The sequence below is a fragment of the Gadus morhua genome, chromosome 8 (genome assembly GCF_902167405.1).
Source record: "Gadus morhua chromosome 8, gadMor3.0, whole genome shotgun sequence".
Taxonomy (NCBI): Eukaryota; Metazoa; Chordata; class Actinopteri; order Gadiformes; family Gadidae; genus Gadus; species Gadus morhua.
The window spans coordinates 26,594,763-26,666,851 of NC_044055.1; the positions used below are offsets into that span (position 1 = coordinate 26,594,763).

Genomic DNA, 72,089 nt, shown 5'->3' on the forward strand with positions numbered 1-72,089 from the left:
ATATACAAATACATTCACTTTGAAGCGTAGAAGGTCCTACAGGCAGCTGTAATAAACTAAGATATACTATTTATGAGATGGCTTGCAGTGTGCTTATCTGACAGGATTAAAACCGTGCATTCTGTGTGAATGTGTATTTGAATGTTAACATTTAATAACATGTAGTTTTTAGTTATGTAATCATTTGAAAGTCCCTCCGAGTTGAAAAAGCACATGCATTCTTATTGGCCACACCTGGCGTACTAAATCAACTGTGATCAGATTGGTTAAAAAAATAGAGGCTGCGTGTGATTTCAGTTCCGGTTCAATGCATTTGTAATGAGGGGGCGCACTTCTGTGCAGCGTGCACATTAGTCGTCGTTGCCAGCAGGCTGCACCCGACTGCCAAGGGATTTACATGTGGCATAGCAAGGTAAGCAGCAGAATAGTTTCCCAATTAAGCGTAATTTAGAAATGGAGTTGTTGAGTATTATGGTTTCATGAAAGCACTCGGTTGCTTTCGAAACTTTGAATCGCCAACAACGGACGTTTCGGACCGCGCGCCCTTCAGCGTGTAATGGCTTCTTCACGCCCACTACACGCTGAAAAATGGAAACGTCCGTTGTTGGCGATTAAAAGTTTTGAATGCAACAGTGCTGTCCTTTCTTTCAGGAAATAATATTACGATACTTTGGATTCAGCACGCAGTTAAGTTATATAAAGGAGTCTAGTTAGTGTGAGCGCGTTACTTCATATATTCGATTTTTTTTTCTTGCCCTTGTGGAGGCTTGGGTGAAGGGGGTCATTAATATTTGGTTTTATATGGTATTATGGTACAATATGTAGATGGGCCGACATGTCCACGGGTCGATTTCCCGTAGTAAATTGATCATTTTAATGATTTGGATTTTCCCGCGACGGTTTCGCGGGATTCAGCTGCTAGTCAGGGACGCAGCGCGTGACCGTGACAACGTTATTTCTTGGGAATATAATGGATGACATTCATAGTATTATTGGTATAAAAATTCCATTACTTGTAGTACAGCAAACGAACAATTTTGTAAACAAGAAATCGTTAATATTTTATCAATGTCCTTCTAGAACCTGTCATGAACTTTGATAATCAAATCAAACGATGTCTCGAGCGCAATAGATGTCGCTGATATAACGGACATTTAGCTGCTATTCTTTGACAATTTGACATTTTAAGTTGGCCATATGAGCAATGTTGTTTCTTAATGTTACTCACATATGAACGTAATCTAAGAAAAACAGACTACGTTAATGTGAAGTAAATATACACAGCTGTGATAACCGCAATAACTTATCCTGGCATAGCAGTAGCCATAAGCAATTTGGCACAGAGTTTAGCTGAATGTCATTGATGATAAAGCTAACGTTAGTTAGTCATCTATGAACGAATATGGTCTAACTAAAGTTGCTAACAGGCCGACAGTCAAACATGATCGCTATTCGTGTTAGTCTACTTACCAAGAGTTGTATATAATATGAAATAATTATTAGCTTATTGCTGTAAATGTCAGTACGACCGTAGTTGCCAACTACATCAACGGAAGATGAGCATCTTCCCTGGGGAGGCTCGTGCGCCTGGTTCAGGAGCAGTGTATTGCTCGAGCAGTCAACTGCTCTTGAACCTGGCGCTCGAGGCTCCCCAGAAACTGGAACGCCAAGGTTCATGTTCGTTTTACCTTATTTGTGTATTTTGCTTGGGTGCCATTTTGATGTTTTTGCCAGGATCAATTCATGTACCCGTCATTTCAAGGTTATTTTCCCTCACAAAAGCTAGAACTTGTTTGGGCAATTTAGTTGTGCAGTAGCCTACATTATACATTGTAAAAAGCCTGTAGTAAGAGAGAAAAGAAAAGACATGATTATGTGTACTGTGGTCAAGACACCCAAGTGGTTTGACATATTTGGTGTATTCTCTTCCAACTTTCCCTTTTAGTCTCTGAAGCAGTGTCTCACACTCGAGTCCTGACCGAGGGCCTTGAAACTGGCATGCCTGTTCAAAACATCTCCAGGACAACAAGGTTATTTTGTGTTGACGTGTATTGAATTCTTAAAGGCCCACTATGCAACTTTTTTAGCCAAAATTACATTAAGTATGCAGGTTGAGAGTTATGCTGATGGTTCTGCATCCATTTCTGGGTTGATTGGTGGGTGTGTCATTTACCCATGTCGCCTCTCCAGTGAAAAAGCGCATATGCAACTTGATCTGTTCGGACCGACACAATCCGGATGTGACGCAGCGGAAGTATCCCGAAAATGTAGTCAGATTGTAGTTTCGAAAATGCTTTACGGCACAGACACACACCCAAACATGGCACCGGCTAGATATAAACAGCCAGTTGCGAGGCAATTGTTGTCCGAGGTAGGAAACCCAAACGCCGCCGTGTTTGGGTGCATGATAGAGTTTAGATCGGGTTAGATTAAATAATCTCGGATATAAATAACGATCTCATCTCATCGTCATCCGTTTATCCGGGGTCGGGTCGCGGGGGGAGCAGCTCAAGCAGGGGGCTCCAGACTTCCCTTTCCCGGGCCACATTGACCAGCTCTGACGGGGGGATCCCGAGGCGTTCCCAGGCCAGTGTTGAGATATAATCTCTCCACCTAGTCCTGGGTCTTCCCCGAGGTCTCCTCCCCAATGGACGTGCCTGAAACACCTCCAAAGGGAGGCGCCCAGTAGGCATCCTTGCCAGATGCCCGAACCACCTCAGCTGACTCCTTTCTAAGTAAAGGAGCAGCGGCTCTAATCCGAGTTCCTCACGGATTACTGAGCTTCTCACCCTATCCCGAGACGCCAGCCACCCTTCTGAGAAAACTCATCTCGGCCGCTTTTACCCGCGATCTCGTCCTTTCGGTCATCACCCAACCCTCATGACCATAGGTGAGGATAGGAACGAAGATCGACCGGTAGATCGAGAGCTTTGCCTTGCGGCTCAGCTCTCTTTTCGTAACAACGGTGCGGTAAAGCGAACGCAATACCGCCCCCGCTGCTCTGATTCTCCGGCCAATCTCACGCTCCATAGTACCCTCACTCGCGAACAAGACCCCGAGGTACTTGAACTCCTTCACTTGGGCTAAGGACTCATAAATAACGATAATCGGGTTAAATAACTTCACATGGTGTGTCTGGTGTGTTTCCAGCATTCGTAGTGTTGATCAGCAGAGAAATAGTCCGCCAAGACGTTGAGGTTGCTTAGCAGCCAGAGACTCTGTCCATGCAAGTGAACGGAGCGTTCACTCTTCGTCATAACTATCAAACCAAACATCCTTCACATTCACCGAGCGAACATTCTGAAAGTAAAATGCACATTTCTCGCTAAAAATGTTTCCATAAACGCATTTAATGGCGTAACTATGTTACTATTTCCACCCAGAAAAAAGAAAGATGTCGGCCGTATGCTTCTGTGCAAGGGTCACTACTATGGTCACTACAGTAACGAATTGCTGTACGGCACAGACCCACAAACACGGAACCGGCTCGATATAAACACAAGTAACTAATGGATTGTTATATTCATCATAGATCAGCCGACTAAAAAGAGACAGAGAAACCCAATGTCGGAGGAACAGAAGAAGAGAAAAGGGAGACAGACCGACAGAGAGGCCAGACACGAGTAAACGTTGGGCAAGCTTTTCAGGAATAGCGTGAACTGAAAGAAAAAGAAGACTGCAAATCAGACGCCGACTCGGCCGTGTTGCTTTTGAAATTGAAAGTAGGCTACCCTTGGGTGAACTTTGTCTGCGTAATATTCTTGATTCTGATAGTCTCTGTACACATGTGTTTGCTCAACCATTTTTTTGAGCCCTTTAAAAATTGTTTTGTCGACCGTTTTGTTGTGAGCCCTGTTTGTTTCTAGCTTGCTTGGTTGCAACCATATAAACACCTTTGTTTCCATGGGTGTTTTGCTGTTCGTATGTCTCGTCCCCCAGATACAGACTGAATCCCCGAATCCAGGTTCTTGTTTATTTCGATTATTATGTTGGCCAAACCTCTTACACTGATTGTTCTGTTCAACCTAAGATAAAATAATTATAACCTAGGGTATAAATTCTCCCCGTCAACTATAAAAAATGATGGATTTATGTTTATTGCAATGCAAATACACCATTTTAAAAATGTATAACCTTGCCTACACTTTATGAACATCTATTTCGGACATGGCTCCGCGCATTCGCCGGCTTCTTTGAAAACAAATGCACATGGCTCGCGTAGAAGAGCATGGGGAAGGGACGTCAACGAGTTGTTACGACAGTGTTGTGAAATATCTACTACGAAGCTGTAGGGGGCGCTGTGTAGAGAAATGTGCGTGCCAAAACCAAGAAAACAGCCAAGAAATGCCCGAAGTTGCATAGCGGGCCTTTAAGGGCAAAGGTTACTCTTAACAGACAAATTCTGTAGAAACATAAAAATAAATATTAACTCACTAAGACCATTCATGAAACATCAGTAAGCTGCAGTTTGCATAGCCAGTCAGTAATATTTTAGTTATTTGAACTGCGACTGCTTGTAAAAAAAAAAATGCAATGATGCCACCAACAATAACCAATACAATGTTGTGCCAGATAACCTCAAATATAATTCGCCTACTTCCTATTTGTGCAAACCCATCAGATGCCTTTGAAAAAAACAAAAGTGCAAAGATGCTTTGTCTGAAATGAGTTCCCTTACCGTTTAATTTGGAGCAAGTGAAAAAATCACGGGCTTGTGTTATCTGTAGGGTCTCCGTTGTTGTCAACTGCTTCTCGGAGAGCTGGATGGAGTGGGTTTGCAGCGTCTGTATTCCAATTGGTTGTCAGGGTTTTTGCATTGGAAATGCATCAGTGAACAAATCGCCTGCTTGTGCCATCCGTAAGGTCTTCGTTGTCAACTTCTTGTTGGAGAGCTGGATGTAGAGGTTTTGCGACCTCTGTATTCAGATTAGGGCTGCACGATATGGGCAAAATATGATATCCCGATATTTTTTGGCTGAATGGCGATATACGATATATATCTCGATATTTTCTATAGAGTATGATAGATGGCTTTGTCGCATTGTCCTGCGTACTACGGTGAGGGTTTCAGTGCGCCCTAACTTTAATCCCCCGCCCCCTCCCTTCTCCGTTCCATTTGGGAACATGTTTGGTTTAATTTCGCTTGTTTCGTATATTTTAATTAAGGGCGCCTCCAGAGGGCGCCCCCAACACATTGGATCGCCCCTCTGCTTTGGGGCCGCATTATCATCTAGAACGTGTATTTACTTTTGATAGTCTAACTTGGTCCATTATCCCTTACTTGTTGCAAGACACAGTAGTCTACACATACATCTATACATAAGGTTTCTGAGAACAGCAGGACAAGTTGGCACATCAACATTCACAAACGGAAGGCTTGCGCTACTCCATCTAGGCACTTTGAGTTGTAGCCTCATACCATAATTGAATGCCGCTTCTTTTGTAGCAAGAAGCAGCAAGTGTTATTTTCACAGAAGATGAACACGTACCAAATTTTCTGATAAGCATATTAGCTTGTGCATACATCATACGATACTGCCTGCAAATTTCACGGTCATTAGACTGGTCGTCAGTTATGTAATGTTATAAGTTTTTAGCCTCATTACATATGTTAAGGACTGTGCCAGGAAAGGAGAAATCAGTAGTTATCAGTTTCTTATCTGCCTTACTTCATGAGCATCAGCTGTATGTGGCCTTAGTACCTAGATTTAATATGACAACCGCCACTGTTGTTTGGACAGGCGGGTAGACGTAAACTGGCAGAAGTGTTATGATTTCTCTCATTAATTTCTTACGTTTGCATTTGTGTCTTGCAGAAGATGATGGAGAATGCATGCAGTGGGCTGAATGGAGAATTCGTGAATCAAAGGCAACACCATCAAAAGCATTATGAAATTAAGCACTATCAGGTTGTCAAGGCTGTAGCTCAGCGGGCACATGGTCCTGGATACCTGATTTTTTTTAACTATTATATATGGAATCTCTATGCACTCCAAGAAATGCTGCAGTTCTTTGTGCCACAAGAGGCCAAGAAGCTGTACTACAAGAAGTTGAGGCAGAAGATGAAGATTATTACAAATTATCCAAGTCAGTTCCGACTAGAGCCCGACATATATATCGGCAGGCCGATATTATCGGCCGATATTAGGCATTTTTCAAACTATTCGGTATCGGCATTTATAATGGCCGATAAATGAATATAAAAAAAAAAAAAGGTTTGTCCACCAGAGGGCTCTAATGCCCAAACCCGCTGATTCAGCCAGAGTTAGGCAGAGTGAATGACGGAGATCGACGGAGATCATCGGTGTTGTTCATGTGTGCAAGTGTGTTCATGGTAAGTTGGCAACTGTCACGAGACATACATTGCTTGAATAAAAATTAAAAGAACATCCCCATCAATTCTCTAAAGTTAGCTGAGAGTGAAAAGGATTTAAAGGATAACTACAAATAACCAATGTTAGGGAAATTTGTTGGTTTTGTTGCGCGTTTCTGGATTCTTTTTTTTATATATATATATATCGGCCGATATATCGGCATATCGGATTTTTGAATCACAAAATATTCGTATCGGTATCGGCCTTAAAAATTCTATATCGGTCGGGCTCTAGTTCCGACCAAGTAATTTGATTGGACAAGAGGCATTCCAGTGCTGATATAGAGTATAACAGCACTGGGTCTTTTAACTATACACGTATCGCTCCGCTTTATGGGTGTTCTCATAACCGCCAATGTTATTAACAATCTTTTTGTAGCTTAGATTGCAGCTAACTTTGCACAGCAAATATGAACATGTTTCCAGGAATAACATTAGAGTTGAATTAAGAATGGTCGCCAGAAGAGGACCAAGGGAACCTAATGTAATGCTAATGTGTTTATGTGTTGCTTGGCAACAGTTCAGTCCAGTTGCGGATCTATTTGTGTTTAGTGCTGTTGTACTGAATATCAGCACGGCTGTGATTCTCTTCGGCACTCGGCCAACGGCCTCATACCTACGACCGAATCCCAGCCGTAGTACAACAGCACTCCCTCCTGAGTGATATTGCTTTTATACAACAGTTCTACAAGCACCAATCATTAGTTAACAATAATAATTAACAACATATTATGATCAGATTTCTTTGGTTCATTAATGATTTATTATAAAAAATTTGAATACGTTTCTGAAAGTAGTGCTTTGAGATGTTTGAGATAACAAACATTTAATATGTTGGAAATATTTTTGGTCGCTGTGTCATAATTCAGCTTAATATTTAATATATTGTTTCTTATGGCACATTAACGAGAAAATGTCAAACTGGCACTGAATGTTGAAAAGGTTGCTGACCCCTGGTTACTGTATTCCCTCTCCCGCTCCATTACATGTATGTTAGTTTATTTCAAGTTAACTTGTTTTTCTGTGTTATTACAACCTTGCAACACATTTCCATTAATGTAGTTTGTTTATTCCTTAACAGTTTTCAAAAAACAATCAAATGGGTATTAAAACCTTAATCTTTGTCAAGCCAAACTCTTGAGTAATTATTTCAAAGAATTGGGGCGTGGAAATCAATGAGGTAAGTGGGCTTTGGGTCTTATCTTATGACTAACTTTGGATCTGAACTAATGTGAATTGTGAGTAGATTCCATGGTGTTTACATCGCTTTACTAGGATTTCTAAAAATCCGGAAACCGACTATTTTAACCAACAATCAACCCGTTTTCGACGCCCCATTGCTGTCTGGGTTGCCTTCTGCATATTTCGTGCGTTGTCATGAAGCACAACATGCACATTTTCTTTCGGTATTTTCCACTGAGCAAACATGCCGTCAAATGCACTAGCTATGGCAGTCCCCAGCAAATTCTTGTGCATGTAACACAGCTCTTCTCATTTCAAAGTCGTCATCAATCCATTGAGCAGTCAGGCTTAACATACTCATCTGACTGATGTTGGAGGTCCATATATCTGTCGTGAAGCTAATGTCATTCACACTGCTGTCCAATAGGTTGTGGATATTTGTGGCTACCACTTCGTACAAAGCAGGGAGGGAAACGTCTGAAAAGTAACGGCGACTTGGAAGGCTGTAGCGGGGTTCAATGTGCTCTATCAGCTGACGAAAGCCTCGGTCCTCCACTAAGGAAAATGGCTGGTCGTCAAGAGCCATCATTTCCATTACCTTGTTCGTGATTGACTTGGCCTTCGCGCTGTCCTTGGCAAATTTCTTTGATTGGTCGAATGCTTGCTGTATTGGGCTCCCGACTGCGGCTGCTGTGGTTTTCGTTTTGGGCTGCTTGCTAGCAACTTTAGCTTCCTGGCATTGTATGTGAACTTCTGGATGGCGGGTTTTCAAATGACTCATTAAATTGGTGGTGTTGAATTATTTCACACGGCATCCTCCGCATTACTTGGGCTTTGCAAGTATTGCATATTGCAATTCGAGTGTCTTCAATTGATACCGTAAAAAATGTCCAAACCGCCGACATTGATTCTTTTTTCTATTTATTTTCTTTCAGATTATTTTCAGTTAACAAAACACAGGTAACAAACACGACTGTATGCCTCTCCGTGCGTCTCTGCTGGCTGCGTCACTCGTAGACATCTTATATGATAGACGGAGCATCGAATGCTACCGCCTACTGGCGCTGACGAGACTAACATCGGGCGATAACAATATCCCTGCCGATATATCGTGCATCCCTAGCTATAATCAACAGCAGGCCACTAAGTGTTGAGCATCTGTATGATCCTACCGGTCCAGAACCGCTTACTCCAAACCATACTCCATACCACCCTGAACACGCCAGATCTCGTCTGATCTCGGAAGCTAAGCAGGGTCGGGACTGGTAAGTACTTGGATGGGAGACCGCCTGGGAATACCAGGTGCTGTAAGTGGTGTCGGGTGGTGGCCAATAGGTGGCACTCTTCCCTCTGGCCCCTTCACTCATCAATCCCAGTGCAGTGATGGGGACACTGTGCTGTGGAAGGTGCCGTCCTTCGGAGGAGACGTAAAACCGAGGTCCTGACTCACTGTGGTCATAAAAGATCCCAGGACACTTATCGCAAAGAGTAGGGGTTTCCCCGGTGTCCTGGCCCAACCAGGCTCATTCAATCTGGCCCCCTAATAATCCTCCTGTACAATTGGGTGACTCATCAATACCCTCACTCTCCACCTCAAGCTGGTGTGTGGTGAGCGTTCTGGCGCAGATTGGCTGCCGTGCATCACCCAAGTGGGTGCTACACACTGCTGGTGGTGAGTTAGGTCCCCCCCTTCTGTAAGCGTCTTTGGGTCATTGAAAAGCGCTATATAAATATAATGAATTATTAATTATTATTATTAATTAATTTAATTATTATTATATACTTACGATGAAATCCTCGGTTATTTTCCCCCCGCCAGGAGAGTTCTGCAAAGAAGACCTGTATCTCAATAAAAGGTGGAAAATAGTGCAGTTCCTGGCCAACGAATTCTGGCGAAGATGGAAGCGAGAATACCCGTTGAACTTGCAACAAAGGCAGAATTGGCAAAAAACATCACGAAACTCAAAGGTAGATGGCATTGTGATTCTACAAGACGACAGCTCACCAAGAAATGAATGGAAACTTGCCAGGGTTGTAGAAGCTCACCCTAGCTCAGATGGAAAGGTGCGAAAGCTGAAGCTACTTGTCAATAGCACCACACTTGAGAACGGAAAAACACTTACCAGATCATTTCACCCTGAAAGCCCTATACACAAAGTAGTAACATTACTTGAAGCTAACTAAAGTCATAAACATAAGGTCTCATATATTGAGACTTGAACATTTTTATTTCTTTCAAGATCTTTGTTTAAAAGAGATCCCACATTCCAAAGGGAATTAGTGATTTGGTGGGAGTGTAAGTGACGTTGCATAAATAAGTTTTCTTCCATTATGCACACTTAATAAAAAATACTTCAATTTCATGTAATGAATAGATAATAATTCATGTTGGGTTAAAAGGTTAAAATGATAATATAATGTATCTTAACCATGTGTAATGTGTAATTAGAATGTGTTAATGTGCTGCAAGCGCACGGAACTAATGTTTTTGTTCCTAGTTTCCCTACGTCTGTTTAATGGATGTAAAGGCCTGACCATGCGTGTATTAATAGCTGTGTTCGAAATCGTTCCCTATCATGGATGTAGTGCACTAAATAGGGTGCACGCCATTTTGTAGGGTGTTCGAATTCTCAGTGGTCCACTATATAGGGCACTATATAGTGGACTTAAAATAGGGTACATACGATGTACCCTACATGTTACTCCCGTATACCACAATGCAATGCGGTCGTGTTTTCCCGGAGGAGAAGAAGCTGAATAACCGCGAAAACGAATACATTTAATGATGGAGTCTCCGGCTTTCGTTTAGAAATGTCAACAATGTATTTGGGATTTAACATAGAAAATGTAACATTCAAAATTAATAAAAAAAACCTTGATCAAGGAAATGTAGCATTCAACATCAATACAAGCTCCAGCTTTCGTCGTGAGCATAGACATCTTATAGATAGACGGAGCATTGGCTGCTGGGACGCGAGAAATACGGCCGCCATCTTGGAGTGGTCAACCGGGAGCAGCAACAGCAGCAGAGACCAAGTACCCCTGACTGCAGCCCGCAGACGGAGCCCACATGGAGGGGGCGGGCACTCAGTCCACATGGAGGGGGCGGGAACTACGCCCACATGGAGGGGGCGGGAACTTAGTCCACATGGAGGGGGCGGCCACTCAGTTCACATTGAAGACTGGTCAAACAGCATTTCTGATCCCGTTTCTGACCTGAAATTAGCTGAAATTACCTGAAATTAGAGTGTGCCCGCCCGAGCGAGTGATGCCTAAAACATGCAAGTAAGTGAGAATGTCAAAATGCTTAATATATTTAGTAATATTCATGCAATTGTGTATTATGTCTTGTTACTTAATCGTCAAATCCCGCCGGCGAGAAAGTTTGAAGGCTTAGAATCTCAGGATTGTCAACCAATGTCAACCATTCGGTGGAATAAATATGTTTAGTGAATATAGATCAAATATATCCTAGTGTCTTATGGTGCGGCCACACCAGACGCGTATCTCGCGTAATTTTTACGCGAGATACGCGCGTAAAATGTTGCTTGACCATTTTGTGTCAAAAATGGTCACATACGCGCATACGTCACTCGCCTAGATGAGTCCATGTCCATGCAAGTGAACGGAGCGTTCCCTCTTCGTCATAACTATCAAACCAAACATCCTTCACATTCACCGAGCGAACATTACGAAAGTAAAATGCACATTTCTCGCTAAAAATGTTTCCATAAACGCATTTAATGGCGTAACTATGTTACTATTTCCACCCAGAATAAAGAAAGTTGTCGGCCGTGGCTGCGCTGGAGTCCGAGGTAGGAAACCCCAACACCGCCGTGTTTGGGTGATAGAGTTTAGATCGGGTTAGATTAAATAATCTCGGATATAAATAACAATAATCGGGTTAAATAACTTCACATGGTGTGTCTGGTGTGTTTCCCAGCAGAGAAATAGTCCGCCAAGACGTTGAGGTTGCTTAGTAACCAGAGACTGTCCATGCAAGTGAACGGAGCGTTCCCTCTTCGTCATAACTATCAAACCAAACATCCTTCACATTCACCGAGTGAACATTATGAAAGTAAAATGCACATTTCTCGCTAGAAATGTTTCCATAAAAGCATTTAATGGCGTAACTATGTTACTATTTCCACACAGAATAAAGAAAGATGTCGGCCGTATGCTTCTGTCCAAGCTCACTACTCTCTGCCAGTGACGTCGGGTCAAGCTCAACGCTGATTGGGCAATGCGTGTCTCGTCAGACGCGTATCTCGCGTACTTCGCGTAAAAAGTTCAATTTTTTGAACTCTTGAAATGTACGCGATATACGCGCGTATTGCGCGTAAATATACGCGCCATATACGCGCTATACGCGCGTAAAATGTTGCTTAATACGCGTAATGGTGCGGCCACACCAGACGCGTATCTCGCGTACTTTTTACGCGAGATACGCGAGTAAAATGTTGCTTGACCATTTTGTGTCAAAAATGGTCGCATACGCGCAATACGCGCTATACGCGCTATACGCGCCTACGTCACTCGCCTAGATGAGTCCATGTCCATGCAAGTGAACGGAGCGTTCCCTATTCGTCATAACTATCAAACCAAACATCCTTCACATTCACCGAGCGAACATTACGAAAGTAAAATGCACATTTCTCGCTAAAAATGTTTCCATAAACGCATTTAATGGCGTAACTATGTTACTATTTCCACCCAGAATAAAGAAAGTTGTCGGCCGTGGCTGCGCTGGAGTCCGAGGTAGGAAACCCCAACGCCGCCGTGTTTGGGTGATAGAGTTTAGATCGGGTTAGATTAAATAATCTCGGATATAAATAACAATAATCGGGTTAAATAACTTCACATGGTGTGTCTGGTGTGTTTCCCAGCAGAGAAATAGTCCGCCAAGACGTTGAGGTTGCTTAGTAACCAGAGACTCTGTCCATGCAAGTGAACGGAGCGTTCCCTCTTCGTCATAACTATCAAACCAAACATCCTTCACATTCACCGAGTGAACATTATGAAAGTAAAATGCACATTTCTCGCTAGAAATGTTTCCATAAAAGCATTTAATGGCGTAACTATGTTACTATTTCCACACAGAAAAAAGAAAGATGTCGGCCGTATGCTTCTGTCCAAGCTCACTACTCTCTCTGCCAGTGACGTCGGGTCAAGCTCAACGCTGATTGGGCAATGCGTGTCTCGTCAGACGCGTATCTCGCGTACTTCGCGTAAAAAGTTCAATTTTTTGAACTCTTTTGAAATGTACGCGATATACGCGCATATAGCGCGTATTGCGCGTAAATATACGCGCCACATACGCGCTATACGCGCGTAAAATGTTGCTTAATACGCGAAATACGCGTAATACGCGCGTAAACCAATGGTTCCCTATGGAGAAAATGGCGATCTCATACGCGAAGTACGCGAGATACGCGTCTGGTGTGGCCGCACCTTTAGGTCAAAATAGCCCCCCTCACCCTCCCCCACCCTTGGTGCATTCTTACTTTATCGTCGTTGTGGATATCCTTAGCAATGAGTTGATACTTCATGTTGGGTCTTGAAATGTTCATAAGAGTCTACAGAAATCGAATATCAATATTATATTAGTCTAATTACATTGTGTATATGCACAAGCCATCTTATACAAAGCAGCCGAAAAATAGAAAACCGAAAAGCTGCAATGTTTTTTTGTAGAAAACTGCTTTTATGTTTACACTGATTTTCTTTGACTTTTAGAGACACCATCAATATACAAGTTATAGCCTACTCCATGGCTGATCTATTGCACTACTAGGGCCTACTTTTACTATTCCATTGTATTAGCCTATTAGCCTCAACATTACAGACAACAATGATTGTTGTCTGATTGTTGTAAAACAGATTGAATCTGTTTTATTTCCAGACAAAACTGAAGACCAGGAACTGGAACCTGGGAACCTGGTATGTAATATGTGTGTAATGCTGGAGGTTGTATGTATAGCCAGATAAAATATTCTGATGACTAGTTGAATAGTGTTTTTTATCACTGAAAACTCATCAGTAGGCCTAGTAGTAGCCTTTGTTTGCATACCATTTTGGTTTTGGGAGAGTAGGGTGTCAAGTACAGACACAAATATTTTTTCCTTCTTCTTCAAGAAAGATGATGTTGTCCTGAAAGACACAATTCAGGCAGCAGCATGGTGCCAGTTACAGTCCTTCAAGGACAGCGTTTCTCTCCCAGAGGTCATTGGGATGGAAGGTTGGGAGCAGATGGCAGCATCAACACAGCGCAAATCCCATGACGGTGGGGATGAGGAAGAAACGTGGAAACCATTCCAATTCTCATTCAGATTACACACTGATATGAACTGTTCTGTGTGGAGATGATGGACAGGAGAAACCTGAAGGTGTTTGCCTCTTTTGAGTCAAACACCTCTCCCCCTCCCCGTGACGCCTGAGCCACACGACTCCAATGTAGTCTGATGATGCAGCATAATGGCGGCGCTTGGCAGCTATGGCGGCTGTGACAGCGATGTTGGGCGACAGAGAGTGAAGCGAGAGTGGCGTCCACCTCACGGAGGAAGGCGTCAGTGTGTTCCCCCCCCCGTTGAGACTTTGTTTGTTCTACTCTTTATTGATTTATCTTTTATGTTAATAGTTTACAATCTATTTTTTGTAGTTGTTATTTTTTAATTGTTTTGTTGAATAAAAAGACAGTTGTTAGTGCTCCTGTGATTGGTGTAACTTAATGTGCTTCACACATGTAGCTTTTCATTATGTCTATTGAGGTACATTTTTTGCCCTTAGATGTGGTCACTTCGTTATTCCTCACATTACATCTGTTAAGGTCATACCTTTGGGTCCCAGTCTTCATAGTTCCCCAAATCTTATTTTGGCTCTTACTGGGCCTGTAACTCTCACAGACAGACGGGTACAGGAGTTCGCACACGTTGCATTGTTTACAGGCAAGGGTGGATTATCGCACGGGCACACCGGGCACATGCCCAGGGGCCCAAGGGCGGTGGCGGGCCCTAAGCCAGAGCTTTGTGTGAAGTCGCTGTTAGTAACTTTTAATGTTGCATTGTCGAAGCAATCAGAGAAATACAAAAATTCAAGCGAAAACAGCAATAGTATTAATACTGAGTAAAAAAATAAAAGATCACTAGGGGGCACTATTTCAGTTGAATTTGAGACTGGTCACGAACAAGGGACTGTGATTTAAACATGGAGCAACGGCGAACGGTTGTAACGTGAACTCTTAAGTGGAACCTAAATAGGTCCAGTGGAACATCTCAGCAAAAAAAAAATAAACAAGAGAAAATGTATTTGCAAGTCGTTTAGGCTATGCTTAACTTTATAATAGTTCCATGGTACGCAGCAAGAAAGATACCCAGTCACATCTCCCGTACCATCTGTTTGTATAATTTAATTAACAGCATGGACTCCCGCTAGCTTAACATAGTATTACCGTTTACTCTTGCATTAACAAGAGCAGCGGAAATCTGCTCAATCGTCTCGATGTGGACTGAGTGGCCGCCCCCTTCATGTGGACTAAGTTCCCGCCCCCTCCATGTGGGCGTAGTTCCCGCCCCCTCCATGTGGGCTCCGTCTGCGGCATGGACATAATAAAGGATGGACCACAGACTGGAAAATGGCCGCCCATTCATTCCTATGCAAACTGCTCAGTGGCGCAGGGTAACATACAGGAGCGATTTGCTTCCGCGTTATGGGGCCAAGACACGTGACCTAGTCCGTGACGTACCGGAGGCAGAGATCTTCTTCTTCTTCTAGTTTAGTGGAGGATCATAGTTTTTACCCATATACCGCCACCTACTGGACTACTACACAGGAGTTTGTGACAAGGACGTTGGCAAATGATACTTTAAATCATAAAAATAAATTCAAAGAAAAAACCAAACTAACGAAACAAAATAAACAAAATAAAACAAACTAACAAAAGAAATGAATAAATAAAAATAAAAAATATATATACTTAAGGTTAAATTCTTCATTGCCATATATTCCATGGTGGGCTGGAATCCAACAGAACTGAATAACTAAACCAAGGCTTATAATATTTAAAAGAAGATGCTTTACCTCTGTCACCAAATCTTCACGTATTGAATTATCTGTTATAAAACTTAGTATCTACAACCCATCTAAGAGTGGTTATTATTGTGGCCATCTCGATTGAGCATACTGATAAAGTCACCCACTCTATATCCATATCCTTTTTGAAATTCTGGAATATATATGCCAATACCACATTGTCACCAACTTAGTATCTACAACCCATCTAAGAGCGGTTATTAGTGTGGCCATCTCGATTGAGTATACTGATAAAGTCACCCACTCTATATCCATATCCTTTTTCAAATTCTGGAATATATATGCCAATACCACATTGACACCATTCTATGATAGCTGATAACCAAGGTACACACTGTAATACTATAATCAAGAGGACATACAGGCAGTTCAAATAAAAAGAGATAGAACTTTATTGATCTGGAAACTTCATAAATATGTAAGATTGCTCCATAATACCATAGTAACATAGTAAACGTATGTAGGCCTAAAAAATTCAGTTCAATGTTAGTGCTTAAACAGATTCCTTCCAACTAACTATTTACGAAAAATGCAATCAATAATTTATATAAAAGTAAATGTTTACATATCGACCAGCAACGAAGTTGGAGTAGCCTACCCAAATAATGAATTGTAATACACCAACATTGTCAACTGTCATACATAGCTAACCATAACCCTGTCATACATAGCTAAACAAGCAAATGAAAATGAAATACCTACCAACGCAACTGAAATGTTAATATTAGACAATTAACAATATTATGAAAATTACGTAGGTCTCCCATAATCATTCAGGTAATCAATACGTCCGTGCCTGTTACAGCTATTTCAATGATATGTGTGTTATATATCCGTGTTCAACGCCATTCATGTTAAGTAAAAGGACAAATCTCAGACTTTGGAAGTTAATGGAGTTAATGGAAGTTAATTCGGCATTTAATTTAATTCGGAAGTTAATGGAGCCGTGCGCTTCAAAATAGGTCCATAGCAAGGAGCCGTTTGTTTCAGTACGACTCCTTTCAGCTGCCCACCCAACATAAACTGCTAATAAAACGCTTGAGGAGGCGTTTTGAAAAGAAAAAACTTACGTTTTTTTAGAACAGGGTAGAAATATAATTATGAGCCTTTGATTGATATCCAGACATTTTTTGCGGAGACACAATCCTGTTCCCCCCTTGTATTGGAGTGGACGGCGATATCTACTTCTGGGCCACATGAAATGAGGGACCCCCGTCCACAGCCAGCTTAAACAGCTGCAATACCAGGCTTGGCCTCTGAGCACTGGTGGATTGCGGTAGTATGCGCCTATCCTGGGGGCCTGGGGGGCAGTGGGGATAAAAAAAAAAGTAGTTTTGAAGAACAATGGCTGGTGCAGTTCCCGTGGTTACGATATGAGGGACAAGCCATGGTGTGTGTGTACTGCAGGACATGTAGCCCGTCCGTTGCAGGCAGGACACATTTTGTAAATTGATCTACACAGTTCAGAGTGCAGTCATTAAAATTACACAATGAAAGCCAAAAGCACAAGACGTGCATCACACGAAGCTCCCAGCCCCTCCCCACCTCATTTAATAGGATTGATGAGAGCAATCGCTCGGCGGAGAATGACGAAATGATCATCAAATTTAACACCGCCTACAACATCGCTAAAGAGGAACTCCCGTTCACAAAATTCAAATCACAGATCATACTAATGAAGAAGAACGGACTGAACGTCAACCCCACATATTCCAACGACACTGCGTGTGCACAATTTGTGGGAGTTATAGCACAGTGATTCCCAACCGGGGGTACGCGGACCCCTAGGGGTAGGCCTACGCGTGAGTATTGCAGGGGGTACGCAGAAAGATTATAAATTAGCCTACAGAAATTACAAAAATTAAATTATGAATTTTAATAAGCCCATAAGTCTATTTTCGCATCCGCAATTAACAGTTCTTCCTCAGTGATTGTAAGACTACAATGCACATCATGAAAAATGGTGACATCAGACCTATGCTATGTTTCAGACGTCTGTTGTTCACGTTTGCGCTTTAAAAAAAAAAAGGTTCACGTTCTTGCTGCGGTTGCGCGCGAAGCTAGCTAACCAACGTTAACTGCAAACCGACTGTAAACATGGATGCATGGCTAGGCAGGAGTAAAAGTCCAGCTACCGCTACTGCTACCGTCGCCCCGGATGCGGGCACAGGGGAGCCAAGTGAAAAAATGAATAAAGAGACCACTACCAAACACCGGCAGTACAACGAGAAATACATTTTGTATGGATTTAATTGTAGGCTACATCGTCTGATCCACCTCAGCCTCAGTGCTTTTTTTGCGGTGAGGTCCTGTCAAATAATTCAATGAAACCAGCCCATCTGCAGCGTCACCAGAGCACCAAACACGCGGGAAATGTAGGTAAGACCGAGGACTTTTTCAAACGAAAAATGTCTGAATTCAAGTCATGTCAGACTACACTAAAGAGAGCAGCAAATGTGTCAAGCAAAGCATTGGAGGCCTCCTATGCTGTGTCATTACTTGTGGCTAAGTAAAAAAAAACACATTCAATTGCCGAAGATCTGATTCTCCCTGCCGCTATACTTTTGGTTGAAATTATGCTGGACAAGAAAGCAGCAGATGCGCTGAAAACCGTTCCATTACCAAACAACACAGTCTGTCGTCGGATCGATGATATGGCCACTAATATTGTTGAGCAGGTGGTCAATAAAATGAACAGTGCAGGTTTGTTCACTTTGCAGTTAGATGAAATGACGGATGTGAGTGGGGAGGCTCAGCTCTTGGCCTTTGTGCGCTATAATGAAGAGTCGGACATACATGTGCATTTTTCTGTTTTGCAAGAAGCTGACGGGACAGACAACCGGCGAAGAAATATTTCAGTTGATTGACAGCTTTTTAAAAGATAACAATCTGGAATGGAAGTCATGCAGTCACATCTGTACTGATGGCGCGGCTGCAATGACTGGGAAAGTGCGTGGGCTGAATGGGCGTGTCATGATGGTGAACCCCGAAATCAATTGGAATCACTGTATTATCCACAGGGAGGCTCTCGCAAGCAAAAGGATGAGCCCTGAGTTAAGTGCTGTTATGGATGACGCAGTTAAGGTGCTTAATTACATTCAGTCCAGGCCTATGAATCACCGATTGTTTCAGAGTCTTTGTCAAGACAGCGGGGCAAAGCACGATCAGCTGCTGCTTCACACGGACGTTCGCTGGTTGTCTCGCGGCAAAACCCTACGGAGGCTTTTCGAATTTCGCATCGAGGTGTCTGCTTTCTTGAAAGAGCACTTGCACCCCCTTGCGGTTGTTTTTGAGAACCCAGGCTGGAATGCACGCCTTGCATATCTTGCCGATGTCTTCTCCAAGCTGAATGAACTCAACCTGTCACTTCAAGACAAGGACGCACACATACTTAAAATGTATGACAAAGTGAATGGATTCATACATAAAGTCACCTTGTGGGAGAAGAAATGCAACAATGGAGATGTGAGCAGTTTTCCACTCGTTGTTACCCATCTTGCCACCACTGATGCTGAAAAAAATCCTTTAGTCAAAATCATCAGAACACATCTCTCCAAACTCCAAACTGACTTCAACCAGTACTTCCATGACATCGAAGAAAAGTCAGAGCAGCAACTGGACTGGGTGAGGAACCCCTTCAGAGGGACTGAGAGCAGCAGCAGCCTTCCTGCCAGACTGCAGGAAAACCTGGTGGATTTGTCCTTAGATCGTGTGCAAAAGATGGCACATGCTGAAAAGTCACTGACTGAGTTTTGGTGTGAAGTTGAAAAGGAAAATCCTGAGCTGGGGAAATGTGCATTAAATTAACTATTGCCTTTTGGATCAACTTACATGTGTGAAGTGACCTTCTCAGCCCTGACTCACATCAAAACCAAGCAGAGAAACAGACTGAATGTGGAGAGCAGCTTGGTGGCGGTTCCACTGACAAATCCACCAAGGAGTGCGAGATTATATATGCCCGTATCGTTGAAGATGAAAAACCGTGCAATATTCTTATTGGCCATATTGAGGTTGAACACGCCCATGCAGAAGTTAAGGAGTGTGTCTCATTTCTGTTTCATATAGCTAAATGATAATAACTATATGGAAAAATGCTCTACTGGTTAATTATAAATTCCTTTCGAATAAAATTATTTAATGCCATCATGCCCAGGTATCTTAAAAAACACACACAATAACGTGCGTGTGTGTGTAGAGGGAGAGAGAGAGAGAATATAAATATTCCATGTTATGTGCTTAATTTAAGGCGTTTATGCTGCAGCCAAGAAAGCCTTGTGAGACATGGGCGGAAAAAATTGTAGCCATGGGTGCAGACGGTGCAGCTGTCAAACTGGGACACAGAGGTGGAGTGATAGCCCTCCTTCAAGCAGAGATTGGGTCCTTCATTGTCCCATTCCACTGCATGCCACACAGGTAGGTTCTCTTTTACCATATCTGCCATACATATTCATTCTCCAAAGTGTAATTAAAATGTAAAAAAAAAATATATATTTTCTGTAAAGATTGGAGATAGGGATGTTGAGGGTGCAAAGAGAGGTCTCCATGATTGGGCAGGTGTATGACCTGTTGCACCTCATCTGGAAAACATACCACCTAACCCCTAAATAAATGAGGGAACTCAAAGCACTTGGAGCTCAACAGTCACAGTGAATGCACCGAGTGGAGTGAAAGGGACCAGGTGGCTGCCCCATGTGTCCCGGAGTTTGAGGACCTTCCTAAAACCAGGGAAGGATGGTAATTCCTCTGGCCAGTTTACAGCCTTGTATGTGCACATGGAGCATCTGGCAGGTGCCTCGGCCAGTGCAGATAGCTGGCAGAGCAAAGAAGGTAAGTATTATCTTATCTCAGTGTTTTGTGTTGACAGTATAAATCAATTATTGAAAACATTTTAACTTTGGTGTTTTATGAGTTGAGAATCAGAACTACATATTTGCAGGTCAAAGTCAGCATGGAGGATGGGACATGTGGCATTTTGCCACTTCCTGTCAGACCTTTTCTCTTCCATCAGCAACTTCAGCCTGCAGCTTCAGAAAAACAATGTAATCCTACCTCAGGTAAAGAAGAGAGAAAAAAGGAGGCCAGGGGATTACTTTTATATTCCCCTTAACATGTTGCTTATATTAAGAATACAACTGTCTTCCAAGGCTGTTAGTGGCATCGAATCTCTCTTGGCTACCATAGAAGCTATGGCAGCTAGCCCCAAACCTGATGGTAAGCTGTCTTAGTTCCTTGCAGCCATGAAGAAGCAGCGCCAACCGAGAGGAGGAGAACCTGGGGCTGGGACGTTCAAGTATCAGGTACACAATATACTCTATATAAAATCTAATGTATGTTTCATGTTAATAAGATATACATAGCATTTTAATTTTGCATGCTTCACAGGATGTCACGCTTTCTAAAGGTGAAGCTGCAGAGCTGGCAGAAGGTCAACCAATCAGCCAGTGTGCTCCCAGACTGCAAAGAGCCATTGTGCTGACCTGTGAGTCCACGGTGAAACACCTGAAGAATAGATTTAGCAGCCTACTTGGTGAGTTGTTGTATTTTAGCATTATATCATAGGCACAATGACATGTTTAGAGCACTGTTGAGAGGCCTAACCTTTTTCTGTCTGTCTTTTTCTGATAGAAGAGAACACAAAGGATGCACCAACAGCCAAGGCAGTGAAGTGTTTCAATGTCTTCAGCCATGACTCTTGGGCAGATAATAGGCTGGAGCTCCTGAACCATGGTGTGGAAGAGGTGAACTTTCTCCTACGACACTTCTCCACTGTCCTGGACAGGTGAGTTTTTCGTGTGCTATCATATTTATGTTGACATAATAAATTAAATCATGTTGATACAGACCTCCTTGTTCCTGCCATTCTTCCATCTCATGCCAGGAATGGCTGCAGCAAAGAAAAGGCCAAAGAGGAGTTCCAACTGATGAAAATGACGATAAACACGTCATTCAAGGACAAAAGCTATCTTGGACTGTGGCAAGTCATGACGACAAAAGAGCCCTACTGCTCAGACTTTGCGGTAGGCTCTGTTATCTGTAGTATCAAAAATTACATGATCATTGTCACTGTTGACTTGGTGATTTAGGAAGTTGGTTTGATCACCACACTTCGTCTTTTGCAGAATATCCTACACCTGGTCAAAATCATGCTGGTGCTCCCAATCTCTTCAGCAGTCTGTGAAAGAGGCTTCTCATCAGTAAACAGAATCAAGTCAGATGTTAGATCAAGCCTGCATACTGAAACTGTTGAGGACCTAATCCGTATTAGTGTTGAGGGGCCACAATTGGAGGACTATGATGCCAGGCAGGATGTTAAGCAATGGTTCTCCCAGGGTAAGAGGAGCAGGAGGCCTAACTATATGAGCTGGTCCCTAGAATGAGATGAATTGCAGGGAAGAAATTAATGCTGCTTAGTTCAAGTTCAGTTTGAATTAATGAGCTTTAAGTTTATAAGTTATTTATTACGTAGTTTTTAAGTTACCAGTAAGTTCGATGTTCAGAATGTTATGTTCAATATACGTTTAATAACGTGGAACAGTATTTTTGTACTGCGGCTCATGCAGAGAAACTTGAATTCAGATTAAAATATTTTGCAAATATCAAGTTTGGGTCATTGTCAATCTTTAACTTTCATCAACATAACATATTAATAACACGCTATACAAAGAAAAATATGGTGCTACCTAATTTGTTTTGGTGCTACTAAATGAAAAGCTAGGTGGCACCAGTGTTACCTGTGAAAAAGTTAGTCTGGAGCCCTGCACCAGCGCCAACAGCAGTTCCAGCACCAGCAACAGAAGACCCATCACCAGCTCCAGGTCCATCATCAGCATCAGCAACAGAGGCCCTGGGCCACTCTGTAAGAATCTGTTTGACTTTATTTGTATAGGTTAAGTTACATTTGCAGTAGTTTCAGTTGCACTGTTTTTCTAAATGCATCAGCCGTACACTCGGTTAATCTAAATGCACATATATATCATTGAGGTAAGACGCTAGTCTGCTGTATGTTGAAGTAGATTTGTGGTAATGTTATCTACTTGCATTAAAGGTCATTCCAAAAGGACTTGTGGAGCACTGCTCCTTCCAAAGCCCCCAGAAGTTCATAAATGATCTCCTACATGGGATGTATACCAGGGAATATATGGCAGGCCAGTCATCCAGCAGCTGCACAGAAGGAAAACCTGGCCTAGCCAAACAGGACCTTGTAGAAATAACAAGTAGGTATATAGAAATGAGAAAAGATGTTGGTTGAGTGATACCCTCATTCTCATGCTCATCTTTCGTGTATGTGTTTGTGTGTGTGTGTGTGTGTATTCCCACAGATGCTGCAAAGTTGAAGTTCACCTACGTAACTGATACGAACATAAAAGCATTTAAACGACAAAAGCTGAACAATGCTGCCAAATTTCATGAACAATAAATGATCAACTGTTTAAAGAAAGTTAAACTTTTGTTCTATTTTTTTTTGCATTTTAGCAGTCTAGAAGAAAACACTGTGTTAATGGTGGTTGTAAGCCTAATTTATGTGCAGTGAATTATTGTTACAGCACTATGGTTAAAAATGGCAACAACAAAAAGTGATACAGTTGAAAATATCCATTAGGTATAGTACAATGACATAGTTAAAAGAACAACAAAATACTGCATAATGCAGTTATTGTAATGCAGTATATATAGTACTATGGTATCGTAATTGTAGTATTCTATAGCAAAATAAAAGTATAATAAATGTTCTGTAATTTACTTCAGTATATTGTAGTTTATGTAGTAAACTGTAGTAGTATATAATGTATTATACTGTAGTAATAAAACTGCAGTTTTCTGTAGTATACTATAGTTTACTGTAGTAGTATATATGTGGTATACTGTAGTAATAAAACTGCAGTTTTATGTAGTTTACTGTAGTAAAACTACTATAGTAAGGTTCAAAAACACTACAATATTTACTATAGTATATGTACTGTAGTTTATTTACTATAGTAAACTATAGAATTTTCTGTAGTATACTATAGTTTACTGTAGTAAAACTACTATAGTAAGGTTCAAAAACACTACAATATTTACTATAGTATATGTACTGTAGTTTATTTACTACAGAAAATAGAATTTTCTGTAGTATACTATAGTTTACTGTAGTAAAACTACTATAGTAAGGTTCAAAAACCCTACAATATTTACTATGGTATATATAGGGTATACTATAGTTTATTTACTGACTGAGTCCGCCACACACACACAGTCCCCCTAAACATTGTTCCTTATAAACACTACTTAAAAGACAACACAAAACAATCCAGAACAAGCGGCTATAAACAACCACAGCCACATCTGTTCAGGTGTGCCCTGCTGTCCCTTGTGCTGGTTCTCAGTGTTAACTACTTCATTTGATTGACCAATGCAACTTATTCCAGGCACTCAATCAAGGCTAAATTGGAAATATAATAACACAACAAATAATAAAGGACTGCTCAGGGAACAGTAATGCCGCACCGGGAGGTGTGTATTTTACTCACCCTATTTGTATAGGAAGGCCATTCTTCTGTCTTTCATGGTGGCGAAGTGGTCAATAAGTAACCCAGGGAATGTTCAGGGAGCATGAATCTTTGTCAAAATGAAGACATGGCCAGCAAAATAGTAGCTGAAGTTTAGCGCTACCAGCTAGCCACTCGGTGCGGACATAGTTCTCCTCATTGAAAGTGCGATAACCACTCTTCTTTCTCTCCACACGCAGCTGAAGCTTAGGCATTGGCCTGCCGCCAGATTTATTCTTTAGTTGCTGCCCATGTGGCAGTATGGTACAATTTACTAAATACTCTAAATCTCGACCCTCCATAACTCCACTTGCTTATACGATATGATAAAAAAAAATGCAAACGTGCTAATCTCCCGCTATTTGTTTACCTTGACGTTGATGCTTTCATTTGATTGGTGTGAAGGCTTCCCTTGGCACACTGCTGACTAATCACAGGAGGCTCAGTGTCATGACGGTTGCCTCACCTGATTGGTTAATCCTTTTTTCTCACCAAGGGATGCCATCCCATGGGACATACAGTGTGCAATGTCGTGTTTTACCTAATGGTGGATTTAATGATTAGTTTCCGTGACCCAGTTCACGTGATTCAGTTCGCCACGAGGAGTCGTTCGCGAATCGTTTGTTCATTCGTTCGTTCAGTCGAGTTTCCGGTAGCACTAACTCCACTAAGTCTGCATCATGGAATGCACGCCATTGCACGTTTCTCATCTGAGTCAGTCAGACTCAGTGGAGTTAGTGCTACCGGAAATTCATTCGTTCGTTCAGTCGAGTATCCGGTGAATCGAATGGTGAACGAGACGACCGAACGAACGAGAGAGACGAACCGGTTTGGTTCGTTCGTTCTAAAGAGTCGTTCATTTGAACCGGTTCGCAAACGAACGAGCCAACACTACCTCGTATTCAGTATGTAACATTTAGAGGGGCGCATTTTGAAATGCTCAATGAGACGAGAAAATGTGTAAGAAATGACAGCAACACAGCACCATAGAATAACCGAAACTGTTAATATAAATGTTTTTATTGGATGTCTAAAAAACAGGGAAGCCTGGCTTCCCTTGGCCTCCGGGAGAAAACGCTACAATTATAATTTCTATAATTGTAGGTTGTAGTACAACCTACAATTATAGAAAGTATGTCAAAAGTAGGCCTAGATGATTCATTTGAAGGATGTGGTGTTTGAATATGTTATTTTGTCCTTGACCCTGATTCAATGAGCATCTGTTATCAGGCTGTAAACCAACAGACCTAGCCAACAATAGGCCATTGGACATAAGCATCTGTCTGTGACTTAAATCGCCCAAAAAAATAATAAATTGCATAACTGAATATTGTGTTGTTTTCAGCATGAAAAATGAATACAGAGCCGAAAGGAAAAAGCTAACCGGCCATGTTTCAAACTTTTGAGCACTAAAGTAAACCCAGCTTTGGCCTGTGAGTGGCACTAAAGATTTCAAATCGGGCCCCCAAATTGATATGAGGGTGTCTTTCTTGTGGGTTTGAAATGTTTGGTTTCAGGCCCTATGCTGCCACCTGCTGCCAAACCATAACCTTGTAATGCGTAGTAGCGTAGTAGTTTAGGCAATCAGATATTTTATGATGATTGAATGTGGAAAAGTTGAATATTATACTTTGCAATGTTCATATGCACATGCATATGAACGCATGCATTCATATGTGTGATTCCCTGATGTCCAACTCAGGTTGGTTTAATCCTCACACGGTCACATCACACCTGGTGCAATTTTCAGTATCAGTAGCATGCATACGCAATAATGCAAGTGTTTTGTGACATTTTTGTTTCAAAGATCTGGGGTATCCTGTAGGCTGGTTTTCTATTAAAACACACACAAATTACTGTGAGGTCACAATGCGCTCAATGATAGGTTCGGGAAGCTGGACTCGTCATAATGCCTCGTGTCAATCGAGTAGCCTACCTGCTGAAGTTCTAAAGTTTTCATTCGCCCTTCGACGCCAAGTAGAGGTAAGTCATGAACTATAGCTCTAAGTAATAAGTAGTCCCATTTTATGTCAATGCTATTATAAATCCGTCCCTGACACATTATTACATATCTATTATATATTTATCGAAGTGTAAAAGTTAAATCTAGCCTACCACATATTGCTCGATTGAAATAAGGTTAACCGTGCTCGGGGCTTTGTGAACCTCGGGCCCGCCACGGCCTCTCTCACCTCACTCTCCAAACACCAAAGGGCCCTTGCCCCCTTTTCGAAAAGTTCAATGTCATTTTAGAAATTCATCTAACTGATCGATAACGCTAACAATTATGTATGTTATTGTAAATGGTTTTTCACGGGGAAAACACCGATCGATTTATCGTCGTAACCTTCTGTCACCATAACCGTAAAGTCGAAAGCCATAAGCGTAATACCGCATGAATATAGGCCTACAGATCGGTACATTTGTGGAACGTTCTTGCTGCATGTATTCACGCCACCGCACTTAATGAGGGTCATATCTGAAGCAATGCTGCTGCTGGAGGTGTTTTAACGACTGCATTAGCTCACTCTCTTGCTAGTGGCTACTGACGTTTATGTATAAATTATGTTAGTAGCCTACACGGTTCGGTATGCGCTGTACACAATCGTGGTTGGTTCAACTTTTCAGTGTTGAACCGTGATTTTTACCGAATTATTCAGTGTCTTTATCGACTTCCAATGCAAGTAATGTTGTTGTAAATGTAAACTTAATGAGACACCGTGATAGGAGCGTACAACTCATGCCGTTTTATTCTCTTTTCACAATTTTTTCTCAATACGTCGTCACTCACACACTTAATTTCTTGTACCAGAATTCAAAATTGCATGCGTATGCTTCAGACCCAAGCAGTGGTCCAATCTATGTATGTGGTAAAGACTCCATTAATTAAATAATAAATTGAATATGTTTCATTACAGAGACTCATAGAGAGATTATCGAACAGCGACGATGGACAGGAAGACATTGTTTTCTTTGTGGGCTCAACTGACCCCTGCTTCCATCATGATGGAGGACAGGGAGTCATACACCGAGGAGACCAGGCTCGTCCCCGCCCCCCCTACTGAGGCCAAGCCCCCGGGCCTTAACCCCCGCTACCCTCGTGGGGCTAGGCTGCCCTGGTTGGCTGCCCCAGCTGGTGGCAGCAACGAGAGGGTCGTCCTCCGCCCCCCTACTGAGGCCAAGCCCCCGGGCCTTAACCCCCGCTACCCTCGTGGGGCTAGGCTGCCCCGGTTGGCTGTGGCTGAGGAGGCTGACGGCCAGGAAGCCTGGATCCAGGCGGCCCACTCCGACACCGTGTCCCTCTGTGCACGGGCTCAGGGTGCCGCCTCGAGCCAGGAGACTTCCCCGGGCCGAACCCCCCCAGGTGAAGAAGTTGTATACTTAGGTGTATTGCAAATATAATTGAAGTATACAAAAGTTATTACAAGTATACTTTTACTTTTTGTGCTTAATTAAAAGTATGTTTAACGTATGTACTTTTCAAAAGTGTACTTCATAATAAATGTCATTAAGTTCCAATTTAATGTACTGAAAAAAGGAATACTAATTCTGAAATACTTAAAGTGGTATTGCATTGTACTTATAAAACGTGTACTTTATTGTAAGTGTATTGTAAGTTGTACGTATGTGTACTTAGAAAAAGTATACTAAATAGCAAAGTGGAAGTGTATTTTAGTATACTTGCAGAAAGTTAATCTCAAGTTGTATTAGAGTGCCTTAGAAAAATTGCAAATTGGTGGTCATTTAGTGTACTTATGTAAGTACACTTATTTTGAAGTCCTGTGTACTACACTATTAAAATGTTTTATTAAAGTGTACTTCATTTCCCCTCATTAGAAGTGGCTGACCCTGACCACCATCGTGGGTCTAGGCTCCCCTGGTTGGCCGCCCCAGCCGCTGGCGCCAGCGACAGGATCGTCCTCCGCCCCCCTACTGACGCCAAGCCCCCGGGCCTTAACCCCCGCTACCCTCGTGGGTCTAGGCTGCCCCGGTTGGCTGCCCCAGCCGCTGGTGCCAACGAGAGGACCGTCCTCCGCCCCCCTACTGAGGCCAAGCCCCCGGGCCTTAACCCCTGCTACCCTCGCGGGTCTAGGCTGCCCCGGTTGGCTGCCCCAGCCGCTGGCGCCAACGAGAGGGTTGTCCTCATCCCTACTGAGGCCCAGCCCCCGGGCCTTAACCCCCGCTACCCTCGTGGGTCTAGGCTGCCCCGGTTGGCTGCCCCAGCTGGTGGCAGCAACGAGAGGATCGTCCTCCGCCCCCCTACTGAGGCCAAGCCCCCGGGCCTTAACCCCCGCTACCCTAGTGGGTCTAGGCTGCCCCGGTTGGCTGTGGCTGAGGAGGCTGACGGCCAGGAAGCCTGGATCCAGGCGGCCCACTCCGACACCATGTCCCTCCGTGCACGGGCTCTGGGTGCCGCCTCGAGCCAGGAGACTTCCCCGGGCCGAACCCCCCCAGGTGAAGAAGTTGTATACTTTAGTGTATTGCAAATATAATTAAAGTATACAAAAGTTATTACAAGTATACTTTTACTTTTTGTGCTTAAATTAAAGTATGTTTAACGTATGTACTTTTCAAAAGTGTACTTCGCAATAAATGTCATTAAGTTCCACTTTAATGTACTGAAAAAAAACTACACTAATTCTGAAATACTTAAAGTGGTATTGCATTGTACTTATAAAAAGTGTACTTTATTGTAAGTGTATTGTAAATTGTACGTATGTGGACTTAGAAAAAGTATACTGAATAGCAAAGTACTTCAGTATACTTGCAGAAGGTTAATCTCAAATTGTATTACAGTGCCTTAGAAAAATTGCAAACACGTGGTCATTGTGTACTTGAGTAAAGTACACTTATTTTCAAGTCCTGTGTGCTACACTATTAAAATGTTTTATTAAAGTGTACTTAATTTCCCCTCATTAGAAGTGGCTGACCCTGACCACCATCGTGGGGCTAGGCTGCCCCGGTTGGCTGTCCCAGCCGCTGGCGCCAACGACAGGATCGTCCTCTGCCCTACTGAGGCCAAGCCCCCACATAGACCCCCAGGTGAACCAATAGTACACTCTATTGTAGTACAAATATAATTGAAGTATACAAAAGTTATTCCAAGTATATTTGTTGCTTTAAAGTATGCTTAACGTGTACTTTTAAACAGTGTCCTTCACAGTGGATCTGCGGGACGCCCCGTTGAGCTCCGCCTCCTCGTCCCGGAACGCCGCTGCCTCCGCCCGCCGCCGGGCGCACGGTGGCGCCGAGGCGGACCTCTCTGGGACGGAGCGCTCCCAGTCCGCCAACGGCCAGAGGTCCCAGGCCCCAGGCAGGATCGTCCTCCGCCCCCCTACTGAGGCCAAGCCCCCGGGCCTTAACCCCCGCTACCCTCGTGGGTCTAGGCTGCCCCGGTTGGCTGTGGCTGAGGAGGCTGACGGCCAGGAAGCCTGGATCCAGGCGGCCCACTCCGACACCGTGTCCCTCTGTGCACGGGCTCTGGGTGCCGCCTCGAGCCAGGAGACTTCTCCGGGCCAAACCCCCACAGGTGAAGAAGTCGTATACTTTAGTCTATTGCAAATGTAATTGAAGCATACAAAAGTTATGACAAGTTTACTTTTACTTTTTGTGCTTAAATTAAAGTATGTTTAACGGATGTACTTTTCAAAAGTGTACTTCGCAATAAATGTCATTAAGTTCCACTTTAATCTACTGAAAAAAAATTACACTAATTCTGAAATACTTAAAGTGGTATTGCATTGTACTTATAAAAAGTGTATTTATTGTAAGTGTATTGTAAATTGTACGTATGTGTACTTAGAAAAAGTATACTAAATAGCAAAGTACTTTAGTATACTTGCAGAAGGTTAATCTCAAATTGTATTACAGTGCCTTACCGTACGTCCACACCAGGAGCGACCACGCTTTGGTCGCTCACAAAGTTTCGCTGCGAATATTTCTGTTCGCTTTGGTCGCTCAAGTCGCTCATGACGTACAATTCAATTATGCAGACGCATTTAAAGGAGCCGTATGCTTTTAGTACAGACAGCCATATCAAAGAGTGAACTCTCCCATACACTTTGGCCATATTGCCGAGACGGTTTTGCTTGTTGGATAAAGTGCTTCGACAACAAGTAGGACAGTGATTCCCCCCAATATAAAAAAACTCCTAAAATGTAGGCTAATTACAACCGAGAACAAAAAACCCTGCGTGCTGTAGTAGGCTAGTTAAAATATGTTTCACTGATCTGCATCTGCAAATCATGATCTGCACTCATTCGTCACACTCAAAACAAATAGACATTGGCGCACATGGCTAATTTGCATACGTGCACAGGACTGGTTGGCTCCGCAAGGCAAATAACGGAACATATCCATCTATCTAGGCCTATCTGTCTATCTATCTATCAACGCGTGTCTAGTTTTAATGTGATGTATTGTGTGTATGTCCAGTCAGACTTGTTCTGTGTGGTCTTGTAGGCTACTGTCCTGTGTGGGCCGAACAGCCTAAATGGATTCCCGACGATTTGTGTCGTTTGGTATTAATAAAGACTTGACTAGGCTATCTATCTATCTAGACTATTTAATTAACAATTATTCACCTCAGGCTCCGTGAATAGTGGGGAATAGAGGGATAAAAGAAAATAGATATATCCCTTGTCATTTATTTAGTTTGTTTATGTGACGATTTCAAAAACTTTTTTGGTTTTGTTTAAAGCATGCTACACGCGATTGGTTGGTTAGATTGGTGGCATGGAGAGCAAATGAAAATGATTCCCGCTTAAATACGAACGTTCTAGATGTATAAATACTCCCGCTTATCATCACTTGGTATCCAAACCCCTATGGCGTTTCGATCTCTGAACTGAAAAAGGGTTGGGTAGTACAACACCGGGTGCCCAGTTACAGCCGCGATTAATACTTCAGGCGACATTTTGTTCAGTGAGTGAATAAAGGTAGGTAGGAACCAAAGTGCCTGCCGGTGTTCCCTGGGATCCACGCAAGCGAAGAGCGTCTACATTCCGATTGGCTGTCAGTGTTTTGCCGCTGAGGCGCATCATAGTAATTTGCATAAAGTTAAAAAGTTTTCAACTTTTTTTGGACGCTGCACTTTGGCCGCTGGTAGCGTTGGTCGCTTTGTTCGCTCTTGCCCATAGAAAGTGAATGACTTCCGGCGATTTGGTAGCTCAATTCGCTTCTGGTGTGGACGTACAGTTAGAAAAATTGCAAATACGTGGTCATTGTGTACTTGTACTATGTTTTATTAAAGTGTACTTAATTTCCCCTCATTAGAAGTGGCTGACCCTGACCACCCTCGTGGGGCTAGGCTGCCCCGGTTGGCTGCCCCAGCCGCTGGCGCCAACGACAGGATCGTCCTCCGCCCTACTGAGGCCAAGCCCCCACATAGACCCCCAGGTGAACAAGTAGTACACTTTATTGTAGTACAAATATAATTGAAGCATACAAAAATTATTCCAAGTATATTTGTTGCTTTAAAGTATGCTTAACATGTACTTTTAAACAGTGTCCTTCACAGTGGATCTGCGGGACGCCCCGCTGAGCTCCGCCCCCTCGTCCCGGAACGCCGCTGCCTCCGCCCGCCGCCGGGTGCCCAGAGAGGTCCGCCTCCGTCCCGAGGCGGACCTCTCTGGGACGGAGCGCTCCCAGTTCGCCAACGGCCAGAGGTCCCAGGCCCCAGGCAGCCCGCCGGCCTCTGACGTTCCTGAAGGCGTGGCGGGCAGAGGTAAGTACGCGTTGAGCCCGTTTCCCCCTGTGCAGGAGCGTCTGAGGAACGGCAGGATCCCCCGGGAGAAGCTCCGGGGCCCGCCCCCCCACCAGGCAGGGGAAGAGGCCGGGCCCTCTGGGAAGAGGCAGAAGAACGGGGGCCGCTGTTTCCCCGACCAGAGGTTGACCGCTGAGCCCGAGCTGGAGGAGAAGCTGTTGGATAGCAGAGGTAAGAATGGCATCTCTTACACAAATAAATCAATCCAAAGTAACTCTTCTTTTTTTATAGGATTGAGCCTGCATGCCATAAAACTTTAATTATTAGCCCAGGCTTTTATTTGTTTCAATCCCTGAACTCAAGCGGCTTGTGTTTGGGACAGGCGTCCATATGGAACAGGCCTTTAATTCCTTAGGATTTTCCTTTTGGTGAACTGATGCCATCTATTGGCGAAAGTTGGTAATGCTCTAAAATACGTCTGTGATGTTGTCACGCGACCCTGGCAAGGCGCCGGCGTCTAATTGAGACCGGCGTTTATTTTTCAAACGTGTGTGTGTGCAGATGAGCCGGCCCAGGGCTCCCTCAGCGGCCCCCAGCGAGACCCACCCGGGCCCCACCCCTTCCCCAAACCTGAGCTGGCCATGACACAGAGCCTCACTCTCATCAGCTCAGAGAACTGGTGAGACACACACACACACACACACACACCACACACACTCAGACTTTTCCCCCACACACACACACACACACACACACACACACACACACACACACACACACACACACACACACACACACACACACACACACACACACACACACCACATACACACACACACACACACACACACACACACAGAATTTGCCCACACACACACACACAGAATTAGTCTAAGCAATCCGAACTTGTGTTTCATCTGACTGAACTGCTGTGGTTCTGAACGCAGGCAGGAGAAGATGGAAGGGCTCACGGTGCTGCGCAGTCTGGCCCAGAACCACGTGGACACGCTGCTCCCCAGGCTCCGCGACGTCTGCCTCGCCCTCGTGCAAGAGGTAGCTCCCCCTCTCTGGGCCTGCTCCCTGGTGCTCTCTCTCTCTACCACGTAACATGGAGACCAGCGTCTGTCACTGTGGATGGGCGTGTGAGTGGGCGGGCGGCTGGGTGTGGACAGTCCGTCACTGTCTGCAAGTGTAAAACTAACTCAATCCTGTCTACAGCTTAGTCTATATACCTTGCTATGTGTAAAACCATCCCCATCAATTCTACACCATAGAACGAGTGGTTGATTCGACATGAACAATGTTAGCAAAACACAGCCTTGAATGAAGCGAGGAGTGTGAAACGTACTATAATGTAATGCCTTCATTCATATAGCGCTTTCCAAGACACTCAATGAACCTTTCCAGAATGAGAGTGGTGTCTACCACGTGTGTGTCTGGTTCTCAGGTGAAGAACCTGCGTTCGGGCGTGTCCCGCGTAGCCGTGTGCACGCTGGGCGTCCTGTACTGCCACCTGCAGCGGGCCATGGACAAGGAGGTGGACACCACGGCCAGGGCGCTGCTGCACAAGGCGGCCGAGAGCAACGCCTTCATCCGGGAGGAAGTGGACGCAGCGCTGGGCCACATGGTGCGGCACTGCACGCCGGCACGCTGCATCAACGCCTTCCTGGACGGGGGTTTGAGGTCAGGGGGCTGCACGCACACGCACAACGCAGACACAAACACACTGTATTGCGCCTTGTTATGTTTTCTAGTATATCTACCACAGTAACGGTATTGCAAGATCCAATCTGTGATTTATATAAAGTACAAAGAATCAGCGGCAGATGCAAACGCACAACAGGAAAAATAGACATTTAAACAGGACTTGAGTGTCAAAGGAAACGTTTCTAACATCCTTAATCTGCTTTGGACTGGTAGGTAGGATACTCCAGAGGTCTAGCCGATGTTTCCTTATCTCCATCCGTTGTGTACTTCTGTGGTTTGTGTCTCTTTGTGTGCGTCCTTCATGTTGAGCCTGTGTGCGTCTGCAGCCACCTGAGCGCGGCGGTGAGGAAGTGCGCCGCCCAGCACCTGGCCGACCTGCTGGAGAGGGTGGGCGTGGCCCGCCTGCTGTCCGGAGGGAAGGACGTGACGGACAGAATCCTCCCGGCCGTGGTCAAGCTGGCCCTGGACTCCTCCCCGGAACCCAGGCACGTAGAGCCCCCGGTGGCTTCCTGTGTTGGCTGAAGGCTTTGGCGTGTGTCCAACGGCTCGGTGACGTGCCGGTCTCACTCCTCCCCCTTCAGGTCCTTTGGCCGCCGGATGTTGCTGTTCCTGTCCTCCCACCGGGACTTTGATAGCCTGCTGGAGAAGAACATCCCCACCAAGGACCTTTCCGCCGCCCGCAAGGCGGTCAGTGGACTCAAGGCAAAGGTACGGAAGGCCCCGCCCTCTCGCCCCACCCTATCGCTTGGTGACGGGTCTGGTGAACGTTGTTGTTGTTGTGTTTTTGTGTCAGGGTCAGGGTCAGGGTCAGGGTCTGGGTGAGACCCCAGCCTCGCTTCCCGGCAGTGGCACCGCTAGGGCCTCGACGCTCCAAAGGAAGCTCCCCAAACAGACCATAGCCCCCAGCCCCACCACCACCACCGCCACCCCGACCAACACCACCACCACCACCCCCAGGTGAGACTCCTCCCAGACACATGACAGCTACCTTGGAAATATGTTGGTGAAAGTAAAAGCCTTATATATGCTATGAGGTCAGCTCCTCTCTCGGGGTCGTGTTCCAGAACACACATGATGGCTTCTGTTTGCAATGTCGCTCCTATATTAATTATGCATTTGTTTGTTTTCTCAACTTGAAGCAAACTTTAAGAATATCTTTTATCTTATTTCCAAGATCATATATATATATATGTAGTAAGTATGTATGCAGTTTCATGACATTATATTTTGTGGTACCCTCCAGGGAGCCCAACAGCAAGTACAGCTCCAAACCTCAGGGGCCCATCATGGAAGACAAGTTTGAGTACATCAGGCAGCTCACCGCTCTGCTGGAGTCCAAGGACTTCAGGGAGCGCATCAAAGGCCTCGACCAGCTGGTGGCCGACTGCCAGCACAACCCCAGCATGGTCATCCGCAGCCTGTTCCCGGTCCGTAAAACCCCCCCACCGCTCGTAACACCAACTACCTCACACACGCCTTTATCCCCTCTCCTGGTGGGACTCCCTCCTGTCCCCTTTTTGTTCACCTGTTCCCCGTTTCTCCCCGCTCCCCCAGGTGTTTGACCTCTTCAGAGACCGCCTGCTGGAGTCCAACCGTAAGGTGAACCTGTACGCCCTGGAGGCCCTGCAGGGGATGGTGCGCCTGCTGAAGGACAACCTGTCCGGGGTGCTCAACCACCTGGTGCCCGCCATCGTGGACAACCACCTCAACTCCAAGAACCGCGCTGTGTACTCGGCCGCCACAGGGGCCCTCTGCGAGCTGGTCCTGAACCTCGGTGAGGGCCCGGTGGGGAGCTGTCCAGAACACGGTCCGGTCTGACCACGGCGTTGTCCTTGTTACTCATGTGTTCTTCCCTTGCCCCTCTCCAGACAACAGCCTCCTCCTGGAGCCGTTCTGCTTCAAGGCACGGGTTCTTAGCGGCCAAGCAAAGGTGGACCTCATTGAGAAGGTTGCAGGTTTGTTAATGGCTAAAATGTTTCTTTGTTTTGTTTTTTGCAATGATCAGCACCAAACATACGTATACCATTGTGTGGCCAATCAAGAGGCATCTGATCCGCTCTGCTCTGCCGCCTCCTCTCCTCTGTCTCCTCCTGTCTCCCATTATTTTGTCTCTTCCTTGGTTTCCTCCTCCTTCTCTTCCTCTGTCTCCTCCCCTCCCCCTTTCCCTCCGTCTCCTCCTCCCCCCCCCCCAGAGCTGGTGACGGAGCTGTACCCCCGCCGGCCCCAGCTGGTGGAGCAGAAGGCGCTGCCCCTGCTGTGGGGCCTGCTGGGCCCGTCCAGCGGCAGTGTGCACCGGGCGACCACCAGCCTGTGCCGAGCCCTCCACCATCAGATGGGGCCCGGCCTGCGGCAGAGCGCCGCCTCCCAGCCCCCGAGCGTCGGCAGGGACCTCAACCAGCTGCTGAGAACCATGTCCTGAATAAAAAATGACCTAAGGACGGGATCGAGAAGACTCACTGCTCTCTTTGCACTTTTACAGGTAGCTTGTGTTGCATATTAACAGGTAAAATGTTCCATTACAATTAGTGCATTTTATCCAAAGCGACTTACATCGGATAATACAAACATTGACACACCGACGGCAGAGTCAACCATGCAAGGTGACCGCCAGCTCGTCGGGAGCAGTTAGGGTTAAGTGTCTTGCTCCGGGACACGTCAACACTCAGCTAGGAGGAGCTGGGGATCGAACTAGCAACCTATTACAATACAACTGCTCTACCTCCTGAGCTAAGCCGATCCGAACAGGTAGCCTCTCAAAGCCTGTTATCAAAGCCTGGGGCCTCATTGATCAACCGTACTTTACCAAAATGTACGAACAGAATCTAGTGGTAGAATAGCGATGTTACAAGTGCAAAGCAAAGCATTTAAGAGTGTCAACGTCTGCATTAAGCAATCGACATCCACATATGTGCCATGTTTACTTTAATTAGAAAATATTCAATTACTCCTTTGCCTAATTTTAAACAGAAAAATTACCTAATTGGTGTCAAACCCTATAAAAGACAGCTGTGAGAAATGTTTGAAATCTAGTGCAATGGCTTATCTTGCGTTATTGGAAGACTTGGCAAACCATGCGCTCCGCAGGGAGCGTAGCGTGTCTTCAAAGATTGTACTGATCTGCTTGGAGAGAGCACAGAGTGGCTTCTTAGTAGGTACCACTTCCCAAAGAATATACTGCTGGATTTGTGTCGTGATTTAGGGCCAATGTTGGCTCGAGACACGAGACTCGCAAATCCCGACAAACGCAATCCCTGTGCATATCCAACTCCTTTCCACCCTGGGAATTTTAGCTACCGGCACATTTCAGCGTGAGGTTGGAGACATATCCGGCATTTCTCAGCCATCGATGAGTAGGACCATGCCGGCGGTGTTGGACGCAATTATTTCCCTGGCCCCAAACTACATCCAGTTCCCTTACAGAAATCTCCAACAAGCCGAAATCAAACGGGGCTTTCACGCCATCGCCGGATTCCCAAACATAATTGGAGCCATAGATTGCGACCACATAGTCACAAAAGCATCGTCAACTAACGGATTTAACTATGTTAACAGAAAGGGGTTTCATTCTGTCAACTTGCAAATCGTTGGTGATGCAAATCTATCCTTGTTAAACGTTGTTGCGCGGTGGCCTGGAGAAACACACGACTCATTCATCATGCAGAACAGCTCTGTTGGTGTGAGTCTCCAAGAAGGCGCTGTGGAAGATGGCTGGCTCATTGGTGAGTAGGCTACAACATGTTTAAAATACTATTGCTGGGTTATGTACAGTGGTTTAAAAATGTATCATCATTGGGCGATCAAGGTTTCCCTCTGAAGCCATTGCCAATGACCCCCTTAACCAACCCGAGGACCCAGCAGGAAGTATAACCGGCGTACAACCGGGCCCATGAGGGCACAAGGAGCACCGTTGAGCGCGCAATAGGCCTGCTGAAAGGGCGATGGCTGTGCCTTTCCAACACGGGGGGGACACTGCAGTATCGGCCTGAAAGGATCATCATAGCTTGCTGTGTGCTACACAATTTAGCCATCAGACAGGGGGTCCCTTTGCAGGAACTCCCCAGACCAGACGGCCCTATGCCTGACGCAGTGCCCCTACCACCTCCTAATGCCGCTGGCCTTCAGACGAGACAGAGGATCATACAGACATTTTAGTTAAATCTAGCACAGAAACATACAATTTTTCATTTTGTGTTTTGCAGCATTGGAGGTGGGAAAATAGCGCAATTGGTCAACGGTTTATGGTTTATTTGCCATTTTATTTGCACAAGAGGCAATCTGTTCAAGAGACTTGATTTGAATTAATACATTGGTCATGTTGTCAGTTGCTCCTTCAGGTCATTAATGGATTATGTCATTTCCTCTTGGTTTATCAGCACCGCCTCTACCAGCACTCTTGGCGCACGGAAGGGACAATGGACGGCCCCGGTTCCTCCGACTCCTCCAGCAACAGCACCATGGGACCCACTGTGAAAGAAACTAATTCACATTAATTTCACAGAGTTTAGTATTGAAGGTTTCTTTTCTTCTAAATGTCAAAATTTAAATAAAATGTTTGCAAACACAGAGTTTGTTTCTTGTACCTTCAATTTGAATGTTAGACGGCCCAGCTTGAGCGTCTGTGTCACCGTCCTCAATTATGCCGGACAGAGCTGTGTCGCCAATGATGCTGGCAATTGGGTTGTCCAAAGGGGAAAGTTCTGTGGTGGTCTGTCCCCCTCCAGTTGCTGATGTCTCACGTCTATGGGCTGTGACTCTTTTTTTGGCACCGAGTTCTCACTTCTGATCCAAATAAATTAACTGCATTAGTCATATTTTCCCATGAAGCAATCTTTCTTTGGTTCGTTGTGCCTCCTGCAATAAGTGTGCTAAAAATATTTTTTTGATTTGATTCAACCTCGTTTCCAATGGTTTCCATTTCTGTGTTGAAGTTTATTTTCTTTGCCCTCTTTGTCATTGTAGCGGTGAGTGGTAAAACACATTCACATGGTTAATAAAGGGATGCGTTGTGACCATATATGGTTAATTGGAGGCGTTTCTGAATGCAAATTGTCTGAGCGTGAACGAGCATTGTACTTAAGGACAGGTGGGAATTATCACGATGGATGACTTACTGATGTGCGTATGATAGGCCTGCGCACGTTTGATTAATAACAATTTCTTTGTACTTAAGCACATCCTTACCCCGGTGCCCCTCTGGTGACATGGGTGAATATTTATTAATTCGTGCCCACGCAATAATAATTCGTGTCCTGGCCTCACATTAATAATTCGTGCCCACAAAATAACAATTTGTGGCCACAAATTAATAAATCATGCCCAAACAATAATAATTTGTGGCCATACATTAATAATTCATGCCCACAAAATAATAATTTGTGGGCACACAATAATAATTTGTGCCCAAACATTAAAAATTCATGCCCACGAAATAATAATTCATGGCCACACAGTAACAATTCGTGGTCACAGAATAATAATTTGTGGGCACACATTAATAATTCGTGCCCACGCAATAATAATTTGTGGCCACACAATAACAATTTGTGGCCACATAATAAATCATTTGTGGCCACAGCATAATAATTCATTGCTACGATTTTTCTTTTTTGAGCCCACGAATGAGTAGGCTAATCCACACCATCAAGTGAAGTCATACCGGGCGGCAACACGTGGAGAACTGGAGTTTGGAAACGACTGTACAAGGTTGGTCTTACTAGTATTACCTGGCTGAATGGTGGCTCAACAACACCGTGCACGTGACATTAGGAGATATACCGGTATGTTATTAAAGTAAGTGTGTAGGCAGGGAGTATTGAGAAAGGAGTTAGTTGAGGATCTTTGGTGTAGCCTAAATTGCAGGCTAATACCACGTCCGCCCCCTGCACACATGGGGTAGCTACGTAGCTAGCTAACGCTATGTATTTAGTAGACGCTATCGTTTCTCACGACACTTTGGAGTCTGTGTCATTCACATCAGACGGGGATATTCTCTATTATGAACCTTAAAGACTGCATCGGGTTCTCCGACTCTGGTACTTCCACAACAAAGTCTCATAGTGGGGGTTATCTCGGTAATCGCGGAGAAGGAATTGGGGGAAAGGGACTTTGGCTTTGACTCTGAAGTCCAGATTGAAACGCTACATGGAGGAGAAAGGGATTGTTGCCGTATGCAGGACAGCTGTCAGTTCACTGCCGACGTGCCGACCTCTCGGTCGTATGCGGACTCCTCCGGCTGGACTCCTCCCGCTGCTCCGCCGCCAGAGGAGTCTGCATACCTCGGTTGGAACAATGGATCGTTGGAGAAATGACATGAATTTACAGCTGTCTACTGAAAACATCTTTCTCGAATGCTGAGTTTGTTGTTGCTGGCGACGTAAAGCGGTCAGCCGGTGGCTCTACTACCACTTGTTGAAAGGGCTACAGTGCCAACTAGCGTAGCGGAGTCAGCCATGCACCGGCCATTATTCGATTCTCTGAAAGGCCATGTACATTAAGACAAGTGACACGGTCCGTTCCCGTAGCAAAATCTGTATATGGCTTAATCCGATCTAGCTGTCCCATGTAAACGCACTGTGTTTTGTGCCTTTCCAGTATTTTATATCAGCTTAGTCAAAATGTGATAATATGTATCATAAATATATGATAATAGTAATGCATTTATATAAATAAGTATTTTCGTATGTAGATTTGGCTAGCTGTCCCATGTAAACGCACTGTGTGTTTTGTGCCTTTCCAGTATTTTATTTCAGCTTAGTCAAAATGTGATAATATGTATCATAAATATATGATAATAGTAATGCATTTATATAAATAAGTATTTTCGTATGTAGATTTGGCTACTTCCTGTAGTTGGTGGATTTAAATGTTAACTGTTTAGAAATGAGATCCTTATTGTATTTTATCCTATCCTGTATAGTGTATATACTCTCCCGATCCAGCGCAAACCTATTACCTTCCTAAGTAATAGTTTCAAGTGTATTTGTCACATACATGAGTGCACAACTGCAAAGAGCATATTTTTAATTTATCCTTTCATACTTTCTATTCATCTACCTGTTGTATTGCTTGCAACACTGAATATCAATGCTGAAAAAATACAGAGTTCGATCCCATCTCTCCTCCTTCATACATTCTTACTAATATTCCATCTAGTATAGTGTCATTACCCAACCCTGAACCTGCACAATCCTATCACCTCCCTAATAACCATTGTTTTTTGGTCTGATGACATTTGTACACAGTTAACATGGAAGGACAAAATTACTTGCTGGAGTTTCTGGAGGACCGAGGAATTTAACAAGACATTCTGGATATACTGAAAAAAGACAAGGTATTCTGAAGAAAATGTTAATTTATTCTGGGACAAACTGTAAATAAATAAACTGCTTCCTCTGTTACGTTTATGAACTTTTAAATTACTAACAAAGTCTTAGAAAGTATACGGAGGACATCTAGTGGTCAACCTTTTTTTTTTTTTTGACCTGTCGTCCTCATCTGAAAATGAAAAGCCTTGTGAAATATTTCTACTGCCAGAACGTACAAAAACGTGCATGTCGCATAGAACGATTTACTTTTGAAAGTCACATACTACGATTTACTCTTTAAAGTGGCCCGTTTCTCATTTACGTCATACAACATCTTTAAGGTAATCAAGAACAACAAACAACAAAATGTGTATATACATATATGCTATTTTCAAGGAAAGTAAGTGGCAAATCATGCTTGCTCTAATAGTTTCATATAATGTTTGTACTGTAAGAATTATGACATTGTCGATTGTTGATATCACGTGGAAGTTATTTCCTCAATACGTCTGGTCAGTTGTATCTGAATCTGTGACTGTAATATTTACTGACCAGTTTTCCATGTTTGAAGTTGGATTTTCTTTAGTTCAGACAGGAGGGATTTTTTAGCCATGTTTCATTCGTCCCGCAGCAGGTTTCATTGCACTTTTGTCAGTAGAATTTTAATCCTTTTAACATATCACTTTGTATTTTGCAGATTGATTCTTCAGTACTGACATTAATGTCAGAGGATAATCTCTCCAAATACATCCCCCATTATGGGGATAGACTGGCTGCTATCGTGTTCTGCCGCAGACATTCACAATCTGCCGCAGGAACATCTACACATTCACAACCTGCCGCTGGAACATCTACACAAGGACTTCTAGAAAGAGTAAGAGCAAAGTACTCTTCCCCAGATAGGCCTACTAAGAAGAGACAATTGTCTTGGGGGACATTAAAGGGGAACAAAAATGCAAAGAAAACACTCAGAAGAGTAGAAATTGGTTGGATTCACTTCTCTGAAAATGAGAATGCCTTTAAACAGGTGCGAACCAAAAGAGGGGGTGGGACCCGGCATGTCTGTGCAGACAGTTTTGCAACAATCGGAGACCTCCAGGAAGATGCAGACACTTCTTTTTTTTCCAAATGGTTCCTGCAAGTCTCTTGAACTAACAGAATGCATCCGGCATATGTGTGACTTTGCCCAGAACAAGATTGTCTCAGAGGGTTCAATTCAAGAGCTACATGAAAAAAATTAACTAAAGATACTTAGATTGTACCTATGCACCAAGAGAACATCACCAAGGCAGCAGTCACATGAAGTGGTGCATCAAGAACAAGAAAATAAGACAACAGTGCAGATGCAGAACCCCATTGATGTACAGGATGATAGTGAAGTTACATATCAAGAACAAGAAAGTCAAACAACCAACACAACAGACGATAAACCAAAAGAACAGACCAGACCAAGAAACAACAGTTTCAGATGTGCAGATGCGGAACCCCACCGATGGATGGACCAGGATGATCGTGAAGTAACATTTATTGGATAAGCTTCAATGACACATCCTGTTCTTTTGGAGGACACCTTGGCGTGGGAGGATTCAAAGCCAGTCCTTGTCATTGTTGTGCGTAGGGGTCACTGCCTTGCAGACCTAATGATGGCGTTTGTGGACCCTGAAGTAATGAATAACGGCATTCATGTGAAAAGGAAACTCCCAAATGGACAGCTGGAAGAAGGTGAGGGCTCGGGTTTATTTAGAGACTGCCTGACAGAATTTTGGGGAGACTTCTACTGCAAATGTACATTGGGCACCAACGTCAAGACACCCTACGTTCGGCATGAATATCAAGCGGAGGAATGGCAAGCAATCGCAAGGATCCTGGTCAAAGGATGGACATCTGTCAGTTATTTCCCACTCCTTCTCCCACTCTTGGAAGAAGCACTGTACGGAACCACTTACAGCAGTGGCACAGAGAACTTTTTGAAATATGTCTCAAAAGAGGAGAGGATTACTTCAGCAAGCACTAAGCTCCTTCCAATCAGTTGATCGTGATGCTCTTTTAGATGTGTTGGATGCGCACGATTGCCACCACCTGGCCACTGAAGATAACATCACAGTACTTATCTCACAGTTGGGTCACAAGACGTTGATCCAGACGCCGATGTTTGTGATCAAATGTTTGAGACCAATCTAAAAAAAACACTGGCAGACCCCTTGTGCCCACAGAGACTTGCTGAAGTAATTGACATGCATAACCCAACTCCAAAACGAGTCAAAGACCTCCTGATATTCCCAACACAAATGAAGGCCGTCCAAAACTCAGCAGCAAGAAATTTGAAAAGGTATGTAGTAGGGGAATGCGATGACCCAACCCTCAGATCATTTCTTAGATTCTGCACAGGAGCAGATTCTATAATTTTAGTTGTAGCCTTGTATAGTTACAACTGCACTTAACAAAATGGAAAGTAATGGATACATATTGACTAAGATTTAATTTTTTTGCTTGGATAGCCCCCAGGCAAATATAGACGCAGCTACGATTTATTCTTGGTGAATAAATAAAACTCGTGAAATATTATGACAATGGTGCTAAATAATAAACACTTATTAATAGAGTGAGATCATACCGAGAAATATCAAACTGTTGCTTGAAGTATTGGTTTGATGTTTCGAGGTTAGTACATTGTTTATTATGGCATTTTACTCTCCTTTCATTTTATAAAGACATGGTCATTGTAAATCGGAAACATGTCGTTTTGTTAAGCTCAAGTCTTCTCACGACTCAATTTGTTTGCCTAGCAACCACTTCAACAGAAAACGGACAATATGGATCTGCTAAATAAAATGGTTTTAATTCCAACACAAGTGATTCAGAGTTTGTAGTCTTTCTATAACAGATAGTTGCTTCTTCTGAGAACCTTGGCATATTTTCACTGGACCATTGAAGATTTGAAAGTTACAACCAATGTGTGTGTTTTCATGTTAGCATGGGAGCTGGTAAATTAACTGTTGATTGTAAATAGGCTGCCTTTTAAAGATTTTTAGGTCTTTGTGTTTTTTCTCTCAGTGTTCACACTTTTCTGCTCCAGAATGTTGGAACTGTCGTTGCCATATAATAATAATTAAATAATTACAGTATATAAACATTCACCTATATTTGAAGTATATGAAAGTAAAACAAGTGCAGGCGATTTGATGGAGCTGAATTAATAGTAGCCTTATCCATATTTTACAGGTGCTATGCTTAAATTTCTTAGAAGCAGCACAGACTCCAGCCAGTCAGCCAGTGGAGGGACAGAGCCAGCTTCCCATAGAACAGACACAGATGAGCCATCCAGTGCAGGCACAAGCACAGGCACAAGCACAGGCACAGGCACAGGCACAGGCTCAGGCTCAGGCTCAGGCTCAGGCACAGACACAGGCACAAGCAAAAGCACAGGGGAAGAACAGGCCTCAGCCTCATTTACAACCACACAGCAAGCATCAGACCCTAAAGCAGCTGCTCCACCTAATGATCCAGCAGACTGGCCTCCTGTCTTAACGGACAGTATGCGGACTGAGCTAGTGCGTAAAGGTCCATTCAAGCCAGGAGTGGATTTTTCTTACCCAAAAGACAAGTCCAGAGGGTTCCATCCAGGATTGCTACAGAGACGGCAGTCAAATGGTGAAACGATTCCCAGGAGCTGGCTTTCTTACTCAGTCAAAAACAACGCTGCATTTTGTTATTGCTGTAAACTGTTTTCCACACAAAAGCACAAAATCATAGGAGAAGGTGTGAATGACTGGTCCAATATCAACGCAATTCTGAAGCAGCATGAGGGTAGTTCCGAACACAAAAGCAACATGATTAAGTGGAGAGAATTTGATCTGCGCTTAAGTCGTGGAAAAACTCTTGACCACATAGAAATGACAGCTTTGGAGGCTGAAAGAAAGAGATGGCGAGATGTCCTTACACGCCTCATAAGCATCACACAGTCTCTGGCTGAAAGAAACCTCGCATTCAGAGGTTCATCAGATAAGCTCTTCCAACCAGATAATGGAAATTTTCTAAATGAGGTTGAATTATTAGCTAAATTTGACCCTGTTTTGGAAAATCATGTAAGCAGAATTAAAGATGGGGATACACATGCTCATTACCTTAGTAAGGACATACAGAATGAGCTGATACAGCTTGTGAGTGACAGGATTCTCACAACTATTGTGACTCAAGTGAGAGACTCCAAATACTTCTCCATTATCTTAGACTGTACACCTGACATTAGTCACCAGGAGAAGATGCGTGGCTTTAAAGGGACAGCCAGAGACAAAGGAGCACTTCCTCGGCTTTGTTAATGTTGAGGCTACAACTGGCTTAAATCTGTCTACGGTCATCTTGGATAAGCTGACTGATCTGAAAATTCCATTTGACGATTGCAGAGGGCAAGCCTACGACAATGGGGCCAATATGAAAGGTAGACACCAAGGAGTACAAGCCAGACTGTTGCAAAAGAATCCGAGAGCTGTGTTTGTCCCATGTGGTGCACACACATTAAACCTCGTCATTGCAGATGCTGCCAAATCTTCCAGAGATGCGGTTGGTTTTTTTGGCTATGTACAAAAGCTGGTCACCTTTTTTTCTGCTGGCACACAAAGATGGAATATCTTGAAACAATACGTGGACATAACAGTGAAGTCATGGAGTGACACACGATGGGAGAGCAGGCTCCAAAGTGTCCATGCAGTCAGGTATCAGGCCTCTGAGATTCGAGAAGCCTTACTGGAAGCCAGACAGAAGATTAATGATCCCGTGGCCAAAGTGGAGGCACAGTCACTTGCAGAGGAAGTTGGTTCTTACCGCTTCTTGATTTGCTGTGTAGTGTGGTGTGAGATACTGTCAAGAACAAATACAGTGAACAAGCTCCTCCAATCTGCTTCAATGCAGCTTGTCATAGCTGTGCAGTTGATCTCAAATGCAAAAGGCTCTCTCACTCTCTACCGTCCGGGACACTGGATTCTCAGATGCCCAGACAACAGCCAGAAGCATTTGTGAGGAAATGAATGTAGAAGCTGTTTTGAAGGACAAGAGGCTGAGAACCAGCAAGAGGCATTTCAGCTATGAAGCACCTGATGAGCCAGTGGCTGATGCACTGCAGAATCTTGAAGTCAACTTCTTCAACATTGTGGTTGACTCTACAATAGCATCCATTGATGAACGATTCGAAACTCTGAACCAGGTGAAGACTAAATATGGAGTAGTGCTGAACTTCAGCACTGCATGTCAGATGTCCAGTGACTCCTTGAAGGGCCAGTGTATGCAACTCGAGAAAACTCACCTTCAACCAAGACTGTGACATCAGTGGAGTGGATCTGGCAAACGAAATCAAGACTTTACCTGACCTACCATCAGGTAATATGACTGCCTTGGAGCTGCTTTCTTTCCTTTGTGAGAAAAATCTGGAGGAAATCTATCCTAACCTTTGGATAGCCCTTAGAGTTGCTGTCACCCTGCCTGTGACAGTTGCCTCAGCTGAGAGGAGCTTCAGCAAGTTGAAGTTGATAAAAAGCTATCTGAGATCTTCCATGTCCCAGGAACGACTGAGTGGTTTGGCCATCATGAGCATCAACCATGATGTGGGGAAGCAAATATCTTATGATGACATAATTGATGATTTTGCATCCAGGAAGTGCATGAAGGGACACTTTTAATGGTAATTGAAAACATTAAAATGTTTACATGCCCAACATTTAAGACTCTATAATTGTTTGTTAACACATTAAAGTTCGATTTGATTTGTTCTGATTTGGTCTGTATTTATTCTGAGTTGGACCAACAGGTGGCGATATGTAATGTATTTAAAGGGGGGATGAGTGGAAGCACTGGGTGTCAGGTGCGACGGTTGAACATTTTGGGGGTTCAGTAAGGAGCAGTGGCGTCTTTGCATTAGGGGCCAGTGGGGCACGGCCCCACCAGAGAACGCTGCCGTGCAGGGCACGATTATACTTTTCTTTTTTTTTTCAAAAATGTCATTGAGCATAAGTTAATAATACATTAATTGTTAATAATTAATTACATGTCCGCAGTTTTAATTTGATGAACGCAATTGTTGTAGTGTAGTAGTTGTGTGTGAAATAGTTCGTTGCTCCGTCTCGTCTGTTCCGCTCGGTGGGGCACAGCCGAGATGGCCCCGTCTGCTGCAGTGTAGAAAACTGGTGCTGTTGCGCGAGCAAGCGCGTGCGCAGCGCCCGCTTCTGTTTCGGCGGTGGGGCCAGAAGTTTAGTGCCCCAAAGCTCTTCTCATTGGCTGATTTGTAGAAAGGGTTTACGGCGGGAGCCGATCAGATCTTGCTAGCTGGCTAACGTAGTTACTGTTACAGTAAATAACAACAAATGGACGTTTCATTCATTAAATGATGAATCGTGTTGAGTATCTGTCTCATGTGAGATTTAGCACTTGAACAGAAGTTGGAGATAAAACGTTTGGGACCACATCGCCCGACGGATTTAATCATTATTCAAGAGGGAAAGGACAAGAATAGATCGTTCAACCAGGAGTGGTTCAAGCGGAAAAAAATGCTTGTGTTTCACCTCAGCCACACAAAGGAGACCAGACAGCACTGTCCTTAAAGCACAGGTAATTACCATCTTAGCCCAAACTTACTTAAATTTTCACCCAGGATTATCCAGGTCTGAATAGGCAACCACTCTATCAGGCTAGATTCATTGTTAATTGTGCAGTATGGTGGCCTGCAAACTTAATGCAACTTAAACCATACTTCATCTTTTTTTGGTATATTGTGAGTGGTGGCTTTGTATATTGATTGCTGTGTAAAGGGTGTGCGCCGTTGTGTTTTTATTGTTGCCACGTTGTTGTTTTCTTGAGTTTTGATATTGTGAGATCTTGAACGCTGCCATTTGGTGGTGCTATTGCTATAATAGCCTAATATATGTCGTCAGATTCGCATTTGAGTGATGGCATTATTCAGCTGCAATTTTGGTCCCCTCTGTCACTTGCTACTGTTTTTTTTGTGATGGTAGTAATATGTGGTATTTCTGGATTGCGTTATAATATTTTCCTGCATGGGCCCCACCAGAGTTTCCAAAGCAAAATCGCCACTGGTAAGGAGGGCCCCTTGGCAGAATTTTGCCTAGGGCCCCATGGAGGTCTGAACCGGCTCTGGACTGACCTCATTTTGAGAAGCTCAGTTTGGGTTATGGACATTGTGTGAATCAAACCTAAGCAGGTCTTTCACATTTAATTTCATGCACGGATATACCCGCTAATAAGACTGCACACATAGACACTGTGGCAACCCGCCCCCCTCCAGGGGCCGGGTTATAGAGGGCTTGTACCGGCGCCACCCACGTGCCCGGCACGGGGAACGTTCTCCAGCTGATCGCGATCAGCTGGATGGGAAGCAGCCGGCACGAGGAAAGGGCAGAGGCTATAAAGCAGAGCGGAGGACTGACGGCAAGGAAGCGACCCCCCGAAGAAGGAGTAGGAGACGCATAACCCCGCAACGGCTACGTGGCTCCCGGAGACCCTAGCCCAGACACTCGATTGATTATATTCGTGATTGTTCAATAAACGCCGTGAACGGCTTTATACCCGCCTCAACCGTGCCGTGAATCCGCATGTATAGCTTCACTGTAATAATTTAGTCTAGATTTGAAGAGTTTAGGTGTAGTGGTTTTCAATCAGGACCCGTTCTAAGTCTGGACCCCTAAAAAGCATTAAAATGAGCCTGTATTGCATTTTCACAAATAGAAAAAAGGTTTCACAAATCTGTAACTATGTTTATTATAATGTATAGCCTCACTGTGATAATTTAGTCCAGATTTGAAGAGTCTAGGTGTAGTGGTTTTCAATCAGGACCGATTTAAAGTGGACCAGATGCTGAATCGGATGCTGCGAATCGGATGCCAACTTCAGCGTCGTCTCGGGGTGTTTAGTTGTCTGGTGTCGCTTCAGCTTGCAGGGTTATGAAGCCAAACTCAATGTAACTTTCTTGGTACCCCCTCTTTTTCTTTTTTAGAGATTCAGCTTTCTCTTCTACCTGACGCTTCGCCATTTCTTCATCAACTCTTTGTTTATGTTGCTAGGTTACCACTGTGTTTCAGCAGGAGGGATGTTCAGGTTACACACGCCCTTATTCTCGCGATAGATATATATTTTTCTTTATTTAAACGTAGAATGTACAATAAATCAGCCTAGTTCCTTTAGTTTTAAACTTTTCTATCGGGGCAGACGGACACAGTGTGCTCACCTGTGTGTGCGCGCAAGTGTCTGTGTGTGTGTGTGTGTGTGTGTGTGTGCGCACGTGTCTGTGTGTGTGTGTGTGTGCATCGGGGCGGAACTCCGAGACCAGGAGAATCGTAAACGTGCAACTATGTAGACAGAAATGACATGCCATCCTGCAAATAACATGAAAAAATAAATAAATCAATTAATTAATAATCTGAAATTCTGAATATTACACCCCTTAAAATCAAGAGGTCTTCACGACCCCCCGTGGATCTTTGGCGCCCCCCTTGGGGGGGTTGGGAATCACTGGTCTAGTCTATGGTCTAGTAGTATTTATCTGACTGCATGTTTCATGTATTGATATGTTTTTTTTTACATGTGACTGTCTGAGTTTCTGATGTGAGTCTATGGTCTAGTATTTATATGTTTTTTTCATGATGTGACTGTCTGAGTTTATGATGAGAGTCTATGGTCTAGTATTTATATGCATGTTTCATGTATTTGTATGTTTTTTTCATGTTGTGACTGTCTGAGTTTGTGATGTGAGTCTTTGTTCTATGTTCCCACTCTTGGCCTGCACCTTGACGTGGTGAGTGGGCTTTAAACTAAGACAGGCCTTTTATATTTTTCGTTTGCTATTGATTGTTTGTCACCGTCTATCTTATTAATGATACAAAGCCTTAATTGAACCCCTTCTCTTCTGTTTGCAGAAACTGGAAACTTCAGAGTATATTTTATCTTAAGAAAATCTTTTTTGTTTCCTCATCAGATCCCAGTCCATCATGCTCCTGTACTTGTCTGCCGTGCCACCATCATGCCTCATGCATCCCCTCACAGCGCCCTGCCCAGCATCTTATTCCGTTAATCCAGCTCTTTCCAGCTGTTTCTCAAAAGTGACAAACACGCTCCACCCAAGTGTTTTTAATCTTTTATTAATTATACATGTAAGGTGTGCTTAAGTGGTCTGAGAGGTGCCCATCAAAAAATGCATTTTATTATTACTTTTATTGATATAACATTATGGCTCCATCAAAAGCAATGTACACCTGCCATTTACAGTTATCATTTATACTATCCTGGACATCTTTAATCTTATTTACATAGGCCTACAGTAGGCCTGATTTCCTCTGAATGTTTAATTAAAAAATCCCTGTCCATGTCAGATCCCTGTCCAACATACTCCTGTTGTTGTCTTCCTGCACACCTGACTGCCTCCTCCATCGATTGCGGCCACAGCCCTCTCCCTGTACAATATTTCATGTTAAATACATTTCAGGATCAAGTTTGAGAATCGGCCTCAGTATTACTTGTTTTTGAAACCTGACGTGGGGCTGGCACCATCATATCTGTCTTATTTATTGCACCCACATACATAATAGGTCCATGATACCATGTGGGGTCATTTCAGACTCCTTTGCTTCCTATCACCTTGTGAGTTCCCTGAGTACACCAGCTGATGGGTCTGTGTATATATTGGGCATTTGATTCTCGTTTCAGAAACAGAAATATATTAAAAAACGAGTGGTAATTATGATTTGTTTTAACATTCAAAAAGGTATATACAAGGTGCTTTTCTTATAAAGTCAAAAAGGGGCAAACTAATCAAAAATAATAATTTTTAAACATATAGAGAATCATCAGGGGATCAGTAACTTATACTTCCATGGTCGGTAAAGAATGCGACTGCGATTGCTCAGACCTCTCGCTTATGATGCTACAATGCTAACAATGCTAAAAACAAGAATATTTCTGCATCCGGTACGTCATGAAGTAGGGCGTGGCTAGGGTCCCAAGATGCCGAAGCCTATCTCTCCTTGATATTGCCCTGCGCCATTGAGCAGTTTACATAGGAATGCATGGGCGCCATTTTGGAATCCGTTGTCCATTTTATAATATGTCCATGACATCAATCCACACTTCGCGATTTGACCATTTTGAGTACACCATCCGGGTCCTTTCAGTACACTCATTTTCGCCCTATCTGAATTGGAAGGAACGCCCTACGTACTCAAACTAAGTACGGAGAGTATGGATATTGGAACACAGCATAGGACAGTGTGCTTCGGGCCTGCTGGTTTGTTTCTCCTTTGATGGGATCGCCAATTTCCTTGGGCCCTGTTCTCATTAGGTATGGATTAACAAGGAGTAAACACACACATATACAAAGGCACACACACACACACGCACATACACGCAAGCACCCACCCACACACAAAATATCTATTCCTTTTATTGATTTATAATTTTAGCGTTTGTATGATTTATTCATGACAGGTACAGTGCGAGTTAGACAGAAAGGTATGCGAAAGAAAGTGGGGAGGAAATGCAGCAAATGCCCACCGTAAAGACATCAAGGTACAGGCTCGACCCAGGGAGACACCGCGGTGCCCCATTTCTTTTTTTTCTTCTTTGTGCCACTCCTTCTCCATGCCTTTTTTCTTTCTCTCATTCCCTTCATTCATCTCTCACAATCTCCCCTTTCTCTACAGAGTGAGTGAGCGAGTTGGGGAATCGATGCAGCGATACCAGATTCCGCCTAATGAGGATCAGAGACATCTTAATAAGGCCCATAATCCACCACTTAATCCCTCATTACAGAATCATCTGCATTCACTGGAACCCGCTCCTCAGCCGGCAGCAGTGGCTGTGCTGAGGGAACATTCCAGGCCCATTGTTCTGGAGCGGCCCACGTCCCTCACCGGGCCAGTGCTCGCCTTTTGTCTCTTCTCCCCCCTGGGTTTGTTCATATTTTATCCCCTTTCATTTGACTTTCAGACGGGAGCAGCCCGCGGCCCAGAAGATGCTGCTTTTGTGCGCACTTCTATGCTATCTGGAGGTCTGAGATGGAGAGGGGTTAAGAAAGCGAGACATATGCCTAATGAGAATGGGATGGACTGAGTCCTGGTCTCAGGAGAAGAGAGATAGGAACCAGTGAAGAAGTGCGGAGAGAGATTTTTTTAAAGGACGTGTTTTCAGGGCAATGTCAATAATTCAGAACTTCTAAAAAGAGTGAAATTGTTCGGAAGTGGGACAGACAAGATTAATGTTTAATACTGTGCCCTGGAGGTCTATTGAGTTTTGGTATTCTGGTTTGGTATCAGGGTAACAGAAGGCAAACATGAAAGTGAAATCTTTCAACATATTGGCGGGAAATGAGTTTCAGGGAGCGGTTGTGATTGCCCTCAAATGAGTTCCCTGTTCTGGTCTATTCTATTTTATATTTGTTATATTGTGTAAACAAGCTATTTAAGAGCCTTCATTATCAAAAGACTTTCATCACCAGCTGATGATCCACTAATATTCTAATGATATTCTATTCTAACCTTCAACGTCAAAAGTGAAACCACATACTGCCAAGAGAAACACAATAGAACATATGAAGTTAAATAAAGCACAGGAGTGCCCAGGTAGAGTCCTACCCTCAAATTATACAGTAATGAGGGAGGTTCATTATGTCATAAGATTGGGTGTAGAATCCCTGTGTTAAAGAATGGACTTGTATGAGATAATCCATGCGAGTGCTGGATAATTCCACCTGTGTAGAAGTGCAGAATACACACTGTTAGCCCACATTGATATCTCTGGCCGCTGCTCATGCACAAAGGTTAGCAGGAGACGGAGGAAAGGGGATGCGGGGTAAATGCAACAAATAAAACTCATTAAAGGTGCCGGTGTACTGTATGCATGATTAGTCAGGGTCACTAGTCATGGTTACCTCTGCTCTGGGTTTGTGTGCAGATCAAGTGTGCACACCAAGAGGAGAGGTCTGAGCTGCTAAAGCAGCTGGGCTACTACTGCATCCAGCACAACACTGACACATGTGGAGAGAGAATGGGATCTAGAAACAACAATCATATATATTGTATATGAATCATATATATGAATTCATATATAGTGTGCCCTGATTGGAGCGTCTCCTTTGAAAATCCCAGCCGCCAAAGATCGGGGTTGCCACAGTGGTGGAGAATGCAGGAAACGCGATCCTTCGGCAGACCAAAGACGAGACCATGAATCAACCAGATCGAAGTGTTGCGGCGATGCATGGTCCGGATAGCCGAGCAGCTCGGATGGGAACCTGCCCACGCCGCCCCCACGAAGCGGCTCACCAAAATGGGACCGGACGATGACATCGAGGCGTACCTCGAGATCTTTGAGCGGACCGCGGCTCGAGAAAGGTGGCCAGCAGACCAGTGGGGCTACATCCTAGCGCCCTTCCTGACCGGGGACACCCAACGTGCCTACCGGGATCTCAACCCGGCCCAGGCGGCACATTACCCCACGCTCAAGCGGGCCATCTTCGCCCATTACGGACACAGCCTCCCAGCCCAGGCGCAACGGTACCAGGACTGGGTCTACGACCCCCTGGGGTCGGTGAGAAGCCAGATTTCGCAACTCGTCCGCCTGGCGGAGCGGTGGCCCGTCGAGGGGGAGGGTCCCCCGCTGCTGGACCGGCTTGTAATCGACCGTTGCATCCGAGCTCTGCCCACCAGGGCCAAACGCTGGGCCTCCGGAATCCATCCCAGGTAGATGAACGACCTTGTTGAACTTTTGAAGAACCACCAAGTCACCCAGCGGCTGTGCAGCAGGGCGAGCCCGGCCCCCGGAGGGGGACGAGACGCAGGCCGACGGGGGAGGCTCCGACAGGGGAGGTTAGTTCGCCACCGCCCAGCTGGAGGAAGACGCCCTCAGAAACGCCTGGGGACACGTACAGGTCCATGAGGGCCTATCGCGGGACTCGGTGAGTGGCCGGCAGTACCCACACTTAAGCACCAGGGGGTGTTGCTATACAGGGTGGTACAGAGGGGGGATGAGGAGGCGGAACAGTTGGTCGTTCCGAGACCATACGTGAGCAAAGTCCTCTATATGGCCCACACCCACCTACTGGGGGCCCATCTGGGGATGGACAAGACAAGGGATAGAATCCTGAACAGGTTTTACTGGCAGGGGGGGAAAAAGAATGGAGAGGATTACTGCCGGGCGTGCCCCGAGTGCCAACGCACCGCCCGAGACCCTCAGTACGGAATCCCCTCATACCTATGCCGCTAATAGAATTCCCGTTTGACCGGCTGGGTCTAGGCATCGTAGGCCCCCTCCCCAGGACTAGTCGAGGCCACCGCTACATTTTAGTTATGGTGGATTACGCCAACCGCTACCCAGAGGCAGTTCCTCTCCGTGCCGCCACAGCAAAGGCGGTGGCGAGGAAACTAATGATTTTATTTAGCAGGGTGGGGATAGTCAGAGAGATCCTGACGGATCAAGGAACATGTTTTATGTCCCGGGTTTTAAAAGACCTCATTAGTTTGTTGCAGATCCGCCACCTCCGGACCTCCGTCTACCATCCCCCGACCGACGGGTTGGTGGCGAGGTTCAGCAAAACCCTGAAATCCATGAAAAAAGCTCATGGAAGTAGATGGAAAAAACTGGGACCAGATGCTCCCGCACGTTCTGTTTGCCATCCGAGAAGTACCCCAGTCATCCACGGAATTCTCGCCCTTCGAACTCCTCTGCGGCCGGCGACCAAGAGGGCTGCTCGACATCGCCCGGGATGCCTGGGAGAGCCAACCGTCCCCCCAACGCACCGTCATCGAGCACGTGGAGCAGATGCAGGGCCAGATGGCGCAGATCTGGCCCGTGGTCCGGGAGCACCTCGGACGAGCTCAGCAAGCCCAAGCCTGTGTATACAACCGAGGGGCCCAACTCCGCACCTTCAACCCGGGGGACCAGGTGCTGGTCCTCGTCTCGACCACAGAGTGCAAGTTCCTGGCCAAATGGCAGCGTCCCTATGACGTCATCGACCGGGTCAGCAACGTCAACTACCAGGTATGGCAACCGGGAAGACGCAAGGCCGTCAAGATTTACCACATCAACCTGCTGAAGCAGTAGCAACCACCAACAGCACCGCGGGAATCAGCCCTCTTGTCCCTGTCCGCTCGACTACCCCTGAGCCCCAGCTGAGCCCAAGCCAAACCCAGGACATGAAGGAAGTGTTCCTCCAGCACCTTGACGTCTTCTCTGAGCGGCCCGGGAGGACCACAACCGTCAGCCATGACATCAGGACGGAGCCGGGAGTCCGAGTCCGACTCCGGCCCTACCGTATTCTGGAAGCACGGCGGGCCGCCATCCGAATGGAGGTCACAAACATGCTACAGATGGGGGTCATCGAGGAGTCCCACAGCGCTTGGTCCAGCCCTGTGGTCCTGGTCCCCAAAGTGTCGGCCTCCGACGCCTACCCCAAGCCCCGCATAGACGAGTTGATAGAGCGACTGGGGCCGGCCCGGTTCAATACCACCCTGGACCTAACGAAGGGATACTGGCAGGTCCCCCTCACCCGGGGTGCATGGGGCACCCGCGACCTTCCAACGGATGATGGACCGGATCCTATGGACCCACAAGAGCCGCCTACATCGACGAGATCGTCGTACACAGCAGCACCTGGGACCTACACCTACACCACCTCCGTGCCATACTGGGGGCGCTCCGAGCCGCCGGCTTCACGGCCAACCCCAAGTAGCCGCCTGGGCCTTGAGGAGGCGTCCTATCGGGGCAACCGAGTTGGGAGGGGCAGCGTGAACCCGCAAGACGAGAAGGTACAGACCATCCTGACCTGGCCCCAGCCGAGAACGAAGAAACAGGTGAAGTCGTTCCTGGGACTCGTGGGATACTACCAACGGTTCATCCCTGCATTCGCGACATTGGCCAGCCACCTCCAGGAGTTGACGCGGAGGGCTCTACCCGACCGAGTGGAGTGGACGGAAAAGGTCAAGGACGCTGTATCATGCCTCCGACAGGCCCTCTGCCCCTCCCTATCACCCCGGACTTCAACCTCCCCTTCGTCGTCCACACCGACGCATCCGAGGTGGGGCTGGGAGCGGTCTTGTCACAGGTCCGGTCAGGCGAGGAGCACCCGGTGACCTATATCAGCAGGAAACTCCTGGCCAGGGAGAAAACCTACTCTACCGTAGAGAAGGAGGCGCTGGCGATAAAGTGGACCCTGGAGAAGCTCCGCTACGACCTCCTCGGATGCACCTTCACCCTAGTAACAGACCACGCCCCCCTGAAATGGATGGCCACGGCCAAAGATACCAACCCCCCGGGTGACACGCTGGTTCCTGGCACTGCAGGACTACCACTTCCAGGTGGTCCATCGGCCCGGACGCGCACACGCCAACGCAGAAGCACTGTCCTGGAGGGACGCCTGCCTGGGTCTATCCGGGGGGGTCCCCGACTTGCAGCTGAGGGTGGGGGTGTGTGGCAACCCCGATCCAACTGGGGGGGTCGAACCACGCCAGCACCGGGGGCAGCGCCCTCTCCGCGGACTGGTAGTCCGAGGGAGGTATGTGCCGTTCAGCGCGGCGGCGCGGGAGCGCGCATCAAGCGCGGCGGCGACGCGGGAGCGCGCATCAAGTGCACCCGGGCAATCACGGACATTGGGATCACCTGGGGGAGGGAGACGGCAGAGGGCTCTTAAGGACCGAGCACGCACCAGACGAGGAGGACAGCCGAGTTGGAGAGACGCGGTAGGGGGAGATCGCACAAACCCATACTAACGCTAATACGCTTCCCCCAGGGACTGAGTGGGAGAAGACGGGAGCGATAGAGACGCCGACCTCGCAGCCGGACCAGACCTGGAGACGGCCCTTTTTACCCCATAAGAGGAAGAACTTATGTTGTCTTTTGTTTTACCTTTTTACACGTGAGGTGAACGAAATAAAACCGACCCGCAACCCTGTTTGGAGCGTCTCCTTTGGAAATCCCAGCCGCCGACGATCGGGGTTGCCACAATATGTATTCATATCTATAGTAATACTACCAGCATTTGAGTCTTAAGGTACATGTTTATCAATACATGTATAACAAATAATAATTGGAAAGAATTAGAGCTGTCAGTTAAACGCGTTATTAACGCCGTTAACGCAAACCAAATTTAACGGCGTTAAAAAGATTATTGCGCGATTAACGCAATTATTGTATTTCCCAAAAAAACAACAACATTTTTTTTTTTTTTTTTTTCTTTGGCTCAAAACAAAGAAGCAGTAGCATGACTACTATGTTCAAATTACATTTGTTCAGAGCAGTCGTTTAATTGCACTATAGGCTCTTTTTTTGTATCGTCCTGTTTTGATCAGTATATGCCAATGTTGTTATCAATAAAAAATCAATTGCACAAGGCAAGCCGATGCACTTCGCCATGTTGTTAAGATAATTAAAATGAGAAGAATTATGGGACAAAAAAATCAAGGGATATTTAGCATAGAAAAATAATTTGTGATTAATCGCGATTAATCGTGAGTTAACTATGACATTAATGCGATTAATCACGATTAAATATTTTAATCGCTTGACAGCTCTAGAAAGAATGCAATGACATCTGTATTCCCACTTTCAAATTCTTTGCCATTCTCTTGACTGATTAGTTTTTGTTTTCTTATTATTAGTATTGTCTGTGTACCATTAAAAGAAAAGCAAAGAGTTGCCAACACAGTGAGATAGTTGAGACCAGCCTGAGGCAGATAGCCCTTTAGGTAGACCGGGATCCCGGAGGTTATATTTAGCTCCAAGGTGCTGGGATTAATGCACACCCATCTCCCACCTCGTTTCACACCTATTGGCTCTGCTGGTGTGGTTGTTTCACCAGCTTCTGATGAGAACGTGCCAGCCAGCACAAGATACACTTACTACACTTACACATACAGGTCATACTCAGAAAATTAGAATATCGTGCAAAAGTTCATTTATTTCAGTAATTCAACTTAAAAGGTCATACTAACACATTATGTAGACTCATTACATGCAAAGTGAGATATTCAAAGCCTTTATTTGTTATAATTTTGAAGATTATGGCTTACAGTTTATGAAAACCCAAAATTCAAAATCTCAGAAAATTAGAATATTACATGAAATCAATAAAAAAAGGAATTTAGATAAAGAAATGTTGGCCCTATGAAAAGTATAATCATGCATATGTACTCAGTACTTGGTTTGGGCCCCTTTTGCATGAATTTCTGCCTTAATGCGGCATGGCATGGATGCTATCAGCCTGTGGCACTGCTGAGGTGTTATGGATGACCAGGATGCTTTAATAGCGGCCTTCAGCTCTTTGGCATTGTTCGGTCTCATGTCTTTCATCTTTCTCTGTGAAGTAAAATCACAGCAATGAAGTCAGCATCCCCATAAAGATGGTCCGCTGAAGAAAGCATGAAGTGCTCTAAAATGTCCTGGCAGACGGCTGCGTTGACTCAGGTCTTAATAAAGCAGAGTGGACCAACACCAGCAGATGACATGGCTCCCCAAACCAACACAGACTGTGGAAACTTCACACTGGACTTCAAGCATCTTGCATTCTGTGCCTCTCCAATCTTTCTCCAGACTCTGGGACCTTGGTTTCCAAATGAGATGCAAAATTTGCTTCATCCGAAAAGAGGACTTTGGACCATTGAGCAACAGACCAGTTATTTTCTTCTTTAGCCCAGGTAAGACGCTTTTGACGTTGTTTTTTGTTCAGGAGCGGCTTGACAAGAGGAATACGACATTTAAAGCCCATTTCACCGATTTGTTGGTGGCTTTTGATGCACTCAACCCAGCCTCAGTCCAGTCCTTGTGAAGCTCTCCAACACTTTGAAAGGCCTTTAGCGCACAATCCTCTCCAGGCTGCGGTCATCCCTGCTGCTTGTGCACCTTTTTCTTCCACACTTTGCCCTTCCACTTAACTTTCTATTAATGTGCTTTGATACAGCACTTTGCGAACATCCAACTTATTTTGCAATTACCTTCTGAGGCTTTCCCTCCTTGTGGAGGGTGTCAATGATGGCTTTCTGCACAACTGTCAGGTCTTCCCCATGATTGTGAATCCTACTGAAGCAGGCTGAGAGACCATTTAAAGGCTCACAAACTATTTTCAGGTGTTTTGGAACACCTGAACCTTTTCACAATATTCAAATTTTCTGAGATTTTGAATTTGGGGTTTTCATAAATTGTAAGCAATAAACTTCAAAATTATAATAAATAAAGGCTTGGAATATCTCACTTTGCATGTAAAGAGTCTACATAATGTAGTAGTTTGGCCTTTTAAGTTGAATTACTGAAATAAATGAACTTTTGCACGATATTCTAATTTTCTGAGTATGACCTGTAGATAGACAGGGCTCACCACAGACACAAGAGTTCCCACCCAGACACACGAAGAAGAGATGAGTCATGTAAAATATTGAATGAATTTCTACCATTGGAAATAGTGTTTATTTACTACTGCTAACGTGAGCAAGTGGTTTATCCACTGTTTAGTAAAACTCTAAATTATATTACCTCATCGCAAGTCACCTCTTTCAACCTGTTTTACTAATCTGAGGGCTACTACGAGTTTGATAACAGATTAATTGAAAGCAGAAAATTATGTTGATGGCCCTCATAGGATAATCATTGCAAAAAGCCAGAATTCAACGCAGAATCACGATGGCGTCCTGTCCTTTTTCTTCCTAACTTCTAACACTCACTTGTCACAAAAATTGTGTGACGCTTTGCACCATATCTACTCTCACTGTTTTTAACCAACTGACACATCATCAGACATACATTGACACACAGCTGGCTTTCACATAGATCGGCTGATCTTTCATTCCCACTAAGTCTCCACACACTCCATTAATAACATGCTATGCTGCCAAAACACACAACCACTCCCTTATCACTGCTGTCTGCGTCTTCCCTGGCCCGTCTCCCCCACTGTTCCACCCTGCAGCTAGAAGGATGACCTGACAATGGGCCATCCCACATATGTTTCCCTCCTGTCTTTTTAGTTTTTTTCCCTCTTTTCTTCCCAGGCACTCAATTTTAGAGAAGCATGGAAACGAAGCCTTTGGCAACAACAGTTTACAAAAGTCCACAAAGATACCTAGCATAGGAAGTGTTGAACGGTAAGAGAATGTGTGTGTGTGTGTGTGCGTGCGTGCGTGCGTGCGTGTGTGTGTGTGTGCATGTGTGCTTGGCTATTACGTCCCAACAGCCCCCCCCGCTGTCTGCCCAGCCCGTGTCAATCGGTCAGCGATGTTAGTGTGTGAATTTTTTGTCCTAAGACCACCACTTTGACCATTGAATAATAGGGTGATGGGCCAGGCAGCATCCTACGTCCGTATTCGATAGCACTTTCTTAAAGAGTTATATTTAGAATATATATATTTAGAATATGCTAAACGTGAACCTCCTAAGATGGTGCAATTTTATTGGTTCGCTATCTCGGGATATTGGCCAATATTCCATGATTGAGATCTCAAACTCGGGATATTGTTTTGATCACCCGTGACGGTCTTCTCGTCACGCTCAAATAAAACAGACAAACAAATAAACCGCTAACACAAAGAAATATATCCTGGCAAAAATTGTTATCTTGCTTATTTTTAGAGTGTTCATGTGTATTATAAAACAATTATTCATCTCAGGCTCCGTGAATAGTGGGCTATTCCCCACTATTCATTTTGCCTTCGGCGAATAATTCTTACACATACCAATGTTTTGAATGCAAGACGGTCTGCTGCCTGAATTTTACAATGTGTTTTTATGATCAATTTGTTTTCTTGATTAATTTATGTCAGAATCAGTCAGTTAAAATAATTTCCATTAATTTATGGTTATTATTGTTGTTCTCATAGGAGTGCTACAATGTTATTATTTTAGCTTTGTCTTGTGTTGTGAACGATTGGGTTGCTCTGTTTTCAAGTTTTTAAACCCAACTGTATTCGTTTCGCTTCATCTCCAAGGGATCTAAATTATTAACGGCCCTGATGAAAGTGATCTTCAAAGATGCTTTTTGAGATCATTGACCGAGGGACAATCCGTTGGTAGGCGTGATTGTGAACGTAAAAACTTTTCTGGCTGTGATTTCAGCAATGATTCTCTACTAAATCCTGATGTTTATAAAATCTCTCACGATTTAGGGTAGTCGAAGAAAATATTTACGATCCCCTATCTAAAAAGACATGCATGTTTAAAAATAAGTTACTGAATTTGGCCTTCTCGCCCTGGCTTTAAGTGCGATAACTTGAAGTGTCAGTGACAAAAGTGTATTTAGAAACTCTCTGGTTATTTTCGTAAAGAAACATTGTGTCTGCTTTCTACATTGGAAGGTTTGTCTGTCAAACTTCATCTTCTGCCAGGAAACTCTTTGAATCTTTCCGTTACTAACTGACTGGAGCTGGACCCTTTTGTCCAATGAATGGACACCAAATGTGCTCAGGCTGTCCTCAGGCACTCGGAGGGATGGGGGCCACTCATGGCATGAGAAGACCTTAGACCTTTATACTGGAGCCATGCAGATCACTCTCATGCAGGAAAAGACCCCTGGTGCCTTCATCAGTTGAGTATGTTGAGTTGATGAAGGCCATGAAGGATTTTGTGGTTTAATGTAGTACATAGTGTGGTTCAAAGATGATAGTGTTTTGATAGTGTTTTGACAAAATATTGAATAGAATGATATCTATCCAACACTGATTTTTTCAGACTGAAATAAAAAATATTGATGTTTATTTCATACCCTCTCTGCACACTGGTTCCTAGAGCCATAATCAAGAACAATGATGATCATTCAAATTCAAAGACACTTTTCTTTATCGCCGTCATTAAACACAGGCTACCGTGATAGTACTTATCTGTTCCCCTGAACTCAGCCTTCTTATCAGTATCTGGAGTCCCCAACGCGGCCCTCAGACTGCCTGCGTGTGTTGACACAGCTGCCGTCTGGCTGGGGATGCCACCGCTCAGGATGCACCACTCTCCTATCTGCAAGCCTGCAGGCCGGCCAGCCTCGCCAACCACACCAGAATGGAAAGTGTCGCACCGACCCGATGTGTGAAAGCACGGGAATCGGCTAACCTTGTGTGGCCACTGAAGGAAACACATGGAAGCTTCCAAATTCTCTTTGGATTTATCATATTTTTTCCAACTAGCTCAGGGTGAGGGTGAGGATTGAATTGCAGATAAAGAAATTATACCTTATTTTGTTCCTCAGAGAGAACTATTCATTTTACTTTGACTTTGCAAAGACCCTTACAAATATTTGTTTTATTATGTTGTCCAAGTTTGTAATAAAGTTAGCAGCACTGTTACTATTATTATTATTACAAACACTCATACAGTGTTTGTAATAAACTGTAACCAGGGCAAGTTGCACCTTGTCCAGGTTATTTACTTCTGTAAGGTAACGAGTGTTTTATTGTCCAGAAGGGGGCAGTAGAACTATTACTCTAATGGTTAGAGTCTACTCCAACCTATCCCAAATTCAATTTCATAGCAAAAACGTACATCTGTTTCTTATAGACTTCTTTAAAAAGGGAATGTCCATATAATTTGTACATATATTGACCTCAATGAGAGAAGAAGCAGAAATCTGAAGCCACAACTGAAATTTAAAGCCTTTTTGGAAATTCGGACTACTTACTTACTTACTTTGCCTAATTTCAGCTGACCACAACCCAACAGTCGGATAGAAGCCTCAGTCTCAATATTTCTGATGTAAACTTAATCGTAGGGATTTTTTAAAACAGCAACACCTTTAGAGCGCACCCCTTTAGATCGAACCAGTTGTAACAGAATTCCCAGAAGGAAGTTCCAATATGACACTTGAGTGCCGAACAGGATAGCAGTTCTGAGAGACCGCCCACTCTCATTCTGTCTCTTCTGGCCTGAGTTCCACTGCTGGCGACAGGGATGCCCGGCCCTGAGGCAGACAGACGAGGAGCAGGGCCAAGAGCGGTGGGTCTAGTCTTTGTCAATCCCCGGCCTTATCCTCAAGCAAGCACACTGATACTCTGTGTTGGCGAGGGTGTGGTGACGTTACCCTTTGACAATGGTGTTCGGTAGGAGCTGGAAGAGGCCCCAAGGGGGGCAGGACTTAGATCTCTACGCCGCTGCTTTTCCCGTAAAAAGTATTCCTTACATAGTGTTTCAGAGGGGTATAGATTTTCAGTATTGTTTGAGCAGGCCGGGGGAGGGGGTTGTTCCTTGAGAGGATGTGTTTCTGTCGGTCTGTAACAGGTGCTTTGGTGAAAGGACGATCTCAAAGGACTCATGAAGGAAATACACACAAAGCGCTGTGCACGGCACAGGCCCGGTCCGACAGTTCAATAGAAAAGACATTAGTCTCTGGGAATAGCTGCATGCTGTGAAGTGTAGTATACAATTCTTTCCAATTTACCAGGTCATGAACTCACTTTAAAATAGATTTAGCTGCGGTTTGAGCAAACTATAAATTACCTCAACCGCAGGCCATATTAAAATGACAGTGTTAATGCATTTCAAAGCCAAGGCCAGGCCATTATTAGGGGACCACCTCAAAGTCACTTCTCCATGTTCCAGAACCTGATATATACAATAGTGAACCTCAAGCCGTCTGTCATTAATGACAGAGGTTCTGAGGTCATTTCCTGTTGTGCTGTGTTTCAGATGCTATCGTCCTCAATATCCCAACTGGTTGTTTTCATTGGTCCAGGAAGTGGCTTGATTTGTTATGCCTCCTTCACCTCCTCTTCCCTTGGTTTCTAGCCCCCTATTCCCAGAGAGAAGCCGTAGAAGTCTGCTCACCACGCAGCAGTGAGAGGCTTCCACCATGTTTATTTACAGATCATCCAGAGCTTGGGAAAAGGCCTCGAAGAACCCGCCTGCCTCACCGGGTGTGAGGGGGTCCGGTAGGCTTACCCTGCTCTTCTGACCGGATGTGAAGGGGTCTGGTAGGCCTACTCCGCTAACCGGGTGTGAGGGGGTCCGGTAGGCCTACCCCGCTCATCTGACCGGGTGTTAGGAGAATGAGGGGCGCCACAACCCTTCAGAGGCCTTCAAGGCCTTCAGAGGAGAGCTGTCGGCTGACAATGTTTTACTGCTTACAACAGGCCATCCTGCATTCAGAGCATCTGTTTCATCCAGCCCCACAGAGACCGGTCGTCTTGTTCTTCAGAGAGGCCGACTGTATCGCAGCACTTTAGCCAGATAAAGGACTCACAGTATTCTGCCGCTGACTACCTCTGAGGAGGAAACCCAACGTGGGCTTGAGCTGGAACTACCAGTTTCTCTCTCTCTCTCTCTCTCTCTCTCTCTCTCTCTCTCTCTCTCTCTCTCTCTCTCTCTCTCTCTCTCTCTCTCTCTCTCTCTCTCTCTCTCATCTCTGTAGGCTTGACTTTTTATCTTATGCCTTTTTATCCTTTTCCTGGGATCATTTTCCTTCCCATGGTTTCTTATATATAGCACTTTACGCTGTTCAAGTTCCCTGTCCATAAATCCCCCTTTCCATTATTTTTAGAGACATATAAACAGGATCACTTATAAAAATACACATGCATTCTGACATGGGACGTGGTTTCCGTATAAAGTTGTTTTCCCAGAGACAAGGTCACATGGAGAACTCTGATTGGATTAACCACAAGGGTAGGGGTTATTATTGGCCAATGAGGAGCCTTCGTTAGGACCTCTGTGTATGTATTTATAGGTAGAGAGAAAGCAGGCTGATGGATAGTGGAAGTTTTCCTATCCATGATGGGTACAGAGCAGGAGAGAATTTCATCCAGCCAGCCAGCCAGGCATCCAGTCAGTCAGCCAGACAGTCAGTCAGCCGGCCTGTCAGTCAGTCATCCAAATAGTAATCCATCAAGTCATCCAGCCTGCCAGTGAGTCAGTCAACCAGCCAGTGAGACAGACAGACAACTATTCATTCAGTCAGCCATCCAGTCAGTCAGTCAATCTTTCAACCAGTCATCCAGACAATCAGTCAATTCATCGAGCCTGCCTGAGACAGTCAGCCAATTAGTCAGTCAGCGAAGCAATTTGCTAAACAGTCATCCAACCATCATTCGGCCATTCAGTCAGCCAGCCAGTCAGCCAGTCGGCTAATCCAGTAAACCAGTCCTCCTGCCTCCAGAGGAAGGGCCAGGGGGAGGGGGAGAGGGGGAGGTCTCCAGACGTCACATCTGCCACTAATACTCCCATGGGGCTGAGGGTCATGGGAACCTCTCTCTGCTCCAGCCAGGCCCCACAGTGCTGCAACAAAGCCCAGCCCCGCGCCCCTTCATGAGCCTCTGGCCGGGATCCTCTGCTCTGTTTCCTGGAGGTCCTCTCCACACCTTTTACACACAGTGTTTTGATGCTATTGATAACAAGAGATTGAGACAAACTGATGGTTGGTTGGCAGGAGTTCCTGGCCAGCTCAGGTCTTTTGTTCTCCAGCTCAATCATCCACTTGCTTTTTTGGTTCAACTTTGAGGAAACATTGTTCAATCAGGTTTTTCCTCTCTCTCGGTATCTCTCCAACCTTTAGCCCAAATCTGTATCTCCTTCTCTCCCACTTCATCTTCCTTCTCTTCTTCCTCGTTGAATATGGCCATTCTACTTTTCAACCTCATGTGGATGGAAACAGTGTGGTCACGTGGCTCTCTGCTGCTACCGTTACCGTACTGTAGAACATACCCTGAACATATAGACTGTGAATCTTTCTGGATGGCAGCCCTTCAGGAGGGTCTTTCCCAGCTCAAGATATGATATAAGATATAGATATAATGTCAATCTAAAATAGTATATATTGATTTAATATCATATAATAAAATAATAATAATAATAATAATAATAATAATAATAATAATGATAATAATAATAATAATAATGTATCATTATATAATGAATATAATATATATTTATTTGGCTGACTTGAATAAAATAAGCCCCATATTTTTGGCTTACAATGAAATTGGGAATGTGTGACTTAAGTGTGATATTTTTACATTCAGACCCCACATATTCCTGTTCAAGGTTGCCACGGTGATACACCATCGCTCCATCGCTTCAGTAATACAGCAGTTAAACCCCTGCCAGCTGCTAACAATTGCATGCTGTGTGTAAAGACCTCTGTGATTACTCTGCTGCGTGTGTGTGTGTGTGTGTGTGTGTGTGTGTGTGTGTGTGTGTGTGTGTGTGTGTGTGTGTGTGTGTGTGTGTGTGTGTGTGTGTGTGTGTGTGTATGTGTGTGTGTGTGTGTGTGTGTGTGTGTGTGTGTGTGTGTGTGTGTGTCCCCGTGTGTGTACATGTATATAGGGACAGCAGCTGGTCTGGGCAGAAGTGTGTGTCTGCCGGCCAGAGGCCAGTACAGTATTAACTCTAGCTTCCAGAGCCTTTGGCCACAAGGTCTGGCTGCACACTCACAGCACGCCCATCTGTATTATTATATGCTCCTTCTCCCTACAGAACTGTGAGCCTGATCTGCAGCAAAAAAAGTAATGTGAACAAGACCAGGATGGTATTTTTTTAACACTAATATCAAGGGGTTACTGGGTTACTATGAGCCATTGTCTGCCTCCTCCTATTCCAAATACAAGCATGCATGACCAAGGTGGGATGCCAGAGTGAGACCTGTCTCCACCGCAGTCCCTCAAAGTCTTATCACATGATGGATGGATAGGTTGGCTGCTGACCCTGACTCTGACTCTCAGGGCTTTAGGCTCCCAGGGGCAGCGAGAGCCCTTCAAACTGTAGTCTCTCTCCAACTTACTTATTTATTTGACTGCAATCTGATTCTGTATCTTCTCCTCCTCCTCCTCCTCTTCCTCTTCCTTCTCCTCCTCCTCCTCCTCCGCCGCCTCCTCCTCCTCCTCCTCCTCCTCCTCCTCCTCCTCCTCCTCATCCTCCTCCTCCTCCTCCTCCTCCTCCTCCTTCCCATCTCCTCTTTTCTGATTGGTCTTGTTTCGATAAGTATCACAGTTGTCGGTCATTGTTTTCTTTATGCAATGTGGTTGTGTTGTGGGGGTGGTTGGAAACAGTGAGCTCACATCTGAGGTTTGTGGTAAAGCTCTAGATAAAGGATAGGAAAGGGTCCATGCATTGTTGAATAATTACTGCAATTTAAATGCATGTTGGAATGAAGGCAAAGGAGTGGCTAAACACTACAATGATGATTATAAAACACACATTTTCGAGACAGAAGTGCTTCAATTTGACAGATATATTGATTGCATTCTTTTTTTTGGATGGATGTATTAACAAGACGAGATCCGGCCTGCTGAGGTGCAAAGCCTCTGGTCTTTAACTCCAAACTATGCAGCTAGAGCTTTCCTCTCTTAAGAGTATCATGTGACGTGTCGGATGAACAACAAATTAACAACCAACAGATGATTCATGCCTGTCTCGCTCAGGGTTCACATAGCGTGGCCCCGTGTCGCGGCGGTGGAGGCATGAAGCGGATAGTGCTGATGATGCCAAAATCTGGTTTGTTACTGTGGGGTCTGAGCAGCGACTACAGTGGTGGACTGGTGTCTAGCACATGTCTTAGTGTGGTTTAGCAGCAGTCTCTTAGCAGCCCAGACAGGATTCCGCTCAGGATGTAAATGTCAGTCTTTCTATAAAGCCTATAAGGTGTTTTCTTCCAGCTTTGATACTTTGTTTTGCCTGAATTGAGAGACATTCACCATGGACGCAACAAATATACATGGTTCACTTCACCAGATTATAACCAATTTGTTAATATTCATATACATGGATTAGTCCGGGAAAATGAACACACACACACACACACACACACACACACACACACACACACACACACACACACACACACACACACACACACACACACACACACACACACACAAGCAATAATGAAGCAGAAAATAATGTATTGAGCAGGGTGAGATGGGAGAGTCAGTGAAAATATACTGAGTAATCAGTCTTTACCTTCAACGGAAGGTCATTATACTGCAGCAGATGAAAGACTGGAATTAAAACGTTTTTCTTCTTTCTCTCCATCTGTCAAGATCTGTTCCTCAGGGAATATGTTTTGTTTGATTAGCTCAGTTAATCTAAACTAGCCTTCCTTGACTAGACCAGACTGGATCTTGTCTTTGAATACACCGAGCTCACGCACACACAAGTTTAGCAGAATGTCTCTGCTAAATTTGAAGTGAGCTCCAGAGTTCCTTTAACTCCTGAGTCCTGGGATGGTGAAACATGCATGCTGGAGTTCATCTCAGAGAGTCACGCTCTGCAATGGGTTGTTGTATTGCAGAAAAAGGTTTACAACCAGACACGCTTCTCATATAGAGAGAGTTTTCAGGACCGAAGAAGAAGAGAGAGGGGGGAAAGAGAGATATAGCAGAGAGCAACAGAGAGTTAGAGAGAGCAAGAGAGAGGGAGAGACAGAGACAGGGAGCTAGAGAGAGAGAGTGAGAGAGCGCGTGAAAGAGAACGTCAAAGACTGAGAGCGAGAGAGAGCGACAGAGAGAGAGATCCCTCAGACAGCCGGTGCTGTTGAGGCAGCAGCAGGTCTGGCAGGCTCTCAGCCCTAATGAGCCGTCACCTCTCTGCCCTGACCCCAGCTCTCTTCCTCTCCCCACTTCCTCTCTCTCTCTCCCCCTCAATAAGCCCCTCGTCCTGACCCCAGCAACCATACCCCCAGCCAGCGCTGCACTCGGACAGGCTCCCTGCAATTAGGAGACACACTGGGCAATAATCAAAATGAAAACAGGTCATAGGGCTGAGTCTGTTATATTGTGTATTTGTGTGTATTCATGTGTGTGTCTGTGCATGTTTACGTGTTTGTGTGTGTGTGTGTGTGTGTGTGTGTGTGTGTGTGTGTGTGTCTGTGTGTGTGGGTATGTGTGTGTTTTTGTGTGTATGTGTGTGCGTGTGTGTGTGTATGTGGTAGGCGTGTGTGTGTGTGTGTGTGTGTGTGTGTGTGGTAGGTGTGTGTGCATGTGTGTGTGTGTGTGTATGTGTGTGTGCGTGTGTGTTTGTGTGTGTGTGTGTTTGTTTGTTTGTGGGTGGGGGGGGCGGCTGTGATGAGATCCACTGTATCAGGGCCAGACAGACTCCGTCACCCTCGTCGTCAGAACCTTCTTCTATTCAAATGCAAAACAAAGGCTCTGCTGTTTCACGTGCTGAAACCAGAGAGAGAGAGAGAGAGAGAGAGAGAGAGAGATAGAGAGAGAGAGAGAGAGAGAGAGAGAGAGAGAGAGGAAGATACAGTCCAGGGCACTCTGACCACCTGCTCTAAATTAACTGAGAGCCCAGCGAGATGCTATGTCCACACTGTGTTGTATTGGTACCTTGGGTCCAGAGGGAAGCACAGGCCTCTGATATCTGGTGAACACACATCCTTGATGACAGGGCACCGCCAAGTGAAGAGCCACAGTGAAGGGCTCATTAGGAGTAAAAATATTCCTCTACCAACTCGTTGGGTATATAAAGCTTGTAACTGTCTCAGAGACAGTCTGGACATTAGAGAGATTTAAATATGTATTTACATTAATTGTTTAATATGTATTTATTATTTGTTGAATTCATGATTTTATTCTTTGGTTAAAAATGATTTAAGTTGTACTGTTAAAAATAGATATTGTGTCATTGCTTTGTGTTAAGAGTTTGTTTAAATATCTATCCCAGGGAATTATGGGAAAACGCGCCATCAGAGATATAAAACCAGTCACGAGCTGTGTTCGAAATCGTTCCCTATCATGGATGTAGTGCACTAAATAGGGTGCACGCCATTTTGTAGGGTGTTCGAATTCTCAGTGGTCCACTATATAGGGCACTATATAGTGGACTTAAAATAGGGAACATACGATGGCCGTTTCTCAATTCCTAGCACGCGTACTACGCACTCGATGACTTGCAAGCACGTACTTGGCAAGTCCGTACTTCAAGCACAGACTTGCGAGCATGCGAGTACGTACCTGCAATTGGCACAGCAGCGGATTCGATGACGTCACCACCTCTGCTCGTCGGTTAACTGTGCTACGGCCTCATTTAGGCATATACTACTGAACAATATAAACAAATGATATAAAACAAGATCCCAGCCTCTTTCATTTTCAAATAGTATGTAAATATTCTGAATGAATACAAATTGAAAAGAAATGCGTGTCCTGTCATGTGTATGAGCTATACACACACGACTTTATATATATATATTTATATATTATCTTATATTATTATTATTATTATTATATTATATAAATATATATATAAGTTAAGATTATAGGCCCACTATGCAACTTTTTTAGCCAAAATTACATTAAGTATGCAGGTTGAGAGTTATGCTGATGGTTCTGCATCCATTTCTGGGTCGATTGGTGGGTGTGTCATTTACCCATGTCGCCTCTTCAGTGAAAAAGCGCATATGCAACTTGATCTGTTCGGACCGACACAATCCGGATGTGACGCAGCGGAAGTATCCTCGAAAATGTAGTCAGATTGTAGTTTCGAAAATGCTTTACGGCACAGACACACACCCAAACATGGCACCGGCTAGATATAAACAGCCAGTTGCGAGGCAATTGTTGCATTCATCATGGATCAATCGACTGATAAGGGACCCAAGAGGCGACTGTCGGTGGAACAAAAGAAGAATGGACCAGAAAAGAGATCAGACACGAGTGAAAGGGGAACTATGCAACTTTTTTGGCTTGATTTACCTTAATATAACAGGCTAAGAGTCATTGCGATGGTTCTATTATACATTTTTGTTCGATTGTTCGTTGTTTCGACTCCCCCTTGCGCATCTTGGCAGAGAAAAGGAATATGTTTCTGCCGGCGACCCGCCGCCCACTCTCGCGGGAGTCTCGGGTCTCGCGAAGTAGCGAATTGCTTTACGGCACAGACCCCCAAACACGGAACCGGCTCGATATAAACACAAGTAACTAAGGGATTGTTATATTCATCATAGATCAGCCGACTAAAAAGAGACAGAGAAACCCATTGTCAGAGGAACAGAAGAGGAGAAAAGGGAGACTGACCGACAGAGAGGCCAGACACGAGTAAACGTTGGGCAAGCTTTTCAGGAATAGCGTGAACTGAAAGAAAAAGAAGACTGCAAATCAGACGCCGACTCGGCCGTGTTGCTTTTGAAATTGAAAGTACCCTTGGGTGAACTTTGTCTTTGTGGTATTCTTGATGTTGATAGTCTCTGTACAAATGTGTTTGTTCAACCATTTTGTTGTGAGCCCTGTAAAAATTGTTTTCTCGACCGTTTTGTTGTGAGCCCTGTATGTTTCTAGCTTGCTTGGTTGCAACCATATAAACACCTTTGTTTCCATGGGTGTTTTGCTGTTCGTCTGTCTCGTCCCCCAGATACAGACTGAATCCCCGAATCCAAAATAAAATGCACCGCTAGCACTGCCAAATTCTCCCCGTCAACTATAAAAAAGGATGGATTTATGTTTATTGCAATGCAAATACACCATTTAAAAAATGTATAACCTTGCCTAAACTTTATGAACATCTACTTCGGACATGGCTCCACGCATTCGCAGGCTTCTTTGAAAACAAATGCACATGGCTCGCGTAGAAGTGCATGGGGAAGGGTCGTCAACGAGTTGTTTTACGACAGTGTTGTGAAATATCTACTACGAAGCTGTAGGGGGCGCTGTGTAGAGAAATGTGCGTGCCAAAACCAAGAAAACAGCGAAGAAATGCCCGAAGTTGCATAGTGGGCCTTTAAGAGTAACTTAAGCTACAGTTGTGCGTCTTCTCCATATTGTCCGCCATCGTACTGCTGCGAGTGCGAAATGCATCCTGGGATTTATAGCGGTTGCAAGTACACACGAGCCACCTCCGATGCATGCTGCTCGGTGAAACGGCGAGATCGAGCACGCATCAAGAACACTTCCGGGTTATACGACAGTACTCGCTTGATGCGTGCTTCGAATTGGAACAGTGCTCGGGCAACGACTGATGACGTTTCACGAGTCCACAAGCACACGAGCACGCACAAGTACGCGAATTGAGAAACGGCCGATGTACCCTACATGTTACTCCCGTATACCACAATGCAATGCGGTCGTGAGGAGAAGAAGAAGCTGAATAACCGCGAAAACGAGTACATTTAATGATGGAGTCTCCGGCTTTCGTATAGAAATGTCAACAATTTATTTGGGATTTAACATAGAAAATGTAACATTCAAAATTAGTTAAAAAAAACTTGAACAAGGAAATGTAACATTCAACATCAATACAACCTCCAGCTTTCCTCGTGAGTG

At 44.7% G+C, this 72,089-nt stretch overlaps 2 protein-coding genes, 1 long non-coding RNA gene and 1 pseudogene across 5 annotated transcripts; all 4 read left to right on the forward strand.

Annotated features, from left to right (window-relative positions):
* Positions 1-240: 240 nt before the first annotated feature.
* Positions 241-2,067, forward strand: LOC115548493 (uncharacterized). Its single transcript, XR_003977594.1, has 2 exons — positions 241-412; positions 1,946-2,067. It is a non-coding gene; the product is annotated as an uncharacterized LOC115548493 (long non-coding RNA).
* Positions 2,068-8,751: 6,684 nt separating this feature from the next.
* On the forward strand, positions 8,752-8,869 carry LOC115549692 (uncharacterized; annotated as a pseudogene).
* Positions 8,870-20,155: 11,286 nt separating this feature from the next.
* LOC115548487 (zinc finger protein 862) lies at positions 20,156-23,103 on the forward strand. 3 transcript variants are annotated; one of them, XM_030363155.1, is made up of 8 exons: positions 20,156-20,697; positions 20,788-20,940; positions 21,026-21,170; positions 21,269-21,422; positions 21,522-21,660; positions 21,763-22,499; positions 22,689-22,857; positions 22,963-23,100. In XM_030363155.1, exons 2-6 carry the CDS (start codon positions 20,881-20,883, stop codon positions 22,018-22,020), a joined length of 756 nt encoding a protein of 251 aa, XP_030219015.1. In that variant the 5' UTR covers positions 20,156-20,697; positions 20,788-20,880; the 3' UTR covers positions 22,021-22,499; positions 22,689-22,857; positions 22,963-23,100. The 3 variants fall into 3 exon arrangements, with proteins under 3 accessions (XP_030219015.1, XP_030219014.1, XP_030219016.1); XM_030363154.1 differs by having other exon boundaries at positions 22,689-23,103; XM_030363156.1 differs by having other exon boundaries at positions 20,156-20,940; positions 22,689-23,103.
* Positions 23,104-26,910: 3,807 nt separating this feature from the next.
* Positions 26,911-36,067, forward strand: LOC115548475 (uncharacterized). Its single transcript, XM_030363133.1, has 16 exons — positions 26,911-27,535; positions 28,009-28,626; positions 29,092-29,214; positions 29,324-29,701; positions 31,447-31,569; positions 31,679-32,107; positions 32,438-32,555; positions 32,824-32,929; positions 33,324-33,559; positions 33,910-34,068; positions 34,165-34,291; positions 34,377-34,540; positions 34,827-35,010; positions 35,138-35,357; positions 35,452-35,538; positions 35,776-36,067. The coding sequence occupies exons 1-16, from the start codon at positions 27,121-27,123 to the stop codon at positions 36,000-36,002; spliced, it is 3,714 nt and encodes a 1,237-aa protein (XP_030218993.1). The 5' UTR covers positions 26,911-27,120; the 3' UTR covers positions 36,003-36,067.
* The last annotated feature ends 36,022 nt before the right edge of the window (positions 36,068-72,089 follow it).

Bases quoted from the DNA above. Each gene is read 5' to 3' on its own strand.
- LOC115548487 (XM_030363156.1), top strand. From the start codon at position 20,881: ATGAAGAAGCAGCGCCAACCGAGAGGAGGAGAACCTGGGGCTGGGACG. The intron at 21,423-21,521 runs GTGAGTTTTTCG...ATCTCATGCCAG, and splicing joins TTCTCCACTGTCCTGGACAG to GAATGGCTGCAGCAAAGAAA. The intron at 21,661-21,762 runs GTAGGCTCTGTT...CGTCTTTTGCAG, and splicing joins CCTACTGCTCAGACTTTGCG to AATATCCTACACCTGGTCAA.
- LOC115548475 (XM_030363133.1), top strand. From the start codon at position 27,121: ATGGACAGGAAGACATTGTTTTCTTTGTGGGCTCAACTGACCCCTGCT. The intron at 29,215-29,323 runs GTGAACCAATAG...ACTTTTAAACAG, and splicing joins GCCCCCACATAGACCCCCAG to TGTCCTTCACAGTGGATCTG. The intron at 31,570-31,678 runs GTGAACAAGTAG...ACTTTTAAACAG, and splicing joins GCCCCCACATAGACCCCCAG to TGTCCTTCACAGTGGATCTG.